Source organism: Arachis hypogaea, chromosome 18, assembly GCF_003086295.3.
Source record: "Arachis hypogaea cultivar Tifrunner chromosome 18, arahy.Tifrunner.gnm2.J5K5, whole genome shotgun sequence".
In the NCBI taxonomy this organism is placed as follows: Eukaryota; Viridiplantae; Streptophyta; class Magnoliopsida; order Fabales; family Fabaceae; genus Arachis; species Arachis hypogaea.
In genome coordinates, this window is record NC_092053.1 from 2612104 (window position 1) to 2684192 (window position 72089).

A 72089-nucleotide genomic window follows, 5' to 3' on the forward strand; every position below is an offset into this window, starting at 1 on the left:
AAGCCATGCAATTCCAACCCTACTTCCTCTCTTCCAGTGATTAACGATGATAGTGTCTTTATCAGGGTGTCTTTTCCTCAATTGAAATCCTGCACATAATTTTATCTTTAAAAAAAGGACAAATAGGTTATTGATCTTTTGGTCTGCGGACATTTATATCTTTGAGGACTTGAAACTACATTTAAGTCCCTGATTTTCTCAAAATCTGGTCATATATTGGCCAGCTCGGTACAACGGAAGCCATGTTTGATTTTTTCGTTGGGTCTGCCAGACCCAAATGAACAGAAGGATTGATGTGTCCAGGTTTTAAGAAGGTCAGAGACTTAAATGTATTTTCAAATCATTGAGAATTTAAAATGTCCGCAGACAAAAAAGTCAATAACCTATTTGAGCCCGTTTGGGAAACAGCAGAAGCTACTTTTTTTTTTACTTTTGAATTATGAAAAGTCACAATACGAGTGTTTGGCACCATTTAAAAAAAAGCTTTTAACTTCCCGAGAAATTAATTCACAACTTTTTGAAGAAGCAGAAACATATGACTTCCCATTCTCGATAAGTCATTCTACCATTTCTCTAGAAAAATTGACTTTAAAACAAAAAAAAATTACTTTTATTTTTTGCTCTGTGAAAATGTTTCCTGTTTCTGCTGAAAATACTGGCCATCCACTACCATTTTTACGCAAGGTTCCATCTCTTAGAAGCATTCCATCATTTTCACTCAATGTTCCATCTGCTAGAAGTATTAGCCCGCCACCACCATTTTCACATAACGATTCATCTGCGGAAAGTATTAACCTTCCAATACCATTTTAAAACAATGTTCAATTTGAATCACCTACTTCATATATTTCTTTCAGGTACTTTTTTTTATTATTTTATCACTCTATTTTTATTATTAAATTTGTATTTAAGATTGTGTGTGATATGAAATTTCACACAATAACAAGTTTTATATGAGATTAAATGTGTATTTAAGATAAAGTATTTGAGATTTCATATGAAATCTCAGTTTTAATTTTATTTTTTTCATATGTGATATTATTTTTATATAGCTTACTATTATTTTTATAATTAGTTATAACAAATTTTTGAGTTATTTATTCAAAACGCTACAACTTTAAAATAAGTACTTTTATAATTAAAAATCTAAACACAAAATAATTTATTTATAAGCTGCTATTAATAAAAGTCTATAAGTTCTTTTAAAAAAAAAACTTATTTAAGTTGTTTACTCAAACGAAATCTTTATCCTTTTCTCTTTATCTTTTGTTAATTCATTATTTATTTATAAGGTTTCTTTTAATTATTTGATCACTACTAATAATAAATATAAAAATATTTTTGTCAATAAAAAATTAAAAAGATAATTTAATATTAAATAAAATGTTAAAAACAATTTTTAATAAAAAATAAGATTAAAAATAAATTTGATTTTGATCCTAATAATATTTAGGGATTAGAATAGTATCCATCCCCAAATTTTATACAGTATCCTCCGAATGAGAGGAAATAATATAGTAACACAAAACAACCTTTATATATATAAACATAAAAACATGGGAATTATATCAGAGTTTAGTGGATAGCTTGCTGGTGGCACGAACCTCAACGCCATATGTGGATGCAAATGGCTTAACCTTGATCTCAAAACAGAGTACAGGAATCATTACGCTAGCTACTTTCTTTTTGAAAATATATATATATATATATATATATATATATATATATATATATATATATATATATATATAATAGAGTGTTATCCGGTTAAATAAACTTCGAATTTCATTAAAATAAAAAAGAGAATCCTCCTCATTCCTTATATATTTTAATATGTTATCCATAAAAATTGTGTGTATGACAAGACATGCAGCCACATGCACATGCAACACATGGTGTGTTGTATGTTGCTTGGTGCTTGCATTTCATTGCAATTTGCATGCATGAACATACATATGTAATTGGAAAATGTTTCGGGATCAAAGTTTAGAAGCTCCTTTTTTTTTGTATTTATTAGGTATTGTTTGAATAAATATATAATATTAGATGTAATAAATGTATCATTATAAGTGTTACATACAAAATTATAAATATTAAATTAAATAAAAAACTTTGACTTACTATATTTTAGCATTACTTTATCAATTAATTACTGTATAAAGGAAAAATAATATTCATTTAGATACTAATTAGATAGTGTAAACTATTAAAAATACACTCGAATAATTTATTTGTTGATAAAAATACTACTGAATTTTGTTATCGACAAAAATATCTTCAAATAATTTTAAAATATAACAAAAATATTTTAAAAAAATATTTTTTTTCATAAATGACAAACATTTTTTATATTTGACAAACTACTTGTGTATTTGGTCCAAAATTTTATAGAAATATTTAGATAATTATTTAAAAAATATACACAGATAAAAATTTGTTCTCTATTTTTTTTAAAATATTATTAGTTGTTGACAAAAAATGACAAAAAAATTATATAATTAGCGAAAAATTATCAAATTTTAACCATAAAAATATCTTATTTTTCTAATTATGTTTGCAAAAAATTGAATCAAAAGTCAAATTTTAAAGTATTTTTTGAAAATACATATTTAATATTAGATATTTTTGTCGCGTTTTTAAATTATTTGAAAATATTTTTGTCAATAATAAAATTTGAATATATTTTTATGAATAACAAAATTATTCAAATATATTTTTTATAATTTACCCAGTTAAATATATAACAAAAACTCAAATACAATTATTTTTATATAAAATAATAAATAACTACAAATTATTAAATAATTTAACATATTAAACTAAATTATAATATAATAATTCTCAACCATTAACTTCTCATAAAATTACAAGTGAATTGTAACCTAAATATTATAGATATTAATAATATTATTCGTTTAATCGCAATATTAAAACAAAGAATCATCATCATTAGAAAATGGAGATTGTCATACTTATTTTGATAATATTACTCATCTTTTCTATAAATTTATATAAATATACAATACAAAAAAAAATCATATATAAAATGCTAAGAGACCAATATTTTTTTAAATATTATTAATTAATATTTTATTTTTATACTATTAGAATTTAAAATTTTAAAAATTTAAAATTTATTCATTTTTAATATTTAATATTAACTAAATATTGACTAAAAATAATAAATTTTATTAATTATATAATATTATTAATTAAAATAAAGTGATATTATTATTTTTCTAATAAAAATATAGTATATCATTTACTTGATTAGTGTATTAAATTTTTAAATAAATTTAATACATATAATAATATTGAGTGGAGATATTCAATGATTTAGAGCATAGATGTTGGCATGTTGCAGTAGCAAGTGGACAAGTTGGATGTGCAAGTTGGCGCACGTGACAAAAAGTGTCAGAGAGAGAGAGTTCAGTGGATTTGGCGCATTCTTCCTTCTTTCTCCTCAAAACAGTCTCTAACCGCCTCACTTCATCATCATCACTGTCTCACATTTATAAATCCATTGAATTCAGCACCTTCTCTCTCACATCATTACTATATATATCTTCTTACAAATCTATGCTTGTGTTCATTCCCCTTCGTACAATAATAGTAACATAGTGATGGTGATGATGATGAGTAGTACGGCGAGTTTCACGGAACAGATGTATCTGTGTGTGGCGATCTCAGTAGTGGCGATTTTGTATGTATCTCTCATAGCACTTGAATCTCAATGGACAAACCATGGTGGCGCTTGGTTGCACCAAGATAACTACAACTTCCGGCTTCAAACAACTGTCTTAACAACATTTGAGACTTGAGACTTGAGACCCTTCCATTCACATCATAAATCTTTATTTTTTTTCTTTTTATTTATTTTCTTTTCTTTTTTTGTGTACGTTGGTTGTCTATACTCTATGTATCCAATTTTAAATTGTACTTGTTGTCGATTTTTTTTATTATTTTGAGTTGATGCACTCATCTCCTACTTCGGTTGCTTTTTTTTTTTTGTTAATTTTGATGTTTGTTGTTTTATGTATTCTGATTTTCAAATTAATTGTATGAATTCTGAGCTAATTATATGAATGTTGGATTCTAAGTTTATTTTATGGACATTAAACTCAAATTGGATTCTTTTTTATTTTTTAAGTTTTTGTTGTCTCAAGTTCGTTAATTGAATTTTTTTAGTCCTTTTTAAGTAATTTTTTTAAATATTGTAAGATTAATATTTATTTTTGAGTTTTTGAATCTGTTGTTGATTTTTCTAAATTTGAGTTGATGATGCTATAGTGTAGAATTTCATTTTTTATGCTGTTGTTATTTTCTTTTTTTTTGTTTTAATAACTTTTATGGAGTTAGAATCATCATGGTAGAACATTACTTTTTAGGCATTTTAATTTTTGTTGGTTATAAATGTTGATATTTGAAACTATTTGTAAATTTTTAATGACACTTTATTACGTGAACTTGTTATTTTTTGAATTTAATTTTATATTTAATTAAACTATTGGTTGAATTTTGATTAAATTTTTGAATCATTAAATTAATTGTTTTATTGATCGATTAAAAACTAAAACAACCATTCCTGTGATTCTAACAAATTATTATCATACATAAGAGTATACGAGAGTACATGAGAGTACTTAGAAATAAACTATATTTAATAATGGTATTTTGAAATTTAAAGTCTAAATTATGTGTTTGAGAAAATGATTTTTTTATTAAAAAAAAAAATCCTGTGTATATGTTGGAGAGGTACCATCATACACACATTTAAAATTTTTATTATATTATACATGTTAATTATGAATTAAGAATTATTTTTTTTTTAAATTTTAGTGCAAGATGTGACGGTATGGAAAGTAATCAATCGCTCTATCTGTATAATCTCAGCATCTGATCATATATCAAAAGCTGAATTTGGCAGCCCAAACTTAGATAGATCTCATATATATGATGTACAAACAAATAATAATTTCCGTGCTTTTCTATGATCTGCATACAGGGATACTTTGAAATTCTATCCATGACTGAAAATTTGTGTGGCTCAAGAGAATGGTTCTGCAGCTTAATGCTAAACATCACACTAGTTGATTTTGATAGAGTGGCTTTTGGTGGCACCTTCATCGATAGAACTCTATAAATACAGCTTATTTTTTTATATTCTTATGTACTCCGATGTACTCTTATTTCTGGTTATATATCAAAAGCCGAATTTGACAGCCCAAACTCAGATAGATTTCATATATATGATGTACAAATAAATAATAATTTATGTGCACTTGTTCATGTGTGTCATTCTTTCATGTTCTTCTCATATTTCATTTATTTACATGCTTTCTTACAACTTACATGCAGAGAGATACTTTGAGATTCTGTCTACGACCGGAAATTGTGTGGCTCAAGAGATGATTCTGCAACTTGGTGGCTGAACATCACACTGGTTGGTTCTGATAGAGTGGCTTTTGGTGACACCTTCATCGATCCTTAATTTACTTTTGTCGTGTTGTATAGAACCATGTCACTAACTTTATAACCTTTTTTGTAACTTCTCTTTTAGCTTCTTATGATGAATTTTGTGAAAGAAAAAGAAAAGAACACCGAGAAAAACGATGAAGATGCATCGTGAAGATTATTAATAGTTGCCATTATTAATTTTTCAACTATTCTTCTCACCCAATCCAATATTTATGAAGATGTGTGGCGAAGTTGGACATCAAGTCTAAAAATGTTGGACACCAAACTTTAGTAACTTTATATATTGTTTGATTAAGAGTATTCTCTGAATAATTTCGTCATGATTGCATAAATGATTATATCATTTAAAAAATATATAAATTATACCTATTAAATATTTATTAAATTATTATATCTTATATATTATGTACTTTTTATATATTTCTACTAAAAAAATTATCTTAAATTATGTACACTTTGTGTTATGTACTTTTTATGTACTCTCACTATTAAAAAAATAATTTATATAACAATTATATTCAAAAAACTCGAGTAAATAACCTAGCTAATTGGAAAGAAATAATTGGAAAGGGGACTGCTATAAAAATAACAATTGAGTATAAAAATAATTTAGATAAAATGTTAAATTGTTAACAATAGACATGGTGCAAAGGGGACTGTTGTGGCATGTTGTTCACATTTTTCTTTCCTTAATTTAAAACTTCTAACGTTAATAATGCAGTAAAAATGCTTAGATTAGGACACATTTAAAGAAATTACAATGCAGGAAAAATGCAAGTAAGATCACAGTGTAATAAATAATACAACATCAACAACCACAAGGCCTTCTTTTAGATAATGTTGGTTATAGGATAAAACTACGCGCTTAATTCCCTATCGTAGATCTTAACGGTGTTTAGGCCCAAATAGTTATACGTGAAAATGTTTGGGACAAATTAAAAAGGTAAAAGAATAATGAGAGTATTAATTGGATAAGTAAATTAAAGAGAAAAAAAAATATAAGTAAAAACTATACGTGAACGTAGTAACTACAGTATAACTAAATGAAATTTGTAATGATAGATGTAATGAAATTCATGGTGTTAAAGGTAAAAAAATAATAACAGTCAGTGAAATATAACAAAGTGTATTGAAAGGTAAAAAAAAAAAAAAACATTCTAACAGAATAATTAGAATGAGGCTAAATTGATAGGTTGACCATCAGAGTATAGTATTCACAGACATACTCAAAACATTATACAAATAAAGACTAACATAAAATTAAACAAAATATAATTTAAATGAATACTTTAGAATATAAAAAGATCTATAAAAAAATTATTTATCACTACTGGTTAAATACTTAAAAATTATAAGGTTTGTCAGAGATGGGACGAACTCAGTTGAAATTTAAAAAAAAGAAACGTATTTCGGAATTTAAAGTCCGGATAATTTATTTGGAATTTTTTTATTTTATTATAGAAAAAAATCCTTAATAATTAAGTTTTTCTTTTTTTAATATCAATTTAAGTTTTATATTATGTATTTTTATAAATCTCTTATATTTAAAACTTGATATACTAAAGATGGCATCAAAGTACAAGAATTGTGGAAGCTTATCCCTTATGAGTTGACTGAGAGTCTTAGACAGGTACCATAATGTCACACTTTTAAAGTTTCATTATCAGTTAGGATTTAACCGAGGCTATATGTTAAAGGTCGTTAAAAGTTATCAATCTGTTAGAATCCAAGAGAAAAGCCTGCAAAAAAAAGGTTTAACTATTCTGCAGATTCTTATAGTTTTATCGAATTTTTAATTAAGTTTCTATATTTTTTTTTTAATTGGCCTCTATATATTATTTTTTTTTTCAATTTAGTCCCTACCGTGACAAAATTGTGTTGGATGGCCAAAACGTCGAGTTGAAGAAGACCGGCGGTAGAATGAAATCAAGTGGCATAAGACCAAAAGCTCCAATACGAGAGTTTATGTCACCAAAGAAGGGAAGCATTTGCTGCTACAGCAGTTCCAATAGCTGTACTTAGTGGCCTCAAAATTAATCTGGGTACTACCATAGTTATGTTAGTTCTCTTATTTGTATCTTAATTAATCACAAAAAGTAGCAAACTAAATAGAATATTGCTGCAGTGTAGCTACTTAGTACTTACCACTCCAACAGCTGCTAAATGTGTTATTGTAAAAATGTTGGTCATGTAAATAAACCACTTTGGCACTAATGGCTTCCCATAATTGGTTAAAATTTATATAAATATAGATTGCAAAAATATTATATATAAAATATTAAGGACTAATACTTTTTAATAAATTAAATACATATATTATACAAATCGGTATATTCAATAATTTATTTGGCATTTGCAGTAGCCAGTGGCCAAGTTGGATGTGCAAGTTGGCGCACGTGACAAAAAGGGGGTCAGAGAGAATTCAGTGGATTTGGCGCATTGTTGCTTCTCCCCAAAACAGTCTCTAACCGCCTCACTTCATCATCATCACTGTCTCACATTTATAAATCCATTGAATTGAGCACCTTCTCTCTCACATCACTACTATATATATGTTCTTATAATTCTATCCTTAACATAGTGAAGGTGATGATGATGAGTAGTAGTACGGCGAGTTTCACAGAACAGATGTATCTGTGTGTGGCGATCTCAGTAGTGGCGATTTTGTATGTGGCTCTCATAGCACTTGAATCTCAATGGACAAACCATGGTGGCGCTTGGTTGTACCAAGATAACTACAACTTCCCGCTTCAAACAACCGTCTTAACAACATTTGAGACTTGAGACTCTTAGCTTCCATTCACATCATAAATCTTTTTTTATCTTTTTCCTTTTTATTTGTTTTCTTTTCTTTTTTTGTGTATGTTGATTGTTTATACTCTATGTATCCAATTTTGAATTGTGCTTTGGAACAGAACATTGATCATTGTATGTAAAGATTTTGAGGTTTGACCTCCATCGCTATCACTATTGATTCTGAAAACTTACTCTAGAGGTTATTTGATTGCATACATAAACTCTTTTTTTGTTGCCCATGGTATCCTCCAAGTCTAAGGACTAATCTATCTTGATTTAAGGGTTTATCTCTGGCCAACTGATCAATGGATTGATGGATGCACAAGACGAATTGCATACATAATCTTTACCTTTGTATTATATTATATTGCTTTATGTATTTGATTTTGTGGAGTTAGCTAAGAATGGGAGTGGACATAGAGACTTGGTCCACTTTAAGAATTTTCGGAATCCAGACATGCTGTTAACATAACGTATAATCATGAATGTTAATTAAATAAGGTTGAGCCCAACTGGGAGCTTTTTTTTTTTTTTTGTCGGTGAATTGGACAATTCCCAATTCTAGGTACACAATACATACCCACATATTTCTCACATATTTACCAATTTTTTTTCTTCTCGGTTGCAGCTTGTAAGACTCAAACCCGAGACCTTTGAGATGGGAAGGGAGCGGAATGCCGTGTGAGCTATGGAGTTATAGGTGTCAATTGAACCCAAACTTTTAGGACTGGCCCTAACCCTCCAAAATTACAAAATCATATTTTATAAGCCCTAACTCTTATTAAGCCCTCCCAACAAAAATTAAAATAGGTTAGCCCTACAAGCCCTAAAAACTCCAAAACTAAAGCTTGGAGATGAATCCAAAGAGGCTGTTTTGGTCAAAAACCTTTTCTTGACTGCTGATTCTCACCTTAGACCCTTGATGCAAAAATGATAAATTGAGTGTTTGGCAGTCCTTCACCCCTGGCTCAGTAAGTTTATGCTCATTTATTTATTTATTTTATAAGTTGTTCAGTTTCTGAGGAAATGAAAAGATATAATAAATGGTGCTAAAGAAAATTTTGCTGGTTCCATAATTTCAGTTTTGTCATTAATTGAATGCAACAAAATTGTTTTAATAAATGAAAAATATTAGATGATTAATATTTTTATTTTTATTTTTATTTTATATTTAAACTAATATTAGTTAATTATCTTTTTTTTAGACTAAAAGTGTTAATCCGTTTGTATTCTCCTTACTGTTAAATATGACTGACACAAAAAGAAAATAAAAAAAAACATACTATATGATTAGTAAATAATTTACATTCTTATTTACAAGGATTTTACATACAAATTACTCATTCAACAATATTTTTTTAGGCTATATTTAAAAAGAGGATTAGGTGGGATTGATAACATGTTTAAAAGTCCCAAATCATATTTTTCTCTTATTAATTTTTTTTTATATTTAAAAGCCCCAACAATATTTTTTTGATTGATTAATAACATGAAAGAATACAAGCAGCATACACCCCAAAGGTGCAAGAATCCACATGTTTAGAAGAAATAAGATGGCCATGAATGATACATATTAAATTATTAATAAACGTGGTCCAAAAGATATAAACATTATTGGAGTATTGCTATCGATGACTATGTACACCTTAAGTATAATAAGATGAACATTGTCCACATTATATATATACCATATAATTTATATATATCGGACCAGATATTTCTTTCGATATTTAATTGGTCGTGTGTATTTTGTGGTTATTTTTCATTGTGTTTTCTTAAATATACCCTACTCATCATAGATAGACATTTTTCCAGACAAACCCCAGGTGTATGTATATAACTCCATATGTAATTTTGATTTATTGTTGCAAATAAACAAAAATCAATCCCTACTATTATTGTTACTTTTTTTTAGATCCGTTTTGTAATAAAATTGAAACAATAAGAGAAAATAATGGCCATGAAAAAAAAAGAAAAAAAAAGAGGATTAGGTGACCCTAAAGCTTTTGGTCCATGAGGGCTTTTGGACCTAAAAACCTTTTAAAAATTTGACCCTATTAGTTATAGGACTTTTTATTCTTCTGGCCCTATAAAAATAGGGCCAAAGTCCTATAGAGCCAAACATATTGACACTATTAACTGGAGCAACAATCTTGTTTGTTTGCAGTGAATATTAGTGCCTTGAAACTTTTAGTATCATAGAAATAGAATTTAACGCGCACAGCACAAAATGCAACAGAACTGTGCCAAATTCTCAATGTAAACTATAAAAGTTCACAGGTGATATAAATGTAAGGCTATGTTGGTATGATGTTCCTTTCAAAATGGTCCTTTATTCGTCATGATTTCTTAAAAAAACAACCAGCCCTGAATTTTTACATACCTGAATGTATCTTATAGAAGCAATATCAGATGATTTGCTTTAAAAAAAAAAAAAAAAGGAAATCGAGACACAAACAAGCACATTTGTGTTTATCATGTGTTGTATATATTCAGTTACATAAGCCTGTAGCATAAACGCCATAAGGCCATACGTGAATTTTAGGATAAAGACACTATATACATCAAATTGGTAGGTATTCAAATTAGGAGTGAATGGAGGAATCTTTTTTTGAGTGACACCCCCCAGCATCCTGTTCACATTAAATAGACTTGCAAAATGCATCCACCATATGATAACTAGGAGAAGTAAATTGGTGCCTTGGCCTTGTCTACAAGATGTACAGGGGTTTCTAAAGGCGGGCCGGAATTTTCATCGGCGCTGTTGGTTGCAGATCTGGCACGTGGTGGCAGATTTCGCATTTGCATAGGTACATTGCTCACAGGACCAATGATTATCGTCGGTCATTCTACTACTAGCCATGCTCGCCCGAAGAGTTCCCTTTCCTCTTCCACCTCTCCCCTTGCTGCTCCCTGCGGCATTTTTAGAGCTTGTCGCTTTGCTTGAAGCAGCTCCATTACTATCCACATCAGATAAACCATTCTCTAAAGCCCTAACCAAATTCTCAAAGTAGTTTCTAGTTACACTGCCAAAACAAAATAGGTTAGATGATCATAACCTGAAAAACTCGTTAATAAAAACAGGCAACAAAGCAAATGATCAACAAAAACACAAGCAATATCTACCTGGTTAATCCAGCTAGTTTTGTGCGGAAGTCATTGAATTCTTTAGATGGGCCATCAGTATTAAGGAACAACTGTAGTTCCTTTTCAGCACATTGATGAAGTCGCTCCAAACCAGATTCTGCCTCACCTGGTGAAAAAATGGACTGGAAAATCAAACTTGCAGGAACCACTTCAAATGCAAGATGCTCCTAATAAATTCAGGTTGAGAATAAAACCTTGCAAGTACTCAAAAAACTGTTTTTTAGCATGTTCATGCTCAGGCAAGTAATATCCATATGCATATGTCCACTTCAGCACCCGTCGGCATTCAACTATCTGTAAACATGAAATAGGGATTAGGAAACTGCCTTTTCACAACAGTAAAAAATGGCAAGCAAACTATAACACTTACTTACCTGTAGCCAGGCCTCAGTTATGAACTTAAGCTGTGACTCGGGCTGGCATTGTGTGTCACTAAGCTTTTCAATCTGCCAAAAAACACAAGGATTACATGGTGATTTTACGATCCTGGCAACCCCATATTAAGCTCTACTTAGAAGAATGAAGATTCTAGAGCAGCAGTTTAAGAGCTTCTAAGGTAAACAGACTCTTGACACTGAAATAATCAATGGACTACAAAAGCAGCAACATGTACTACTAAAAAGAAAAATGTGCAATCTTATATAACATTCTTTCTGAAAGAGTTGCAAAAGACAGATACAAGCTAATGCAAAATAGAGCAAATGTTATGTAACATACATGAACAGTTTGCATCTGGTGTAGATCTGCAAGAGCTTTTTGCCTCGACTGCCATAGAAAGAAAATTAATCATAAAGCATATATCATAATAAGAATACTAGCCAAATATAAAACTGATCAATGAATTTAGATATGTGAAGAAAACATTTTCCTAGAATACTGATAAGTATAAAGTAGTGCGTACGGATTGATTGCTGGCCCATCGCTCATAATAATGCGTGTACCTCTCCAATGAATTCTTTGCCATTTCTCTTCTTCTTTCAGTTTCATCATACTACATGGAACAAAATTTAGATCATCAGCAGATATTATTTGAAATATAATTGAGGCGAAGAATGTGCAACAATAGTCTTTCTGTGCCCCTTACCACTCCCTCTTGTTTTGCTGCCTCATATCGATTGCAAGCATAAAAACCCCCAGTCCTTTCACCATGATCTGACCATGCACCGAGGCATAGCCTAAGATAATATATCATAAGACTCAGTGAGCACCCACATAAGCTTGAAGCATTTGAAAATAAAGACACATAAAAGATGAAAATAAATATAATTCATTATTAATCCCCAGAGAATATATTTAAAAAAAAAAAACACACACACACACGCACACCCCCCCCCCCCCAAAAAAACAACAACAACAATGACAATTGACAATTGATAATGGAATATACTAAAAACAGAACATACCAGCAAAATTCAAATTTACAAGGTGGAGTACACGTCATGTGCATGCACCCTTGATTTTTTTCAATTGGTCGCTTGCACTTCGGACATGGCTTTGAGTTAGCAAGTATCCTGAATGTCATTAAGTGAATAGCTAGCTCAAGATCTCAAATGGTAAACTGGTAACTTATCCCAAAGCAATCTAGGCAGGAAAACTATATCTAGAGATATCAAAATATAATGTTTCCATACCAGTTCATGTTTTCAGATTCTGCACTATTTTTCAGAATCCACTTTGACACAGTGCCACAATCAACTGGACGATGAGCCTCCTCTGTGCACTGCATATCCAAAAACACATCTTATCGATCAGCAGAAACGAGTGTTCTCAAATGCAAAGCCAAAAAAACCTGAAGAAATCCATAGACTACTTACATTCCAGCAAAAGCTATATGAACAGAGGCAAGATACATCATAATTTCCACTGCCAGCGTCAAAATTGACAGCATATTCACAGCCTGGAGCAGGACACCACTTGGTCTAGACAAAGCAAAGACAAGTAATGGGATTATTTTGGCAGTAAGACAAATGAGACAGAAACAACAACTAAGTCTATTACTACCAACAATAATGTTTATACGAAGAGCATGATATCATCATATGTGATATGCTGATAACTAATGAAGATTCATTCATATCCATATCTAGTCGGGTAAAAATACTTTGGGTAACACAATGCCATTTGTTTACTATCAGTCAACATCAAAATACAATAACTACAGCATACCTTCTTATTGTCTTCAATATATGACCTAAGAAGGTAACGGGCATACTTTTCTTTATCTTCATCAGGTGCTAAGAGATTAATCATGCCTTGATCAACAGCAGCGCCACAAGTGGGATCGGGACATCTCAGCATCAAACATCCAGGACCATCATTAATAGATGTGCTAATATATCCTAGAACATCAGAAAGACAGAAGAATGTGGTTTTAAAAAAAAGAAAAGAAGGAAAGAGGAGGATACATCTGGAAGGAAAAAAAGGACCGCGGGGCGGGGGGGGGGGGGGGTTTGGCATTTGCATATGTCCAATAATAACATCCCAAATGTATAATTTCATTATCTTATATAGACTGTATCTGTAATCACAATAACAGAAGGACAGCAATCATAGCACATAAGCAATACCTGCCCAGCAAGAAAAACAATAAGGATGGCCACAAGTAGCAGTTTGAATCTTAGTACGAGGATACGTTTCAAAACAGATGCCACAAGTTATCTGAGCAGAGGAGAAACAACAATAAGTAACGAAAGTAAAATATAAATCAAGATCAAGCAGCAGAAAAAAATGAAAAATAAACGAAAAAAAAAACCAGCTACATTAATGACATACTTTGGAATCATACACTATCTCACCTCTCTAGGATTAGGATGCTGGACAACTGGCTTCTCCAACAAACCAACTGTTTTACGGACTCGATCTTCGTCAGCAAACCAGGCATCGTGCACTTTACTAACACTCCTGCAACACCAGCACATCTCTCGTTTAGTACATGATAGAGTCATCAAACTAGATTGCACATGACCAATAGGAAAAGATATTTACCAATTGTAATGACGAAGCAGGATACTCGCAGCAACTCGTGATATTGAAAGAACGGTTGCCACTCTAGTGATGTCATCTTCCTGCCTTTGCTGAATATCCGATTCCTTCAATATGGTAAAATTTTGCTGGAATCCAGACGGGGAACCGTAAATTAGAGAAGGGAACAAAGAAACCATCTTCACCATTTACACCAACTTCCTTTCAACATATCAACTTGTTTCACTTTCAGTAAACGATTACTTACTACTCTGTACTATCAAGATCAAGTGAGAACAAAAACTTCTGACCAACCAACACTTCCACTGATATAATTCCAAAATTTTTCCAACTAAAGTAAACCAAATTAGTACCAATAATAATAATAATTGTTTAAAGCTTCAAAATCAGTCCTTTATCTCTTTCTTCTACATCCACACTTGAGTGCAGTCAAATCATCCAACTCACAAGTCCAATTAACTCAATCGAGCTCATAGTGAAAACAAAAGAGCAACATTCCCAGCTCAACAACACAATGAGGAGTACAAAAAATCACGAAATTGAGAAGTAAAGAGTAGAGTTATACCTCAGGGCGGCGAGACTCAATCCTATCAGAATCATCAGCATCGTCGAAGTAGTCATCGGCATCGTCATCGTAGTCATTGTAATCCATGGGAGCTTCTTCGGTCTCGCCACTGTAGAAATCTTCGTCGAGTGACTCCACATCGTTGGCGTCGTGCATATCGTCCTCGGAATCCATGGAAACCCTAGATACGTGCAAAGGAATTCGAAGGCAATCGATGAAGGATTACGATGGCGGAGAAAATCTAGGGCAAAGCCGAGGGGGTTAGGAATGTAGAGGAAGAAGGAAGAAGGAAGAGAAGAACGAACAAAAAAATAAAGTGTTGCTTTTTTTTTTTTTCCCTTCGATCCTTCTTTCAGAGGTTTAGAAATTGGAAGATTATATATGGGATTAAATAGAGAGTTTAATTTGGATGAGATCGTGTGGAAATTGCAATGAATAAAGAAACCTACTATAAATAATAGAATTTTTTAATAATAGATTTGAAAATATTTACTTTTGTTGATGTCATAATATATAATTAGTTAAGACAAGTTTTTTTTTGTAAATCATTATTTTTATCCATAAGAATATGAGTTAGTAGTCAAAATCGTCCCTAAAAAATACCCTGATTTTCATTTTAGTCTCCGAAAGATAAAATTAATCGAAATCGTCCCCGAAAGTTACTCACACTGATCGAGTTTGTCTTTCAATCATCTCAGTTGCTGATGTGTCTAACATTTGCTGAGCTGGAACATTAAGTGCCAGCGTGGCACACTCCAGCATGGCTACCGTTAATGCTGATAAGATATGTTTGCTTATTTAGCTCAAATTAGTCCTAATGTTACAACTCTAATTTAACCTCCAATTTGAAGCATAAATGTGTGTGATTCTCGTAGTAGATGACGATGTATGTTTGATGAGTCGCTGCTATGATGAGTGGAAGCCGCAGTAGTGACTTGCCGTCTCAGTCTATCAGTAGCCATGAGTCGAACTCTTCCATGCAACAGAGGAGGAAGATGAAGGACCAGACTTACTTTTGTGGGTTGAAGACGACAATTAAGAAATCCGGCACAAAAGAGAATTCAGATAGGTTGTTCCACACTTGTGCAAGATACCCGGTGAGTTAGGTTAGGATAAATTAAGTTTGTTTTCCATATTCCTATGTCTATTTTGCTGAGTAGTTGAAATTAATTTTCTTTTTTTTTTTTTAATATTCAAAAGGGAAGTCACTGCAACTTCTTTAGGTGGGTTGAGGAAGATGGGTATATAGCACGGGCGGAAACTGATGCAGAGGTTGGTGGTGACTATGATGAATAGAGACTGAATGTGTCATGGAGATTGGGTAGCTTGGAGGGTGAGGTTAGAGTAATGAAAATGTTAATAATGTTCCTGTCAGTTGCAGTGGTCGTGACTACTGTCTTATGTGCATCACTGTTGTTCACATTAATCTCCAAGTAAAGTCACAGATGGAGTATTATGTTGTTGTGTTTTGAGGTGTTGTTAGAGTTTTGATATTGAATTAGTTTATATGTAATGATGATGTTACTTATGAATGAAAGTAGGTACCGGATTCGATGGTCGCAGAACGTTTGGACCATTAAATGGTCCCATAACAAAACATGTTTTTTAAGTTTTTTTAATAACTGTTAAATAGTCTTTATTTAATTTTAATTATAAATTAGTCTTTTATATATTATTTAATTATAAAATCTATTTTTTATTTTATAAATTATTATTTTATCATTCATCTATCATGTTTATTGAGAATAAAAACTAAAACAATAACAAATTAGATATTCCATTAATTGTAATAAATATTTTGCAATCTTAATCGATCATAATCTTATCATTAATCTAGTTACATACGTATTGGGTTGAAAAAATATAGTGTTTTTTAGAAATTCAATCGATTGAAATTCAGGCTTCTCAAACTTCAATCGATTGAATTTTGCAAGGCATGTGGGGTTTTTCTTATTCAATCGATTGAAATCATCAAAGCAATTTAGGTTTAGTTAATTCAATCAATTGGTTCTGTTATTCTCTCAGTGAATTCATCTCCAAAATCTTGTTCATATTCATATTGTTTATCCATCATATCTTGGTCACATACCAGCTCTTTTTGTTGGTTAATGTCATCGTCCTCATAGTATTACTCATCCATCTCAATGTTCGTAAATATACCTGACATCTTCAAAATTTACCAACGAAAAAAATTCCAGTACACTTCCTATAACACTAATTTTTACTTATCATTTAAAAAAAATATCATTTTCCAAAATTCTATTTTTCAATTTTAATTTTTCAAATACGATTTTTTTTTTATTTAGGGCGAATTAGCTGCACTCTATATTTTTTATAGAGTTCGCCTGACTTGCCGAACTCTATAATTTTTATAGAGTTTGCCTAACTCCAGCGAATTTCACTCGAATTTTTTTCAAAACCAACGAAACTCAAATTTTTAAGCCATTATCATCGTCTACAAGAGTATATAGGAGTACACAAAAATACATCGATAACAAGCATGGTTTTTTCAACATTAATGGTAATCATTATCATCGTCTCCATAAATACACATATACACGGGAATAAGACATATTTAACTAGGATTTTTTCTAATTATAAATTTAAAAAAAAACTATTATTTCCCCAATATTATTGTTTACTCCTATGTACTCTAGAGACGATGATAATGGTTGTCATTGTCTATTGTGAAGTTTAAGAACTTGAGTTAGCCATTTTTTTTAGAATTTGAAGTGAAATTCGTCGGGTTAGGCAAATTCTATATAAAAATTATAGTGCGGCGAACTTGCTTTGCATAAAAAAACTAGTATTTGGGGAATTAAAGTTGAAAAATAGGGTTTTTGAAAATAATAATTTACTGAGGGGGTAACAGAACCAATCGATTGAATTAACTAAACCCAGATTGCTTTGATAATTTCAATCGATTGGGTAATATGACCAATCGATTGAATAAGAAAAACCTCACATGCATTGCAAAATTCCAATCGATTGAAGTTTGGGAAGCCTGAATTTCAATCGATTGGTTTGTACATCCAATCGATTGAATTTTTAACAAACACGATTTTTTCCAACCCAATACGTATGTAATTGGATCAATGATAAAATTACGATCGATTAAGATTGTAAAATATTTATTACGATTAATGAAAAATTTAATTTATTATTGTTTTAGTTTTGGATTCTCAATAAACATGATAGATGAATGATAAAAAAATAATTTATAAAATAAAAAATAGATTTTATAATTAAATAATATATAAAGAACTAATTTATAATTAAAATTAAATAAGGACTATTTAGCAGTTATTAAAAAACTTAAAAAATATGTTTTGTTATGGGACCATTTAATAGTCCAAACATTCTAGGACCATCGAATTCTTTGCCATGAAAGTATGGTTTAATTGTGTTTAATTTAACATAAACTTGTTGTTTGAGCATGATGGGTTTCACTGAAAATACATGATGGTGATGTTTGAACCCTAAGTATTTATTCACCAAAAAGTTGTATACATCAGGATAGTCAAGATCATTGTAATCCATAACAAACATCATAATGATATCATATTGTCTTAGTAGACACACCACATAGGTGATCAAGGATCCAGAAGTTAACAGAGCAATCCAAAGCATAAGTTCAAACAATATTGTTCACTTAAACCAAAAAAACATAATAGGTCTAACTAAAATGATCCTGAACACACAACTAGTTTATAGAGCCATGTTCCCAAAAAGCAAAGTTGTAACTACATACAAAATATATTTCCTAGTTAAACATGTTAAACTTTCTTTCTTGGACGCTTGAAGCTTGGAGTAGGCACGAATGTCATGAAGGTTTGCATCTTCTTTGCAGTTGCAGAAGTTGTTCCTTTCAATGTCTCAATAGATATGGCCACATGTGATTTGGTGGAGGCATTCGATCTTGCCTTGCTTTTGATGACATGCAATTTGGTAGCCTGCCTCTCTTTGCACCCTGCATAGGCCAGTTGCAGAACCATCAGTGGCGGAACTTGAAATAAAATTTTGGGGGGGGCCAGATAGAAGATAATTGTTAAGATGTTTTTGATATGGACCCCATTTAAGATAAGCTCGCCTAACCTCATCTCTCTAATTTGGGTGATATTGCCAAATTTAAAGTCGTTTTTCAGTGTCTCATTCTAAAGAATTAAGGTCAAACTTATCAGATCTTTAAACTTTTGAAGGTTGTATCTCACTTTCTTCGTGATTCATTAAAGTAGAAAAACTATCCATAGGTGTTGATATTGTAAAGGGTAATGCTAGGTAACCAATAATTTTTTTAAACAATATGAACAACCACCAATCAAATTAAAACACACTACACCTCTAAATTAACCACCTAAATCTTAATATTAGAATAATCATCCGCACACCTAGTGAAATGAACATCCGATCTATCCATTGTTCACATTGTTTAGTATTTTCATTGTCTACCTATACTTTTCCTATTGTAAAAATTATATGTTCTCCTTCATGAATATTAGCCTTCCTCTTAAAAATGCATCAATTCTTTAATTTTTCATGATTATTTTATATAAAAAATTGAATATATATCCTGTAAAATATGTAAAAAAGAAATTAAAAAGATAATACTAAAATTTATAATATTTATTAAATTTTTTTTATCAATTCATACAAATACAATAATATCAATACTTATTGAATATTTTAATATTTTTTATCATATAAAAATTAAATTAAATAAACAATAAAATATAAAATAATATTAAATTACATAAATAAAAAATGCCTAATTTTTTATCTTTGAATTCAAAGATAGAGGGAGTGTTGCTTATTGAATAGAGAGCTGTGAAATGCAAATACACTCAGTTCAGTCCAAATTCAACAAGGTTTGAATGTTTAAAACTAAAAAACTATTGTGCAATAAAAGTAAGAGATGAAGATTGAACTTTAATATTTTATGTCATAGTAAATTAAAGTATTTGAGCCAACTGAACTATTTTTTATTTTCTAAAAGAATACTACTAATTTTTTTAACAAAAGTTTGGGAGGGCCATGGCCCCCCTTATCTTAACTAAGCTCCACCCCCTGATTTCAAGTAAATAAATGCAATAGGTCCAGAACATAAAGCAACAAGTAACCTGAAGGTCTTGAACAGGCAATTAGGTATCTTGCATTGGTGGGGTTCCTCCTGGTTGGTTGACTTCCACAGCAGGTTGTGGCTGGACTGGTGGAGGATGGGAGAATGTGATTGAACTTCATTGTTGGTGTTTGTCTCATTTGTAAGGGGAGCAGGCTCTTTAACAAGGGCAAGGTGAAGTTGCATTTGTCTAGCTTGTTCCTCAACATCCTCTTTTTTCTTCTTTGCACAACTTCTCTTGTTGTGTCCAACTTCACCACAATACATGCACTTGATTGGGTTATACTTCCTCTTTATCTTGGTGCTTGACCCAACTGTCTGCTCTCTCTTGTCCTTTCTCCTCTTTTTGGTAGGCCTGCCAGGTTTTGGCTCAATTGGGGGTGGGATAGGGGGCATGTGAGGATGTTTTCTCCCACAGATCTTGTCCTTTCACCGGGTTAACATTGAAACAGTATGTCCTTTTATCGGAAATGTTTGGTAACCAAAGAAAATCAGCCAAAAACAGCCATAACTTGCCTTATTTAGCATTCATTAATTGTTGCGACAATTAATTAATGCTAAATAAGGCAAGTTCTGGCTGTTTTTTTTGTCTACCTAGCATTACCCTTGAACTGTAGACCCGAGATTACTTGTCAGCAATTCATTAGCATAGTTTCAGACTAACTCATACTGGGCAACTTCATCTTCCTCTACCACTTTTCTAGCAGCTTTCAATGCTTTAGTGATGCAAGTGCTATTGAGGTTTACATTACACTTTCTCACAAACCACTCATACACTTTACGATGTCTCATGGTAGGGTGCTTCCTAAAATTTGGAACAAATTTGCTTCGTGTCCACTGTTGGATCACTGCCCTCTCTTATATATATATATATATATTATTTTTTAATATAAATATAAATTTAATTGAGTTGATTTGATTTTCCGTAATCATTAATCCAAATATCCGAACTAATTAAGAATTTGTTTAATTGAGTCGTACATGAATTAATTAAATCAGTATCGATTTTAATAAAATAATTAGGTATCTATACTTGGAATAAATAATTATATATAGTCACTAGACCTCTAGCTACAAACCCTTTGAACCTTTTTTTTTTCAAACTTTTTCCTTTTATATCAATTGTAAAGATTAAAAATGACTTTTTACAATTTTAACATATCAAATATTTTAAATTTCAACTAAATTCTATAAAAAAAAATGTAGGTTTAGTTATAATGTAAATTTTTGCGAATCAATTTAATTTATATTTTTTGTGATTTCAAACAAAGAATTTGATTTAAGTCCAAAGCAATTTCAATTTTATTTTGTACAATTACTAAATTAAATATCAAAATTATTTATATTGTATCTATTATATTAAAAATTTAGAAGCAAATTTATCAAATATTGTAGTTATTGTTAACAGAACATGATTATTTGAAGTCATGCTTGCTTATGTTACCAATGATAACTTAACACACACACACACACAAAAAAAAAAATCAAATCCACAGAATTCTATACCTTTTGAATAGTTACAACAGTATGATCTAATTTTTTTATGGTGACATATATACAATAGGATATGCAGTATGCTGATTTAGACTATATTTGAAATGTGACTAAATTCAAGTGAATATCAGAATTACTTTTTTTTTATTTTACAATTAATGTAATTTAGTTAGTATTTACATCATCTAAAAAAAGTGAAATTATTTACTTCCTTGTTGTATACAGGCAAGTCTATCAATATTATTTATTTATTTCCCATCTAATATCAATATATTTGACTTGTCCAGCGAAGAAACTTAGCTATCAAGTACTACAATTAGTAAACTCCAGATAATAATAATAATAATAAATTAATAATATACCAAAAATGTTTATATTTGTAAAGAATATAGCTGCTATTAGTTAATTAATTATTTAAAATATTTTTAATTAATAAAACAAGAAAATACCTAATAGTTTTTAATAAGATATTAATATTTATTTACTATAAAAGATATAAATAATGTAATAGAATTGTAAAAGGTCAAGTATATATATTGACTCCAATAATTAAACAATTACCATAGTAGCACATAATGTGCAAGTTATATATATATATATTATATATCATGGTGAATTACTAGCACATTCTACGGCAGAAACATGGGATCGTGTATGAAAAGGTTGAAAAATTCGAATTTTATTTTATTTTAGTAATGAAATAATTTGACTTAATTTCGATTTACCTTAAATCTTGAAGTAGAAGATGCAACAGGGATAAATTCGTTCCATGCAAGAATCTGAACAAAGGCTTGGTGTAATTAAGTTGTTGTAAGTTGACGTTTAATTTTTCCAATATTTTTAAAGCATGTATATATGTCCACTTCAAATAACCATGGTGCAAGTTTGGTTACTTTGTATAATGGAAGGTGTTCAAATGTCTCTTTCGTACTTAGGTATATATATTTATAAATTATAATAGAAGAATATATTTCATGACTGTACCCCTTTTTTTTTTTTTGTGGGTATCTGATTTGAGAATATGAAATTTAAATGATTGGGATTTGGAACAAAATCGTATGATGTCTAGGTATGTTATCTAATAGTGAAGAGTTGCTAACACCTTTAACATATTATTCGTGACCAATGCTATTTAGTTAAATTTATTTTATAAATAATATAGATATAGATAATCAAGTTACATATGGTTATTCATAGAGAAAGTCTCCCCCACAAAGAAAATAAACAAAATAATAATGAAATTTATTTGATTACACCTAGCCACTCACCTATACAACCTCATTCTACCAAAAGCCTTTTCCGGTTTGATTTCACTTTATTTTTATTCTTGTCAACAATAAAATATTATTTATTGTTGGTTAATGAGTTGTTACATATAGAAAATAAAATTTAATTTTTAATACTTATTTAAATAGATTAATAAACTAACTATTACATCAATCAAACTTAATTTCAATAATGAAATTATATATATATATATCAAAAGCTTGAAAAAATATAATATTAAAAAGATTTTATAACAAAAATGAGTAAAAAACATCTAAACTTGATCTTATGGTTGTTTTAGCATTCAAACAGACGTGTGTTATGTTAAACTAGAGAGTGTTTTTTTTTTTCTTTAGAAACGTATAATGAGTGTACTTTATGCATGCCAATACTAATATCTTTTTGAGTCTGAGAATTATGCGAACGTTTTATGTGTTTTTTTTTAGTATATTTTTTACTTTTAGCATTTTTTATATTATAGAATAAAGATGTATAAAAAATAATATAAATATTATTTCTCAAATTATTATATGATTGCGGTAGGAAAGATGTTGATGGGTCAGCTTTACCATACGCTGATTTTTGTTTCTGACTCACTAATGCTATTTACTATTTTGTGCTATGATCTTGGCTAATAGAGTCTATAATTAAGGAAACAATATTTAGTTAATGCAACCATAAAAATTGACACCTTATTTTTATTAATAAAAAAATTTAATTTTAATATATTAAGTAAATAGATTGTATAAATTCTGATTAATTATTAATTAATTAATTAACTAGTAAAAAGGAATTCGTATCCCCTAATCCCAAGTATTCAGTCGGCACTCAGCACTACTCCCCTGTATATACTTCAACAAAACAAAAAAAGACTAGGAAGAATAGAGGGGTTTACGATGAAATTTGGATCTGATTAATTTTTTTTTTTAAATTCAATCCTATCCAATCCAATTTTAAGGTTCGAATTGGATTGGATTTATAATTTTATAAATTTTAAAAAATTAAATATATATATAATAAATTTTAATATTAAATTTTAAATAACTAATAATAATATAATAAATTTTAATAATATTTTAAAAAATTAACAATAATATAATAATAAAAATAAAATTATAAATTAATTAAAATAAATAAATAAATTATATTTTAAACATAAAACAGTAATAATTATTATTAAAAAATATAAAAATTATAACAAATTAAATATATTATAAATATAATTATAAATATAATAATAAAATAATATAATTTAGATTGGATAGAATTAATCGTAAAAAATAGATTCAAAATTTAATTAAATTTAAACTAATATAATTTTAATCGATTTTTAATTAAATAAATAATTTAATTTAAATCGATTTGAATTTTAACATCCTAAAAATCAGTTACTAGTAAGTTTGTTTCTCCGCCAAATCTTAATTGACTTTGATTTCTTGTCTCCACACTCAGTTATCTATTCTCTCCAGCTCATCACACTCACTCAATTGAGGAAGATGGATTGCAACCAATCCAAGATCGAGAACGAGGAGGCGGTGGCACGCTGCAAAGACCGCAAGCACTTCATGAAGGATGCCGTTTCCACCCGCAACGCCTTCGCCGCCGCACACTCCTCCTACGCCACCTCCCTCAAGAACGCCGGCGCCGCCCTCAGCGACTTTGCCCACGGCGAGGTCCAGAATCCCCACCTCAACGACCTCCCCCACGCCGGCGGTGTCGCCCCCTGAACCTCCTCCCTCCGCAGCCCTTAGAGAACCTCCCACCGCCGCCCCATCCCAGCTTCTCCGACGCCCCTCCCCTGCAGCTCGCTGTCAGCATGCCGGAGATGAAGATCCCCAAGCCCGAGGCCAAGCCCAAGCCCACCATGGAGGAGGACGAGGAAGACAAGGTATTATCACACAACAAATACATTATTTATCAGTTAGCTAGTTACAATTGTTAGTTACCAGTTAGTTTTCTGTTATGTTGATCATTGCATTGTACTTTGTACCAATCTTATATATAAAACTGTTGTGTTCATAGAATATATCATCATTGTTCTTGATTATCTTCATATTCAATGTAAGGATTTGGAGAATGAAGGGTCTTTGAGGAGAAGAAGAAGCAAAAGGGGTGGAAGTAGTGGTGGTGCAGCGAATACTACCTTTAAGCTCAATTGATTCCAATAGGATACGTTATTATGAAGCCCAATATTTGATTATTGCTTATTTAGCAGTGAAACTGCATCCTAGATTCTTTTTGGGTTATTGAATTTATTGAATCATATTTTCGTTTTTCTTGTGCAGGGCACATTAATCACTCTGAAAAGGTCATGCGAGTTATTACACGGAATAGATCCTTTAAAGGAATGCCTAGTGTGGATGATGGGAAGGATGATTCTGACTCAGATGAGCAAGATACCCATGCTGCTGTATTGATGTCGCTTGAAATCCTTGGACATTTCCCAGTCTCCTAAGGACACAAGTGAACACCATCATGACCGAACAGGCCAATTGTTGGTTGTCGCGCATCAGTGGCATTCACATTTTGAGATGCTAGTTGACAATCAAAAGAAATACATAAAGGCCTTAAACAATTGGTTAAAATTAAATCTTATCCCTATCGAAAGCAGTTTCAAGGAAAAGGTTTCTTCTCCCCCAAGAGTTAGGAGTCCACCCATTCAAGGGCTTCTCCATGCATGGCAGGAGCGACTAGAGAGGCTTCCCGATGAGCTTGCCAAGACAGCTATAGGCAACTTTGCTGCTGTGATGGATACTATTTATAACATGCAACAAGACGAGATGGGTTTGAAGAGAAAATGTGAGGATACAAGAAAGGAGCTTGCCCGGAAAACGCAGCAATTCGAAGATTGGCATAACAAGTATATGCAAAAGAAAATACCAGATGAATTTGATCCTGAAAATGCAGAAGGTAGTCATGGCCCAGACCGGACGAACCTGTTGCAGAGAAGCAGTTATTGGTTGAACAAATTAAGAAGAGGCTGGAAGAAGAGGAAGAAGCCTATGCAACTCAATGCCACAAGTGAGGCAAAAGACCTTGGCAAGTCTCAAGAATCGTATGCCAGAGCTCGTTAGGGCTATGAAAGATTTTTCCCTAGAGTGTTCCAAAATGTACTGTGAAATTAAGGTCAATATCGCTCAGCTTAGGCCAGAGCTCATCATGAGGGTAGGTTTGTGCTTTGTGGGTTTTTTCCTTTTTTCTTTTTTAATTTATTCGGGTAAAGTATATGTTTATTGGTTGTTATATAATGTTCTCTTGATTCGGGATGAATGTTGAATATTTAAAGTAAGCTGTAATTGAATGTTCATACAACTGAGAAATAGGGAGGTTGAAATGTAGTAGTAAATATAAGAACAGGCCATAAGCTTACGGATGATTAATCTGAGTTTATCATTACATATGAAATTGTTTACATAGAGAGGAAACTTCATACACCTTGAAACCATTCGTTATTCTGTTTCTTGAAGGCACACTATGTTACATAAATCAAGATAAAAGTTTTTGCAAGCAGCATTTAAAAGAACAAATAAAACAACTTACATTGGATCTCTATTGATTGAGCAATAGATCCGGTTAAAGATTTAACTGTTGCGGCATAACCAAAGTAGTGTGCTGCATTGGTTTCGTACTGATCCAACTTCTTGAACCAAATCCTTGCAAGAACTCCAATTCTTCTTCCACCAAATTGCAAGTTCAATAACTTATTATTTATTTGGGCCCCCTAAACTAGGCTCATTTTTTACTATATGGAAACATTTTTGGTGTTTTTACTGGAAATGGGTGTATTTGGTGTCTTTACAAATTAGTGAACGTGTCAATAGAACAATTTCAAATAGAACAATTTCAACACGTGGACGTGCTAATATGTTTTTCTGTTGCCATATAATTATGAACCATTTTTAATAAATACAAAGTTATAACTTTTTTTATGTAACTCCCTTCTTCTTTGGAAATGCCTCTCTTCCTCCCTCCCCAAACCGTTATGTGTTTCTAAATGAACGATTTGGAGGAAAGGTTGAACTCAAATCAAAGAGCTTCAACCCTGCGTTGTCTGGTTCCGGAGTTCAGCATGCCAGCAGCTGCCAATACATCCACCCCGTGTTGAAACAGGGGTTTGCAGTTCCTTAGAAACGTGCGGAAATTTCTGTGAAAACTGCATGGAATCTCTGCCCCCTGCATGCCCCCTTGTTGGTATGGAGCCGCTACGTGTGTGTCGCAGTCTGGAAACACTGGTGGCCATCTCTGTGCATCACGCCCTCCCTGTGTTGCCTGGGAACTTCCATGTCGACGGCGAACCTTCTGGCTTACTCTGACGGCTCGCTACTAACACACCCCGGCGTGTTGATCTGACCCACAATTTAACAAAACTCCCCAATTGCCAATATCATACCAAAATACCATTAGTCTTTCCACAACAAATAATTTCTGCCCTAAGCTACCTATATGTAATAAATAAATGACACAAATTATATGTGTATATTAACATTTGACGGGATTCTAATGTTATGGTTGATTGATTAGAATAACTTTTTTGATTGGTAATGCTATTTACTAAGAAAATAAGAATGCAAACTCAATTGGGAAAATAAATTTAATATTCAGTAACGAGCAAACTTATTGAAACTTTCTTTTCCTTTATTTTTTCTTTCTTAGTATATATACACTATCCTGACGGGATGACACTCCTCAGCATCACTTCACCGTTCTTATTGAAATTTACACAAATTTATACAAACAATCTTTCCAATGTTTTTGTTGCCACCGTATCTTTGGTTCTCGGATATGTATCCGATTATTATGCTTTTGCCTTTTGTTGCTGCTATATTTTTATTCTCGGATATCTTATCTATCCGATCATTAGGGCGATTTCCGCCACCTGTTTTGCTGAACTAACAGCAACTCCAACCTCTCGTTGGAATTCACTGTCAGCTAGATGTTGGAATTTTTTAAGAAATTTTTAATAAGTACAAGCACCATAATTGTGTTTAGTAAAATAATTTTAAAACTTAAAAAAATTATAATAAATGTATTTATAACGAAGAATAATTTTTTTTTTAATTTTTAAAATTTTATATAATATTTTAAAATAAAATAATTTTAAAATAAAAAATTATTTTATATATTGGCTCACCTTTATAAATCACAAAAAATGGGACACATATCTCAAATAAACTACTTTTATGATTATATATCTATATTTACATATGTATATATATATATATTGTTATTATAATTTTGACTAATGTTCATGTAAGGAAAATTTTATGATTGGTTTTCATAAACCAAGTCAACCTCTTCACATTTCAAAGAACATATAAAAAACAAACAAATATCATAGATCTACTGAAAAAATACAAAAACAACACACACAAAAATAATATAAATAGATAGAAGTTCATATCTAATATGTGATAGAGATGTATTTGTTTTAAAATTTGTGAAGATTAGGTTGAAAAATAAAAAATAGATGAAGATTATGCTAGAATTTGTGAAGGTTAGGATGAAAAGTTAGAAATATATGAGTATTTCAATGACAACATAATAGTGAAAAATATGTGTAAAAAATAAATAAAATTTGATTAGCACAAGCCAACTTTAAAAAGTTCCCGCTTTAACAAGCCAGTTTATACATACCAATACCAATATCTTTTTTACTTTGAGAATTATGTGAACGTTATATGTGCTTTTTTTAATATCTTTTTTATTTTTTGTATTTTTTATATTATAGAATAAAGATGTATAAAAAATAAAACAAAAAATGATATAAATATTTGTTACATAGGTAACCCGAGATAAATAGATTGGGTTTGAATGATAGGTCCAAACATTGGAAGATTGTGGCCTCCGACTTACTTCACGTTTAAGAGCTGCCATTCGAATTGTGTGAGTGGGAGAAGGTGGGATGGTACCTGCAAAGACATTCTAATGCCTAAGTTAGTAAAGGGGTAAGCAGACTTAGAGTCTTTTGAAACTTAGCTTTACCTGAATGTGTCAGTGAGTAGTTCCATCGTCCCTTTATCTTAAGGTTGTTGAGGTATCTTTTTTAGAAGTGGGTGAGAGATTTTAGGGGGCAGCAAATAAACGTTATTTGCCAGTTTAATTCGAGTCCGATCTCTTTAGGGAGGAGCTTATGTGGAATCCGACCTCTCTAAAGAGGTCGGGTAGGTGGTAAAGACCAACCTTTGAATTGAGTCTTTTTGGCTTACTTGGGTCTGGACCATATATTGGACCAGGACATGAACAATATTATTTCTCAAATAAGGTATTCTTTAAATTCGTCTCTGAAATATTTTTTTCAATCAAATTAGTCCTTCAAAGATTAAGAATTAATCATATTTATCCTTCAATTACTTCACTCATAATTTTTGTCAACGATTGATAATATAAAATGTTAACTGATAGCATACATGACACATATTTGGTAACTAAATTGATAGATTTTTCTAAACATATTTGGTCAACATCCAATTAATTGAATGAATGAAGGACAAATATGATTATTTCTTAATCTTTAAAGGACCAATTTAATTGAAAAAAATTTTTAGGAAGAATTTTAAAAAATACTTTATCTTTTAGAGACTAATTTGACTATTAATCTTATATTTAAGATTTAGATGTATGTGATTTTTTTTTTTTTTTTGATGGGTTAGGTTAAATGGATGGTGGCTTGAGATTTGAGAATATGCGAAAGAGTGGATGTAACCCTACTCTTATTTATTCGGCCAATGAACTAAACTTGGTATTTCCTACTTCCCAGCATGTGATGTGATCTTGCCAAGTCAAACAGAACCAAGTGTGATTGGCACTTTTAGTCTTCGCATTAAGCCACATATTTTTCATGGTTGTTTATTTAATGATTTATAATGTCTAATTTGACCAAATGATGTTAAATTACTTAGGAGTTAGGACTTGTTAGTTATGAAACACTACAAAACACAAATAGTTAAATACAAAGCATTTTTTTTTTAAAGAAGAACAACTTTCATTTATAAAACGAAGAGACTATCTTAGATCTAAAAGCCAAAGACAGAAAAAAAAAATTCAAGAAAACAAGATATAAGAAAATTGAGGAGACAAAAACAAGGTAGGTAGGTGTGAGAAAGAAAAGAAAGAGGAGAAGGAAAGAAAATTTGGTGGAGAAGAAGAGAGGAGATGGAGTGTTGCCGTTGTCAAAATTGAGGTGGTGGCGACAACTCTCAAAATGGTGTCTGAATGTATTTTGCTATCCAAAAAAGAAAGAGTGACTTCGAGTAAGTTTTTGTGGAACAAAAATGTTTAGGAGATAATAAAAATCAATCTAAATTAGTTTAAAATTGTCTTATTTTATATTTATTAATTATTTTTAAAATAAATATATAATATTAAATATAATAAATATATAATCTTAGACGTCATATACATAAAATTATAGATATTAAATTAAATAAGATAATTTTAAATTATTTTCTCTTTAGCATTAATATTTTGTGAAACATATACCCTACCCATTTGTCACCAAAAAAAATATACCCTACCCATTTGCTATTTCTATTTCTCATGGATTGGAAAATTGTTCTTATTTTTTTTTTGTTGAAGTTAGTTGTATGTGGACCGAACCAGGCCCATGAGAAGCCCAGAAAATTTAAACGTAGGACCCATCCCTTTAACACCAACAGGTGGAAGATTCTTATTAGTTACTACACAACATGTCATGTGGTAAATGGTAATGGAAGCGAGGCCATAACGGGAAACAAAGAACTGGTCGCAATGGTAAAGGGGGACAACTATGCTTCATTTTAGGTTTGTGGACTATAAAAGTCAAATGCTACATTTCTTTTATTTATTATCTTATAATAATATAAATAAAGGTTTAATGTTAAAATTATTAATTGAAAATTTTTTTATACAAAATTTATGAAAATCATATTATGAAGTACATAATAAGAGTAGTTGATCCAAACTTTGAACAAAAACAGTACTTTCATATCATTTGATCGTCCCTTTCTTAATAAAAATAATGTTGTAGCCGTCTCCTTTATTTGAATTTAGTCGCAAAAAATAAAAAATAGAAAATCCTCTGATCACAAAAAGGAGCTAGTACATACAATACATGTAATCACAATTTATCATGTGGTGCATACTGCATACACGTCTTACATTAACCGGTGGAAAGCGCACGTGTTTTTTTAACCCAATATTGAGGAATCTGTTTGAAAATTGAGATTGAAATGTGTATAAAAGTGGTCATTAACGACATTGTTTATTTAAAAGTTAATAGTTGAGAATAGTTAAATAATAATTTAATCAATCTGATCAAATTATTTAATAAATTTTTAAATATGATTTTCACGTTAAGACAACTTATAATTGCATGTTCTACTTTAAAACACATAGATGTATCTATTTATATAGCTGTAACCCATAACACATGCAATTTAGCTTAGCGTGTATTGCTTTCTAGCTTCTATCCATATTTGGAATGAGACCACCGTCATTTTCACTTTTTTTTTTTTATTTATTATAATTATAATAATATATAATATGAGGCCTCACTGTCATATCGAGTGAGTGAATATATGAAAGAAAGAAACGTTATTGTTATTGTTATACTTTTCTGCCCTTATAATGCGAACACATTACATTATACTCAAAATAAATTTTTTAGAGCGGCGTGACATAGCGGCAGTACTAGTAGTATGATAGAATGTCTCAAATTTGAATGACGTTAGATTTAGGGCACAGGGTACCGTTGTTAGGGGACAGTTGGGGACATCTTAGTTAAAGAGACGAGAGATCTATCTATTTGCTATATTTTTTTTATCTCCAAACTCAACAAATAAAAAATTAATTTGTTACGAATTTAAATTTTAAAAAAATACTTTAAATAGATTCCTAAAGAATTTACAGTTGAATAGATTTGTCCTAATAAAATTTAACCAAAATTTTGACTTTGATATTTTTAGTTATACACTAGATACATTTCCATGATAATTTGATCCGGTCAAGACATCTAGAGGTTAATGGACTGACGTGTCAGGTTAACTGCCACGTATCACATCCAAAATAATTTGGTTCCCATCTAAGTTGGACAAAACGACGTCGTATTGGATCATGAGGCGAACGATATTGTTTTGCAGACGACAAATTCATCCCCACCATGGAAGGTAGAGTTGAGAAACGGCAACGTTTTAAATGGGGAACCTATCTGCCTGTTCAAGGGGACCTATCTGTCCGATGATTATGCTTTTATAAGGACCTATTTATTTGATAACCTAATGTTTGGGGACCTATCTGACGTATAATTGGTGGCATTATCCTCGAATATATTCATTGCTCTTTTTTTGTTTCATTGAAAACACAGACTGATGTATCTGGACCTAGTAGCTTGCAAAATTTTAATCCTCCCTCTCATGACAATCAAATTGAAGATTTTCCTTCACATGCCACAAAAAAATGTCTCAAGCAATCCTAAAGTATGCTAATTTTGAATAACTTAATGCGTATGTTGAACGATGGCTTGGAGGAGAGAGTGAAGCAATTGGAGAATCTGTTATTGAAGAAGAATGAGAATAGCTAAGTTGTGAAGAAGCATACTATTTTTACTTTGTTTAGGGGTATAATAATTGGGGACATTGATAGTTATAGTTGTGTTTTGTATGTATGTGGTGGCTATTTAGGCAAGTTTTAATTCGTGTTGATTATCAAATTGTTAGATTTGAATGTCTCATTATATTTAAATGGATATGCATAAAATTAATTGTGGTGAAAATAGTATAAAAAAAAAAACCACATTACTTTTGGTTTGTTTCGTCCATTTATCAAAATGGTTACATAACTAATAATCAAAATATTGCAACCACACAAGTAGTTAAGTTCAGTAACAACATAAACCAAATCTCACAAAAGAAGATTTATTTCCTTCAATATAGACTAAACCAAATCAAGCCAAATAACAAAAAGTCTATTTCTTCCAACGTAACAAAATATGGTGTTGGAATCTTTAAAAGCATAATTTCTTTGTAGACTACTTCAATCCCCATGTTGGAATAAATTTAAACAATTTAGATGTTGTGTCACTGGTTGCAGCTGCCATGGTCTCAACACTAACACTCTTCTGAGCCTTGAACCTGATTACTGTTTGCTTTGGACGTCTAAAAGGATGTTGAGTCTGGAATTAACAAAATTATTATGAGGATGTTTCATACAGATTTCAACATACACTTTAAGTCATTCAAAATTAGCATATTTTGGGATTGTCTTAGACATTTTTTATGACATTTAAAAGAGAATCTTCAATTTGAGTGTCATGAGAGGGAGGATTAGAATTTTGCAAGTACATCAGCTTATGTTTTCAATGAAACAAAAAAAAAGAATATATTTTAAGGTAATATCACCAATTATAGGTCAGATAGGTCCCCAAACATTAGGTTATCAAACAAATAGGTCCCTATAGAAGCATAATCATCGGGCAGATAGGTCCCCCGTTTAAAACGCTGCCGTTTCGCAACTCTGCTTTCCATGGTGGGGACGAATTTATCCTCCACGAAACGACGTCGTTCGCCTCATGATCCAATACGACGTCGTTTTGTCCAGTTTGGATGGAAACCAAATTGTCCTGGAGGTGACACGTGGCAGTTAACCTGACACGTCACACGTCAGCTCGTTAACCTCCACATAGGACGTTCTGACTGGGTCAAACTGCCATGAGAACGTATATGATGTATAACTAAAAACATCAGGGTCAAAATTTTAATTAAATTTTATTGGGGACAAATCTATTCAACCGTAAATTCTTTGAGAACCTATTTAGGGTATTACTCTAAATTTTATTTAAAAATGATAATTTTGTTAGTATAATTAATTTAAAGAGTTAATACTTAATTTATCCTATAAATTTATACGTGAGTCTAAATTTAGTTTTCAAAATTTTAATTGTATTTATTTAGTTTTTAAATTTATAAACGTAATTACATTAGTTTTTAAGACAATTTTCAATATACAAAAGATATAAATGATGTAGTTTTAGATGTGAATTTTTTTTTTAATAAATACCACTTTTGATATCGTTTTTTGGTTATTTAAATACTAAAATTAAAATAATACCATTTTATAAAATCAAGTGTGACATCCAATTATCTACATCAGCTTAAAAACTAATTAGAGATAATTACAATTTTAAAAATTAAATTAAAAATTATCTGCAAATTTATAAAATTAAATATTATATCTAATTTAAATTAGTCAAATAATTAACCCACTTATTTTTTTTGAAAAAATATCATAATTTTAAATTCTAACGATTCATTTGGATAAATTCATAAATTATTCTTTTTTTTTAACTTATAAAAAAATATAATATTAATGTCTGGTATAATATTTAAAATTAAATTATAATTTTTTAAAAATTATTTTAATATTTATAAAAAAATAATTTATTTTATAATATTTTTTATTATTTTTTTTAAAATAAATATTTTTAAAATTGAAAAAATAAAATATAAAATAATTTATTTATAAATATTTATTATTTAAATTATTTTTTTAAAAATAATTTAATTAAATTATTTATCCAAATTAAGGCACAGGAATATGTGTACACAAAAGACAAGATGAGATTCAAACCTAACAGCAAATGAATGAATCCAAATTGGTTTATCTAGGCTGTTTTCAGTTTTCACCACTTCCTAGTTAATTACCATATTGACCCCATGATATAAAATAAATAAAATATTTTTACAAATTACATACAGGTCTGTGTAGAGAGTGAAGAGGCAATCGACAAATATCTCTCTTTCTCTTTCTCTCTCATTCACGCCTTCTTCTTCTTCTTCTTCAGTTTTGTTCTCTCTTGTATTCTATCCCTACTTTCTTTGCCTCTGTTTCATTTCACGATTTCTTCATTCTTATTCTCATCATCAACACTCTTCCAACTCCTTTCAATCCTTTCCTATCTCACTCTTTCACCATATAGCTCGGTATTCTTTTTGCTGCTTCATTCATTATTCAGATCATTTCTTTTCCTTATTTAACTCTCTTTATTCAGCTTTTCGTTTTTCGCTGTTTGAATCTACTTGCTTTATGGATTGAGATAGATAAATTAACTATTTTTTTTTATGTTGCTTGTTGTAGAGTTTTCTTCTGCTGCAGCAGATTCCATTCATTCAGTCTTATGCTGGAGATGTCAACCGAGTTATCCACATTTTTGGTCAGTGTTTTCGTTGGTTTATGCATCTTATTTGTCTCGTTTTGTTGTTATTGGATTTAATACTTTGTATGCTTTATTGTGGATCTTCCAAATGATACTTTGTTTAGATTAGAAGCTTAGTTGTGCATTATTTCTCACTTGATTTGCTCTTTTTTCGTTGAATCGCCAAATCCCCTTACTGTGTTCTTATGTGCCCTAATCTGACTGTTATTTACTAAAAGAGTACCAGATTCAATTTTTGGGAATATACCTTTCTGTTACCTAGCTATCAGCTGCTGCATGTGAAACCAATCTGTGGTTGCAATATCTTTTGGGTTTTACTATTCTGTCACTGAAAAATCAGGGTTTCAAAGAACTTGTTTATTGTGAATGAATGGAATAATAAAATGGTGCAAGAACAATGAGAAGTCCTTTGTTCATCTATAGAAATGGTTGGGACTTGGGAGGGAGTGATATTTCTTATGGCTTCTTTTGCCTATGCACAAATTCAGTCATAGCTTTAATATGATTAACCTTTTAGATTTTCATTTCACTATGCTGCTGTGGCTTATAGGATTGTTTTTTGTGTGTTTGTTTTTGTGAGTACATACATATTACATATGCTTGATTATAAACAGGTGTTGGTGGGAAGAATATGCTAGTGCACCCTGTTTAATTTGAAGTTAGAGTTTATAATCCTTTGATATCTCTAGTTCTCTACTAAAAGTCTTGTAACTTGGCTTGATTTGTTTGCAGAGATCCATGTTTGTATGATCATATCTTTGCTGAGAATTTTAAGATTATGGGTAGAGGTAGAGGAAAGGGTAAAAAGCTAAATGTTACTAATCATGAAGATGCTGGAAGTGGTGAGGATGAAAAGCTTCCCACACAAAAGAGAAGAGGAAGGCCACAAAAACCTCTTAAAGATGAGTTTGATGATGAAGAAGTTGAAAAAGTAGAGGATGACAATGTCAATGTCAACAATATAGTTAGTGGCAAAGAGATGAAAAGTTCCATTGTAGTGGAGAATGGAAGGAAAAGGAAACGAAACACACAAGTGAAAGAGAAGTTAGACTCGATTGAGGAAGAAAATGGTGTTGGAAATCAATTGAACACGGATGGATTGGAAAAGTCCAATGGATTTCGGCACAATGGAAGCCGGCGTAAGAGCACTCCTCGTCGGGCTGCTGAAGCAGGTGTGCAGTGCAAGTAAGAACATGGTGCAATAGGTTTCCTACTCATGTGACCCGTCGAAATTGCGAAACAGGGAATGAGGCCCATTAATCTTTGAGCTCTTTACTTTTATTATCTTGTTTTATTTCTTTGACCTTAATTTTACTTCGTATTTGTTCTTTGGGGATGGTTGAAAGGGGTTCCATTGATTGATTCCCTGTGATTAATTCCTTTTTCGAGCATTGATATGAGAGTTTGTTATGCTGGTTGTAGTTCTATATCATGATATCAATTTTTGTCCCTTACTCTATTTTCAGTTTGAGATAGAAAAAGAATTTATGATCTTCCATTGAAGTTATGACCATGCCTCTGATGTTCCCCCAAGGAAATTTTGTCTTTGCTTCTCATGAGAAATTTCTTGACACTGAGTTAATAGAGAATTAATTAGATTATGTGTCAACAATATCAGCTTTCTTATTATTGAGTTGTTATCTTTTGAGTTTGTACCTTTTAATCTTTGTGTATGAATTTCTTCAAATTAAAAAATAGCCTTCTATAACCTATCTCTGGAGGTTTATATAGTCTCTTGGTCTATAAAAGAGTAAATTCAGATGAATTCATGAATCAGATTATAAGAATATAAAGTGACTCTACAAGAGAATAAGAATGGTGCTTTGCTGAAATGTTTGGCAAACTACTATGCCTAACAGATATTATGTTGTTTTCATGTGTTGGAATTTGGAAATCCAAATCAATAAGTAATAATGAAATGCATGCATAAGAATTCTAAATTGTTGGGTCAACCCCCTTTATTTTGTTTGTCCACTACATAATGGAATATGCGATCCCAAGTGAGATCGGTTTAGGATCCTGGGATCCTTTTCTATCAGATAGGAAGGGCTATTTAAAAAAATGTACAGAAGACTTCTAACTTTTAAGTAATTATTCTATAGATGCCGGTTCATTTTCTCCGAAGAAAGCAAACTGGGCATAGAATTTGGCATATGAAATTAATTATTTTTTTGGACAATGGACAGAGTATGAAATGAATAATCATAAATATGGTGTTATTTTTTTTTAATTAGAGTGCAGGGTTGTCCTTTTTTTTTTAGTCAAACGGATTGGACAACCCAATCCTAGATATTACACCCATGTTTTACACACCCACACAACACACTCACACACACTATCATGGGTACTATGGGTTCTTAAACAACAACCAGCCGCAACTGGAATTTAAATCCGGTGCACCTCCTAGCAAGGCAAACATAACAGAGCTAATACACTATTTTATGGCTAATTGGGCTAGAGAGATTTGGGCTTAGTCGTTTGCCTAGAATAATGATCCAGCCTACTTTTATTGGTGTGCATGGGTAGTTTGATGTGACACAGACCCGATCCGAAATATATACCGGGCCTATTTATTAGACCCGAACTTGGCCCTAGACCCGATGAAACCTATACACTTTCGGGCCACGATTATATCGGATAAAAATCGGGTAAAAATCGGGCCGTTAACATTACATTACCTTGATACCTTCTTATAAGCTAGCATGTGAAAATATCCAAAACTCCAACCATTATTTGACATAGTAAAATTCACTTAGAAAAATATAACAAGAACCAACTCTTCTCTAAAATTAAAGCATAACCATAATCAATACTAATATTGTCTAATAACACCAAATATTTAAATCAATACAAATAACACACTATTATGCATTAGTCTGAAATCGTATACATTTTAAACATAAAACATTAACTTATAGTCTTATAATAACTAATAACACAAAATATTAAGGTTTACAATACTTAAATTCCACATAAGAATAGCCATCATCCATCACTAATAACACAAAATATTAATTGTGTATGATGACCGGGCCACTGGGCCGAGTTCGGGGGACCCGAGTCATGGCTCGGACCCGACCCGAAATAATGACTGGGTCTATTTTTGAGACTCTTACTCGATCCTAGACCTGGTAAAATCACACCAAAATAAAGTATTCAGGACCGGGCCGGGCCGGACCATGCACATCCCTACTGATCATCACTTGCTCTAGTCATCCATCTTTAAGACAAAAAAAAAACGAGTAACTGATATTGAAAGACCAAAAAAAAGTATATATATTGTATAGAAGTTTGAATCTCGTCTTACGCATACAGTTAAATTAAAATTTAAAATTTAGAATAAAAAAAATTAACTAATTGTAGTATTACGAGAAGCAAACCAAACTAGCTAATTCAATCACAAAACTAATAAATTGGTGGTTTGGCTGATTCAAATGGAAGCGCAAACCAAATCTGCAATTGAACCATCCAGAACTAAACGGTTTGGATCAAATTTACCCAAAATTGGCTAGTTCGATTCAAACTCGTGAACCAACAGGTTCTTCAGTGCTCCATCATTCTGTGCGTATTCCGTGCTCCAGTGTGTCTGTGTTCCATGTTCTCCTAAGTTGCGTTTGTTTTTGAGAACATAATAAGAGAAGACATTGAGAACAAGACACCAATAGAATAAAAAGTTCGTATATACTAATTGTTATATCAATTTAATTTAATTTTATCGCTTATTTTTATATTAATTATAATTTTAATTGTGCATAAATACTAATCTAAATATAAAATTTTATTAAATATTTACAAATTAATAAAACAAAAAGTTCTTAACTCATCACAATATTTTTTTAATAAATATTTATAATATATAATAATATAATAAATATAAATTAATTAATAAATTATTAAAATATAAAAATAATATTTATTATAGTATACAAATAAAATTAAAAAAATTTATCATGCAGATAATAATAAATTTTATATAATTATTTAATTATGACCGAATCAATCCACTCAATATATGTAACTTATTAATTGAATCAATAATCTAATAACCTAATAATTTAATCAATTTGATTATCGATTTAGTTTGGATAATAACCACGACGGATTGGCTTGGCAAAATAAATAATGCAGAACAAGAGTATTAATTTGCTCTAGAACATAAAAGAAATTCTCATGATTACATATTTACATGCTTAACTACGATTAATTGGTCATTGCTACCAGCAAAAAGTAGAAGAAAAAAAGTTGCTAGTAAAAAATAGTTGTGTTATATATATATAGGAAAAAAGGCAAATCCTGAATTGAGATCAATTGAGATGAGAGTGAAAGGGTTTATTAGCGTTGTTGTTATCGGCGTGGTCTTTGCAACTGTTTTCACTTCTTCTTCTTCTTCTTTCAATCGGAGCAGTTTTCCAGAAGGTTTCATATTTGCCACATCCGCATCTGCATATCAGGTATGTATGTATGTATGTATGTATGTATGTATGTATGTATGTATGTATGTATGTCAATTTAAATTCAACTTCATTCAATTAATTAATTAATTAATTATTACATACGATGCGCAGTACGAAGGTGCAGCAAATGAAGGTGGAAGAGGTCCAAGTATATGGGATACCTTCACTCACAAATATCCAGGTTTTATTTACTTTCTTCCAATAATTATTTTATTTTCTTCATCAAAATATATATAGATATTAATTAGACATTGTTTTATTCAATGGTGATTAGAGAAAATAATGGACAGAAGCAATGGGGATGTTCCCATTGACCAATATCACCGCTACAAGGTATGTATATATGTATAACAATTCAATGGTTAATATACTTTTAAATGGAATTCAGATTGAGATGAATTATTAGTTATCATTAATCGAAAATGGATCTTCTTCAGTTTGTTCAACACTTGAGGAAATATAGTGTGATCTCTTACCATTAATTTTATAAGTGGAGACAAAATTAAATATGAGAGAGAGTGCAATGAAGGGTGAAAAATTACAATTGACACCATCCAATTTTTTTTTCAATGGAGAGGATCCACTCTCTCATTAATATGTTAAATTGAGAAATACTATGGAAATTTTTTTGTTATTTCAATGCAATTATTAACTATAAGTATCATGTATGCGCACTTAAATGTAAAATTAGTTGATTTGATTATATTGTAGGAGGATGTTGGGATCATGAAATATATTAATTTGGATGCATACAGATTCTCTATCTCTTGGTCTAGAATACTCCCAAGTAAGTTGAATAATAATGTTAATGAGTTCTCATCCAAACTTAAAGTTACATGTATATCCGTATTAACTCACCTTAATCAAATTCTTATCCACAGAAGGAACGCTTAGTGGAGGTATAAACCAAGAAGGAATCAAATATTACAACAACCTCATCAATGAGCTACTGGCTAATGGTTAGAGTTTGCATCTTAATTTCTCATGCTGTTGATGGTGGTAACGATATATAGTTGATAATTGTTTCGGGTTAACTAATTTTACAGGTATACAACCGTTTGTTACCCTCTTTCATTGGGACCTTCCTCAAGCCTTACAAGATGATTATGGAGGTTTTTTAAGCCCTCGCATAGTGTAAGCTGGTTACCATATGTTAAAATATCTAATAATTATTCGTATATTTTTTTATCGACTTAAATTTTTAAAAGAAATAATTTCATAATATCATACTTTTTATAAATTAAAGATTTAAAATTGATCTTTGTTATCATTCATAAGCTGTCCACTTATATTAATTTATTTAATTATGTTACGTGTATATTAAAATTAATCACTAAAATTAGTCATCAGTCTAAAATATATATTGAAAGAAAAAGTATAGGTAGACAATAAAAATATTAAACAATATGAACAATTATCGGATGTTCATTTTACTAGGTGTACAGATGGTTATTTTAATATTAAGATTTAGGTGGGTATTTTGGAGGTGTAGTGTATTTTTATTTGATTGGTAGTTGTTCATGTTGTTCAAGATAGCCATTGTTTACCTAACACTTCCCATATTAAAATATATAAATACGCATTGAAAATAAATTAAACGATACATGTATTTATATACAAATACATTGATGACTGATTTTGATGCATAATTGCACAAATTACATTTTGTAATTCATTAAACTTTTAAAAGGAATGATTTTATGACCTATTAAATTAAAAAATATATAGAAAAGATTGTTGTTTCAATTTTCCTAAGAATTAATAATTATTTTATTATGATGAATTGCTAGGGATGATTTCCAAGATTATGCGGATCTTTGTTTTAAGGAGTTTGGAGATAGAGTAAAACATTGGATTACTCTGAACGAACCATCGACTTTCAGCACCGCTGGCTATGTAATAGGGATGTTTCCGCCGGGCCGTTGCTCCGATTGGCAAAAGCTAAACTGCACCGGTGGTGATTCTGGAATTGAACCCTATTTAGTGGCACACCACCTTCTCCTTGCTCATGCAGCTGTTGTTCAATTGTACAAGGCAAAATATCAGGTATTGTAACAGAGTTTATATAATAATGCTATTGAAAGTTAACTAAAAGAAAATAATTTTAATAAAAATAGTATTTGTAGTTTTTCACGTACTAAAACCAGTCACTATATATTCGTATAAATATATGTATTATTTAATTTTTATTTTATACTAATGGTTAATTTTGATATACATCTAACACGGTTATAAAAATATTTAAAAAAAAATATTAGGTGTTATATTATTTCTAATTATGTTTTTGTATGTATATATGTATACTATACAAGTATATAATAATTAATTTGGTAGTTGTTTTTCGGTGTGTCCATAACATTTTTTTATTATTTTAGATTGAAAGAGTAGTGTAATTAAAATGTAAGTTTAATTATTCTGTTGGTCCTTATAGTTTCGTGAAATTTTCAATTAGGTCTCTATACTTTTTTTCTTTTTAATTGGGTTTTTGTACCAAATTTTTTTTTCAATTAGGTCCCTTTTAACCGTAATCGGCTTAATTTTATAGGGACTCAACTAAAAGAAAAAAAATTGGTGTAGGGACCTAAATAAAAGGAAAAAAAAAAGTGTTTGGTGCAAGGACTCAATTAAAAAAAAAGTATAGGGACCTAATTAAAAATTTCGCGAAACTACAGAGACAACAAAGTAATTAAACCTAAAATGTATTGCAGGTACCATTGTTACTTGAAAGGCAAAATAAAACAAGTACTCCAAAGGGTTTGATAGGTATAATATTGATATCTCACTGGTTCGTGCCACTTTCGGATACCAAATTGGATCAAGAAGCTGCTCAACGAGCAATTGATTTCATGTTTGGATGGTCAGTGCTAATTCCATTATTTTAATAATAAGCTTATATATACAATAATATAGAACTTTTTTTCTTTAAAAATAATAAACTATCAGTATATATATAAGATTGGTTATTACTTAACAGGTTTATGGAACCGTTGACCAGAGGAGACTATCCACTAAGCATGAGATCCTTGGTTGGAAAAAGATTGCCAAAGTTTTCAAAAGAGGAAGCCATGAAAATCAATGGTTCATTTGATTTTCTTGGATTAAACTTCTACACTGCTAATTATGCTGCCCATGCACCTCATCTTCAGCATGCCACACCCTCTTACCTCACAGATTCTCTCACCATTCTTACAAGTAATTATTAAGGAAGAATAAGGACACACTTCTATTAATATTTTGAATAAAGCATTTTTTTTTAATTTTAAAAATACTTTTAAGTTTTATTTTGTTTTAATTTTATCTAAAAGTTTTTTATTTGTATCAAATATACCGCTGACAATTAAATTTTAAAAAATTTAGGACTAATTCAGTAATAATATATGATAACTATCTCTAATTTGTTTGTGTTAATGATTATTCTTGTAAAATTATTCGTTACTGATGAATTAGTCTTAAGTTTTTTAAAAAATTAACCATCAGAAATATATATTTGATGTAAATAAAAAAATTTTGGATAAAATTAAAAACAAAAAAATTTTAAAATATTATAAAAATTTTTAATAAATTTTAAAGACAAAAAATATGTTTGACTCTAATAATTTTTTCCCTTAAATTGTATATATATAAAACTTGAATTATTTAACATTAGCATATTTTATTATTTTTTGTGTTGCAATATAGCTGAGCGAGATGGGATACCCATAGGTCCAAAGGTACATAGTACATATATATTATATGTTTATTTAATATACAAATTTAATTTTGATATACTAATTAATTTACAGTACAAATTGACTGTATAAAAAATTTTACATTTTTATTATTCACGCGTTAAAAAACTTGATTATATTTTCAGGCCGCTTCATTTTGGTTCTATATTTACCCAAAAGGGCTTTATTACCTGCTACTCTACATCAAGGAAAAGCACAACAATCCTTTGATTTACATTACAGAGAATGGTAATAAATACATACTAACAATCCTTGTACGTATTTTCTTTAATTTTGGTATGTATGAGAGTATGTATTTGACATCATTTATAGGTGTGGACGAATATAATGATCCAATGTTATCATTGGAGGAAGCTCTTGCTGATCCTTACAGAATTAAATTTCACACTGATTATCTTTTTTATCTTCGATCAGCAATTTGGTAAGTTTTTTTTCTTTCAATTCTCTGTATACAAAGACCACTTAATTTCTTGATATTTATATTAATTTATACATATAGTTTAATTCATTCATTTTTCTTTTGAATAAAGTGACAAATAAATTTTTAAAATTTTACGTTTCGAATAAATTGATTATTGAAAAAAAAAATATACCAATAAAATCTTTCACAATAACAGATGTGGATAAATTAGTTTAAATTAAGACTTTTTATTTTAATCATCTAAACTAATTTAAAAATAATATGTTTATATTTATTATTATAAAAGACTTTATTAGTATTTTTTTTTCAATGACTAATATATTTAAAATATAATTTTTTAAGAGTTTATTTATCATTTTTTTTTGGCTGCATAAGGAACGGTGTAAATGTCAAAGGATATTTTATATGGTCATTATTCGATAATTTTGAATGGGCTGAAGGTTACACAGTGCGATTTGGAATTTACTTTGTGGACTACAACAATGATATGAAAAGATGTGAAAAGCTTTCTGCAAAATGGCTTAAGAATTTTTTAAAGTAATAGTAATTAAGCATTATTTATTATAGAGAAATGTATGGAGTTCAATATTTTTATTATGAATATTGAAAAATTAGTTCATATTACTTTAAATATAAAGGAAAAATATTAGTCACCTAATAGTTCTTTAATTTTTATGATATATGTGTCTTGCATTGCCTCGGATAAATATGGATGAAAGTATACAATCATAGTTAATTAAGTGATTATGATACGGGAGCTATTCAGATAAAGACGCCTAAAACGTCTTTTTTAAATATATTTTTCAGTAATTAAAATTTAATATATATAATCGATAATTAAATCATGTTATTTTTGTCAAAATTAGGTTAGACAAATTGATTTAACCGAAAAATGGTGAATCAAATTTGAACTGGTCTAAATTAATTTTTATGATATATGTGTCTTGCATTGCCTCGGATAAATATGGATGAAAGTATACAATCATAGTTAATTAAGTGATTATGATACGGGAGCTACTCAGATAAAGACGCCTAAAACGTCTTTTTTAAATATATTTTTCAGTAATTAAAATTTAATATATATAATCGATAATTAAATCATGTTATTTTTGTCAAAATTAGGTTAGACAAATTGATTTAACCGAAAAATAGTGAATCAAATTTGAACTGGTCTAAATTAATATTATTTTTTTTATAAAAAATAACTACAATACCCTTATTATAGAGAATGATTAAAATACTCTTATTTTATATATATTAATTTTAAAAATTCTAAATCCTAATTCTACGATAGAAAAATAAAGGACTAAAATTTATGATTTTTAAAATTAATATATATAATAAAAATATTTTAGTAATTTTCTATAATAGGGTATTGTAGTCATTTTCTATAAAAAATAATATTACTTTAAACCAGTTCAAGATTTAATTCACCATTTTTTGGTCAAATCAATTTGACTAACCTAATTTTGACAAAAATAACACGATTTAATCGATTATATGTGTTAAATTTTAATTATTAAAAAACATCTTTATAAAAAGGCGTTTTTAGCATCTTTATCTAAGTGGCTCCCGAATGGATATATCTGTCTTTTTAAGAGTATGTATTTATACTATTAGTTTAACTTATTCAAGAGATATATATCAATTTATTATTTATTAAATATACACAAATTAAAATATTAACCACCTCACGTGAAACGAATGATCTTTAATTAAATTTTGTTAATTTTTTTATAATACTGAATGATCTTTAATGAACATTTAAAACATGGCTAATGCCAAATTCATCAGAAAATCAAATACGATCCAATTAAAAAAAAAAAAAAACTGCAAACCTAGTCTTTTTCTTGCTTAATTTTGACTCTGATCTCAAATGGAATATAATCTTATGCATGACAAATTGACAATATTCAAATTTCAAAAGATCTTACGTGTAATGTATAGTGTGTGTAGTTGAAAAAAGTAACTTGGAAAATTACTCCCCAGCTACTGCACTAATTTATTTAATTTGTTTTTCCCTTTTCCTTTGAGTATTAATGCTTCAATTGACTAGCACGATAGACAATTAGTCTTGACATAATTAGAGGTAAAGTACTATTTGATTATACAATTAGTTGTTTGATAATTATACAACATTATATTTAAGGAAATATCATTTTAATCATCATTGCTTTATAAGTTATATATATAATCAACCCTATGTAACTAAATATTAATAATAAATTCCTTACAAATTAATAATCTATCAAAATTATTCTATCTAGTAAGTAGTAAAATCTATTTATGAGTGTTTTTTTTGGGGTCAAAAAGGACAACCCAACTTACCCCAATATAAAACAGCGCGGCGTTTACCTTTTCTTATAAGTGTAATCATATTAAATTTATTACTGTAATATATATGATAATGTTTATCTACTGTAATATGAATTTAATTTTAATATTTATAAGTTTACAAGTTTCGTATAACTATCCAATACTGTATTATTATATCATTTTTTAATTTTCTAAAATCTAACTAAAATGATACAAATATCATAGGATAAATTACTAAAAATGTACTCGAATAATTTTGTTGTTCATAAAAATATACTTAAAATTTTACATCAATAAAAATACTCTCAAATAATTTTAAAACGCGATAAAAATATTCAACATTAAATATGTATTTCTCAAAAAATACTTTAGAGATTGAATTTTGATACAATTTTTACAAGTAAGATTACAAAAATAAGATATTTTTATTCTTAAAATTTTTGTAATTTTTCACTAATTATATATTTTTTGTGATTTTTTAAAAGTATTATTGGTTATTGACAAAAAAATCATAAAAAATATATCCCTAACGAAAAATTACCAAATTTTAACAATAAAAATATCTCATTTTTTTAATCATGTTTACAAAAAATCGTATCTCTAAAGCATTTTTAAAAAATACATGTTGGACATTTTTTGTGTAATAATTGAACATTAAAAATCATTAGTGAATAAATACATACATATGTACGAAATGAGGAGTTAAACCCCAAAATGGTCCATGAGATTGGCGTTATGCACTAAAATCGTCTATGAGATTCCAATTGCACCAATTACGTTCCTGAGATTGAAAAAAATACACCATATTAGTCATTGACTCATTTTTCATTAGCGACGTGATGACATGACATGATGACGTGGATTGTAAGTGACACGTGTCACTTCATGATTTAGCCACGTGTAATGGTATGATGATATGGTGACCAATGACACGTGGCATGCTGACGTGGATGTTGTGTCACGTGTCACACTGTTATTTGGCCACGTGTTCGTTTGTGCTACGTGTCGCAACAGTATTCGTCCACGTGTTATCCATTATGTTATCGTTCTATATGCACCAAATTAGTCCCTGACTTTGCATTAAGTGACTCATTTTAGCCCCTGAAATTAAATGTCGAGCACCAAACTAGTCCCTTCACCAGTTTTTTCTCATTTTTTTCTATAAATTCAAAACTCTCAATATTTTTTAATGCATTAATTTCAATTCTATTTTTTCACATGTTCTTCAAATAAAAGTGTTTTTATAAAATATTTTTTCTCTTGCAAATACCCTAACCGCCGACTTGGAGTTGACGTGAAGGCTTTTCAAGCACCTTCACTACCATCTCCGACCTCTTTCAGTACTTTTATAAAATATTTTTTTTCTTGTGGATACCCCTAATAACCGCCGTCTTAGAGTTGACGTGAAGGCATTTCAAGCTTCCCTCATTACCATCTCCGGCCTCTTTCGTCTAGACTGCAGAAGTCAAAGATGGTAGTGAGGGTGCTTAAAGTGCCTTCAATCTAGCTTATTTATGTTAGGATTTGGTTGAATTAGTCCCACATTGCTTAGGATAGCAAATGGAGTGGGTGGCCTAGGCTATAAATATGAGGCTAAGTTCTCCATTTGTTTTTGCACCAGTCAGAAACACTTTAAGCTTGTATCTGATTTTTCTTTTCCTCTGTACTCTTTGATTAGAGAGTGTTGTGAGGTGTAGTTAGATATTTGCTTTGAAAGAGTGTGGGTGTACTGGGGTGCCGGTGAGAGAAAGAAGTCTATGTGTTGTAACAATTTTCACATAGTGATATTCTCTGGTTGTCATTTGACAACGGCCGTGGTTTTTTCTCCGGTAATTGGAGTTTCCACGTTAAATTCTTGTGTTGTGATTGTGTCTATTTTATTTCTCTGTCAAAGGTGTTTTCTCAAGGGGGAATTGTGTCTTATTCCCAACAAGTGGTATCAGAGCTTCGGTTCGGTGGGATTTATTCTTAGTATGCTCTGTGGTTGCAGCCTAGTCTAATCTCTTTGGTTGCTGTTGTTGTTGCTGGAAGGCAGTGTGACTCTGTGAGAGTGCAGTTTGGAAAAGGTTCTGGCTAAGGAAAGACTTGGTATTTAAGTGTGTCCATTGTGACCCACCTCTCTTTCCTGGGGACCCTTCCTAGTGCACGGTCTACAGTTGAGTTATAATATTCCAGTATACGGTTGCAACAATGTCAGGATATTCAAGTGCTGTGAAGCTTGAAATAGAGAAATTTGATGGAAGAATCAATTTTGGCTTGTGGCAAGTACAAGTCAAGGATGTGTTGATACAATCAGGTTTGCACAAGGCGTTGAAGGAGAAGATCTCTGGTTGCTCTCTCTATGAGAGAAGATGATGTTCTCTAGAAGACAAGAAGTATCCTCATGGTATTACCGCACTGCCATGGATAAGGATAAGTTGTGGCAATCGGGTCCACAATTGCACACGGGCATTGGTTGGCGTTGAGATGCAAGGTGTGTGGCGGAGTTAGGTCGATGGCTGAAGAACTTCCAGGAAAAGCCAATTTGGAAGTTGCACCATGAATTTTCAGCAAGGTTTCGATCTGTACCAAGGCGAAATGCTTGGAGTGGTCTAATTCCAAGTGAGTATACTTTCATGGTAGAGTATGATAGTTCTCTGAACTATGATTGTCGGTATAGACAATGGCAGCAAAGAATTGTCGGTGTTGACAATGGAAGCTGAAGATGTGTGACTATTTCAATCAAGGTGGAGATTGTTAGGATTTGGTTGAATTAGTCCCACATTGCTTAGGATAGCAAATGGAGTGGGTGGCCTAGGCTATAAATATGAGGCTAAGTTCTCCATTTGTTTTTGCACCAGTCAGAAACACTTTAAGCTTGTATCTGATTTTTCTTTTCCTCTGTACTCTTTGATTAGAGAGTGTTGTGAGGTGTAGTTAGATATTTGCTTTGAAAGAGTGTGGGTGTACTGGGGTGCCGGTGAGAGAAAGAAGTCTATGTGTTGTAACAATTTTCACATAGTGATATTCTCTGGTTGTCATTTGACAACGGCCGTGGTTTTTTCTCCGGTAATTGGAGTTTCCACGTTAAATTCTTGTGTTGTGATTGTGTCTATTTTATTTCTCTGTCAAAGGTGTTTTCTCAAGGGGGAATTGTGTCTTATTCCCAACAATTTATACATAACGAAAACGTGTATTCCATAAGAAAAAAAATGTTTATTTTAATTATTAATTTCTTGTTAAAAACACATGTTTTTTTATGAAAAAAATGTGTCTAATCAATCATATAATTATTTTTTTATAATAACATACTTATATATTACAAAATTTACCAATGTTAAATTATTAAAAAAAATTATATAATTAAAACTAAAATCTTAAAAATTTTTATGAAAGCACTTGTATTTAAACGATATATGAAAAATTAGAATTGAAATTAGTGTATCCAAGATATTAAAATTTTAAATTTAAAGAAAATGAGAAAAAATTGGTGAAGGGATTAGTTTGGTGCACGACATTCAATTTCAGGGACTAAAATGAGTCACTTAATGCAAAGTGAGGGACTAATTTGGTGCATATAGAGTGATGATATAATGGATGACATGTGGACGAATACTGTTGCGACACGTGGCACAAACAGACATGCGGCCAAATAAAATTGTGACACGTGGCACAACCATCCACGTCAGCATGCCACGTGTCACTGGTCACCACATCATCATGCCATGTCATCACGTCGCTAATGAAAAATGAGTCAGGGACTAATGCGGTGCATTTTTTTCAATCTCAGGGACGTAATTAGTGCAATTGGAATCTCAGGGACGATTTTAGTGCATAATGCCAATCCCAGGGACCATTTTGGGGTTTAACTCACGAAATGAGCATGTGTCTTTATAATCACGTTTGTTTTTGAGAATAGGATAAGGCAAGATATTGAGAATAAGATATAAAGGATAGAGACACAGACTTCAGTATTTTTGTATTCTGTTTAGTAATAAAGTAGAACAAATTATAAAAATTTAATTTATTCTCATTTTTTCATTCAAAATTTTGAGAAGAAAAATATAATAATAAAAAATATAATTATAAAAAATTAACAAGAATAATAAAAAATATATAAAATAAGTTGTGTCTCTTGTTAGTATTTTTGTATTTTTTTTTGTCAGAATAAATATAAAATATACTAATTCAATATCTCTAGATATAATATCTATCTATGTCTTATCTATCTATCAAATATGATTTTATGTCTTTATATTCTTATCTTAGTATCCTATTTTTATAAACAAACGCAGTCTATTAGAATATATATATATATATATATATATATATATATATATATATATATATGTGAATTTACTAATTTACTTTTTTGTATTGAATTCGGGTACGGTGCTTCTAAAATCACATTGATAAATAAATAAATAAATATTTGTTAATATAAAGCCCGATAGCAGTAGCACACAAATGAATAGGAGTCTTTAAATTTAAAGCGATCCAAATTAAATCATTTATCCAATCTAATTTAAACTGAAAATCAATTAAAACTGTACTAATTCAGATTTGATTGGATTCTATTTTTTGCAAATCACATGATTGGATCGAATTTCGAATCAACTTTTCATAACCGATCCAATAATCCAATCTAAATCGTACAATGTGTTATAATATTATTATTTTTATTATAATAACAATTATACTTATAGCATGTTCAATTTATTTATATTTTTATATTATTCATATATTATTATTATTATTATTTAATAAATATTTTATGTTTAAAGTGTGATTTATTTATTTATATTAACTAACCTATAATTTTATTTCTATTGTTATATTATCGTTGGCTTTTAAGATATTGTTAAAACTTGTTATGTCATTGTTGATTATTTAAAATATAATGTTGAGACTTGTTATATGTATTTAATTTTTTTAATTTAAAAAATCACAAATCTAATCCAATTTCAAATAAAAAAACATACAATCTAAATCGTACTGCAAATAAAATTAATATTCAAATCGGATGAATTTTTGACTCAAAATCGACTGCACCGCTACAAATGAAGAGAAGTAAAAGAGATTTAAAACAATTAAAGTTTCAGCACTAGATGCGTGGTTAATTGATGCACCACCAAATAAATATTATTTATTCTTAATTATCATGTCTTAACTTTGAATATCAAGTATGAACTACTGGCAGTTAGAAAAATTACATCCTCAATAAATTTCAAATGCTTCCAAAAAACCAATAAAAAAAGAGTTGGTTTTACTACCAAGTATTTATGAATTTGAGAAAAACAAAAAATATACAATGAAAATATGTTGAAAGATTTTGTTATCTTGTGCCGGTATATGTTAAAATTATAAATTAATTTTTTTATTTTTAATATATTTATTTTGTATTTATTAAAAAAATTTAAAACCTTCTATTATTAATAATTTTATCATATTAGTTTAAACACATATTAACTAAATTTTATATATATTAAAATATATGTAGTAATTTTGCACTGGATGGAATTTCGTACGTAGATGGAGAAGCAATATAAGTCAAAAACTTAATTGGGGTGTTTTAGTTTCATATAAATAATAAAATAAATAACAGATCAGAGGATATAAGATTTATTATGGGGTATCCTAAAGTCATTCCCTTTTATATTTTATTTATGCATGACTCATGAGACAAATATTTGATTAGCTTATGTGAGAAAAATAGTCGCGAAACTTGACTAATTAAATTCCAAATCTTATCATGATCATGATTCATGCCGAGTTAGAATAGATAAAGAGGAAAGAAAAGGGGGGCAAAGTGCAAATTTCCATTTGATGAGTCATTTGCTCATTGTGAGGGGTTGGGATTTTTTTTATTTTTTTTTTGTTATTTGAGAGAATAAATCGTAATTTTTTATTATTAATTTTATAAATAAAACAAAAAAAATATAAAAGAAATTAGCAAATTAGAGATTACATATTATTTCATTAATTAAAAATTGAGAAAATTTATTTCTGTCCATATGATAATCTCATACTATTATTTTAGGGATAAGTATTGTTTTAGTCAAGGTTCTGAAAACCGAACCGGTCATCGAACCGCTCTAGATACTGGTTTATTGGTTTATAAGTTCAACCGATTTGACCGTGATTGAACCGTAAAAACCGTTTTATAATAAAATAATAATTAAAATATAAATAAGCACATGAAAATATAATTATAGTCTAATCTAAACTTTAAAATATCATTCAAATTAAAATTCCTACATAAACCAAATGTTATAATCTCATTCAAATACAAATTCAAAGTTCAAAAGTCAACAAACAACCAATCAAACATAACATAGCAGCATCAAAATGATCCAAGTTTGTCATCAATCATCAAAATCCTCCATAATTTGCTGCAGATTTGCCTCATTGATTTCATCACCTTCATTTCCACTAATCTCAACTCAATATTACCAGCAATCCAACCCAATAATCTCAACTCTCAAGTTCACAATAAATGAACAAACAACATCCAAATTTCAAAATCAGAGTATACAAACAACTGAACAAGTACAACATCTGAGGTTCAAAAAATTCTTATAAAAGAAATGTCACAAGTGCACATTAATTATTCTTACAAAATTCAAAACTAGTGGTACAATTTCTTATAAAAGAAATGTCACAAGTGCAAATAAATAAATGGAGATGCTCAACAACAACTGGCACACAATTAAAAAAGAAGACTCAATGAATTGAAGAACTGAACATAATATAATGTAGCCATTCTTATCTTTAATTTGTCGATCCAACCACAATTTTAATTTTCTCTTAGTCCTCACTCTGTTGTACACTGAGAAAATGAGAAGCATTATTTCAAAACTTGTTCTTATTATTTTTGTAACTGTAACACTTGATCATCATGTTGTGGAATGCCGCACTCTCAAATCTTAACACTCTGAACAAGTACAACATCTCAGGTTCAAAAAATTCTTTGTTCACAAAAGCATCACAAAATCAGTTCATATTTCATCATAGTTTCATGACTTTCATCACAGTTCACAGAGTTCACAGTTTCATGACTTTCATCACAGTTCACAGTTCACAGTTCATCAGAATCAATGAAATCACAAAATCAGTTCATAACACCTTCAGAGAGTAGAGACTCAGAGTTCAGTTCATCGGAATCAATGAAATCACAAAATCAGTTCATAACAGTTTCAGTTTTCAGAGAGTAGAGACTCAGAGTTCAGTTCATCAGAGCACAGTTTCATCAGAATCGGATTGCATCACAAAATCATGTTCATAACTAAATTAAAAATTACCTGGAAATGAGGAAATATGTTGCTTTCTCTCAGAGCTCGAAGGACAACGCTTCAACGCTTCAACGCTTCTCTACTGCTTTCTCAGAGGCAGAGCTCGACGGAGGTGACATGCGAAGTGGCTGAGGGCGCGACGGAGTTGAGCGCGCGGCGGAGCTGACGGCGGGAAGGTGCTGACTGCGCGAGGTATCGGAAGGCGCGACGGACCCAACGGCGCCAGGGAGCTGACGGCGCGACGCTGGTGACGGCGTCACCGTGCTGAAGGCGTGACGGAGGTGAGTGTGTTGAGGTGAGTGCGACGGCGGTGACTGCGTTGAGGGCCTCCTGGAGTCGTGGGTAACTGGGTGGTGTTCTGTTCTGTGGGAGGCTGGAGTTGAGAACTGAGAAGATGGAGGAACGAGGAAGTGGAGGCTGCGAAGGAGAAAACTCAGAAAAGGGAATTAGGGTTCCCTCAGCACAAAACGGCAGCGTATTGAGGCAATGTTAAAAAACCGGCCGGGTCCCGGTTCGGTTCGACCGACCGGTAACCGTCCGGTTCGTCGGTTCAAGTCCGATTTTCAAATCCTGCGATTTTTCTTATTATCCGAACCGCTACAGCTACCGGTTTACGGTTCGACCGGTTCGATCGGCCGATTCGAACCGATTTTCAGAACATTGGTTTTAGTTCCTAACGTTGAGGGTTAGAATCGAAATTGTCTTTGATGTAATTTTTAATTTAGAATCGTCCTTAATGTTATATTTGATTTTAAAATCGTCATTTATAATTTTTTCGGACATAAATGCCCTTTCGTTCATTATCGGTAGTTATGACAACAGAAAAACATTATAAATATATATATAATAAAAAAAGGGAAAAGCATTATAAATATATATCTAATGGAAAAAAAAGGGTAAAGTAATGTGAAAGCCACTGTTGCAGATTCCACAATCGTCGACCTCTTGGTGGGAGAACGCCATGGCTGTCCAAAGCTCAACCTCGTCTCGAAGCAAATCTTGCTTGCATGGTGGGTTGCTACTTTGTTCCCATGGTAAGAGGCCGGTGTTGCAAACTTCGGGGATCTAGGAGAACCCAGGTCGCAGATTTTGGGGCTGTGTCTACTTTGAGGTTTGTTTTTTTCTTTTCTTCTGAATTGAGTTGTTTGGGTGATGGAATGGAGAGTAAACACGGTGGATATGTGTAGGTGCAACAAGGCTGCAACTTCTTTCATTGGATAGATCCAGAGACAGAGGTGGAACACTCAAAAATTGCAAGAATAAGAAGGAAGGTTTCCTTGCTGAAATGAAGAATGAGAACGGCAGAGTGGAAGCTGAAGGTCGTTGATGTGTTAGGATTTTTTGGGTGGGTTGGGTTTGTGTATTTGCTGCTGTAGAATTTTTCTAAAGCAAGGCAACAGTGTGTAATTTCATTGAACCTGGTATGAAAAGTGTGTATGAGTATGCTGCTGTTGTTGTTGTAGGTAAATTGGGTTAGGGTTTATTTATTAGGTGTGTTTCCTGAATCTGTTTCAACATGTATGAATGACAATTATGTAAGTATGATTGGTTTCTAAAATGATAATAGAATTTTTTCTTGGCAAATACATGGGTTCTATTACTGAACAATTCCATAACAATGTCATAAACATGAAACAAAGTCAAACTTAACTCAACATGGTAAATGTCATAATAACATACATAATAAACATAGTGTTTTACACCAAGAATTAATCCCAAAAGTGTTGGTTGGTCCAAGCCAATAATTCAATACAACATTTAGTAGCTCATAGAAAAAATATCACCAACAAAAAGTAACTAACAAGTCCACACTGATATTACCAGAATCTAAACACAAACATAACTCAAAATAAACCAACATGCATTGTATACAAATATGACAATATGATGCTAAGTTTTCCATTTTCTTAAAGTAATCCCCATTTTCTTGGAGGCAACTTTGCCATTAACTTCAATTTCTTTGGAGAAACATGAAGTGCTCCAGAAAGTCTGACAAAAAAGTGTCTAACAGGTTGGCTTGAAGATGTGGTAAGGGTTGGCTGAGATGCGAGAAGAGTTCTGGTGGTTAGCTGTGCTGAGGATGAAGGAGCTGCTGAACTTATTGGGATGGCAAGCTTCTTGGGTTATGGATCATGTTGGGCTGAACAGTTGGGCTTAGTGGTTCCCTTAGGCCTGCCTCTAGGCCTTTTTGGCGTGTTGCAGAGTTGGACTGGGTTGAAGATGGTGGTTGTATTGCTGAAGCAGCTTTCTGCTTGACACTAGGGATGTCAATGGGGCGGGGCGGGGGCGGGGAATGCCTCCCTGCTCCCCGTCCCTGCCCCCAGAATTAATCCCCGTCCCCGCCCCGTTTCCCGTCGTAGGGGGATAATTGTCCCCATCCCCGTTTTCTGCGTTTCCCGTGGGGCCCCATTCTCCATATCCCTATGTTTAACATTCATATGGAAATTATAGTAAAAAAATATCAAAAAAACAAAAAACAAACTAAACAATATTATTACAAACACACAAATATATCTTATCTAAGATTATAAGTCCAGAAATACAACATAGCAAATCATAGTCCATAAAATAAAATCTTAAAATACAACTTCCATTATAAAGAAAGCAATAAAACAAAGTCTTTAATATCAAATATTCTTTCAATGTCAGCATAAAACTTCCAACAAGCATCTCTGTATTCTCTGTTAAAATAGCAGAGACATAAATATATTAACATACAGTGACGAGAATGGAAGCAAACACGCAGATGCAGAAGTGGAGAGGGGAAGGATGTCGTGCCTGAAGAGAGAGAACGACGCGGTGAAGCTGCCAGGGTGACGGCGCAAGAGTGGCCGGTGGCGAGCTATGAGGGTTTTGAAGTTTGAACAAAGTGGAGAGTGAGTGAGTGACTGGAGTCTGGAGAGTTGGGACTTGGGTGGGAATAGAGAGTTAGAGACGGCGCAGCAACAAAGGTGAGAAGGGAAGATAGGGTTAGGGTTTTTTAATGGGTAAAATTACTAAAATACCCCCTATGTTAGAAATAAAGTAAGGGTATTTAAGTAAGTTTAACAATTTGGGGAATTATCGGGGATGAGGAGGGGATCCCCGCTCGGGTCTCCGCACCTGTCTCGGGGGAATTTTGCTCCACGTTCCCATCCCACGGAAAAAATTTTCCACCATCAGGCCCCCATTAGGGGCGGTCCCCGTGGGATCCCCGCCTCCTGGGGATTTTTGACACCCCTACTTGACACCTAATTTAGGAGTGGGATATGAAGATGCAGTCTTCCTTCCTCCCTTGGCAGTTGGAGACTATGATTTAATGCTTCCCTTCTTTTGCTTGCCTTTGCTTAGCTTCTTTGAATGTTGGGCCTAAGAAACAATTTCAATTAACCAAAACAATATTAGGCTTATGACAAACCTCAGACAAGCAGCAAGAAAAATTAAAAAGCATACCTCATCCTCAATAGGTTTAGGGCATCTGCTTTTGTTGTGTCCAACTGAACTACATATAGAGCACCTTTGTTTCTCCTCCTTCCTTGACAAGTGAATGCGGCTGCTCTGTCTTTCATCTCCAGCAGTTGGTCTCTTCTTTTACACTGGCCTGTGACTAGGCCTTCTATATGGGGTGGCATAACATCAGGATGTGCTGTTCTCTCCCAGAGATCAGGTCTGTTCAATGGGTGAATGACTGACTCGTAGCACTTCAAGTACGCTTCTTTCTTATAACAGTCGGCCACAAAAGGTTCCAAGTCAAGCCCCTTGAATTTGATGCAACTAATAGCATGGACACAAGGTATGTCCCTCATCTACCACCTTCTACATGAACACTCATAAGTGCCTAAGTCAACAACAAACTTGTCTAATCCGTTAACAACATCATATTTCTGAGTTGCAGACCAATATGGCCGGCTAGCCGCCACTCCGCAGCTGATCTAGACCTCCTCTCCAACCTAATTCTAATCCTAGGTAAGATTGTCCCTAAATTGTTCTGAGCAAGTTCCCTATTTTCTACCCACTTAGTCATTAGTTTAACCCTGATCTCCTCTAACATTGTAACTATAGGCTTCTCTTTAGCATCAACTACGATAGAATTAAAGCTCTTAGACATGTTGTTAACCAGTGTATCTACTTTAGAATTAAAGGTGAACCTAGATCTAGACCAATACCTAGGAGGGATAGCAATTAGGTACCGAAAAGCTTCCTGATTCACAGCTTTCAATTTGGCCATGTACCTCTCCCAATCCTTCCAGTGAGTCACTTTAGCACACTTCCACAATAGTTGCTTCAGTTGTAACCCTGGAAGCCTTTTCCTGAAGTTGCTGTATAAGTGTCTCACACATAATCAATTGTCCACTCCTGATATAACATCCTCGTATGCTGGCAACAAACCCTACACTAATGAAATCAACGAGGATATAGTTAGGGATACTTGATATGCAGTAATTCACAATGTAAATGTGCATAAGTAAAATGTGGTGAAGTATGCTTACTTTCTGTTGATCAGACATGAATGTGGATCTTCCCATCTTCTCAACCCCAATGTCAGATGCAAGATGATTTAGGAACCAAATCCATGAGTCCTTGGTCTCCGCCTCTACAATCGCATATGCAATGGGCAGCATTTGGTCATTCGGATCCCAACGACCCAACCTATTGTAGTGAGAAATTGTCCTCCCTGGGGTGTCTTCAAAAAGCAACCATCTAGATTAATGAAAGACCTGCAATGCTGGAAGCTCTGCTTGCATGCTTCCAAGCACACGTAGATCCTCTGGAAGATGCAATAATTGGTCATGGATAAGGCTTGTGCTTCATTATCAAAGTCAGGGACCTTTGCACTTGTATGCGAACAGAGGAACCTGGATTCGCCCTCAAGAGCTCATGTCCATAGTCATATATCCCCTTATACTGCTCTCGGAAGGTTTCCTGAATTTCATCCAATGCAATCTGCTTGGTCCTCGTTGCCATTGACTTAGTGACAGTCAAGTTCCACTTTTTTTGAGCCTTTGAAACCAACTCCCTTATCTTTACCTTGGGATTTGATTCAACCTTCTTCTTAAATGCCTTGCCAAGCCATTTCGAGTGTTAAATGCCCACCTTGTGTGCTTGTGTACATGTATGAGTCAAATTCATGCTGCGAAGCTGCCAAGTATCCTCTTCTCCAATTTTTACAGCATACAACCAAAAAGGACACTCTATGGAATAAACAGCCTTAACCCTTTTCAGACCACACTTCCTAAATGTAATTACCCTTGCGATTTGCATAGCATATGCAGTCACAGTGTCCTTGAACTCCTCCCGAGATGCATACATTGTGCCAACTTTTCACTTGTATTGATTCATGTCTTTTTGTGCCTTGTGAACTGGATACCTCACTCCCTGATGGTCTGAATCTGACCCCTCAACTCCAACCTCGTGGTCCAAATCTAACTCGTCACTGTTTGCTCCCTCTTCATTATCAAGGTTCTCAGTTGTCACACCCTTCTTTTTCATAGCCCTGCATTTTTCAGTCATGACATTCACATCCTAAAACCCATTTCCATCAGGATCAAGCTCATATTCACATTCGGTAAAGTGCAAATCATCTTTATTGTCGTCCTCTTCTTCAGATGGTTTATACTCTGAATCGAGACTGTCACTATCACCAGAATGACCAAACTCAGCTTCCTGATTAACATCATCATCACTATCTCTAGTCTCTACCCCAGAATCATCAGCACCTGGTTTAGATTGGTTTCGCCCTGCTTGTTCTCCACCATACACAACTAGTTCTTGTCCCTCACTTTTATCAACCATCCCATGATCCTTCTCAACATCAATGTAGCCAGCAGCAGAAAACACGTCTTCCTCCTCAACCTTGTGCACAACATACAACTCTACATAATCTCTCAACTCTGCTATTTTACACATGGCAATCGAATCTGCATCACCTTTAAACAACTTCAAAATTTTCTCCATGTCTTCATGTGTAGGATCCTTGAACCACAACGCTGAGATATTCTCCTCCACGTAACCAAACTGCTTTAGCTCTGCATATGCTTCAAATACAGACCACCGATCACTATTAGTGTCTTTTATCACTGTTGTTTCTCCTCCCACATACTGTAATGGCCCGTTCTGATAAGTAAATCATCCTCCATGTTAGACTTTCAGTTTAAAATAACCAATTGTCTTCTTCAATACCCTATGAGTAAATTACTATCAGAATACATTACCATATTGCAACAATAGAAAAAAAAAAATAAAAACACGAACCACACAAACCTCCCTATTTCACAGTGATGTTAAACCCTAGTCTCAACACACATGGCCTCCATTCAACCATCAACAAACTACCAAAATCTAAACTTCTAATCCGAAACTAACTACTATGAGGAGAGCTACCATAGTCAATGGAAGGAGGGAATCATACCTACGCCAACCCTGTGAGTACTGCCTAACTGACTGTTCACATCCCTTCTTTTCAGTAACCCAAACTCGCATGCTCTCTTCACTCCAAGAACAACTCGTTTCTGATTCTGGATTAGGGCACGCTGCAATCACATTGGTTTATGAAACGTTGTGATTAATGTTGTGGTTAATGTTGATGGTTTACATGCAAATGAAGACAGGAAGTGTTTTGCGCAAAACATAAAAGTTGAAAAGGGTAGCTTCGTCGTTTATAAAAAAAATTTATTAGAAAGAACAATTTTAAAATCAAATATAATATTAAGGACGATTTAAAATAAAAAAATTATATCAGAGACGATTTCGTTTATGATCTTTAATATTAGGAACCAAAATAATATTTACCCCATTATTTTATTGGATTTTGCTAACAATAAAGGCTCACAAAAATTCGTGGGTTCAAATTCAAACTACTAGCTACTAGCTAAGTTAGTTCGCTAATCACTACAAACGAAAAAGAATATTAATCCTTTTCTTTTTTTCAAAAAAAAAAATAGTGTCACTTTTAACTTAAAAAATCATGAATTAAATTATTAATTAATGAATAATAAATCAAAGATTATTAGAGAGAGAAAAAATAATATTAGAAATTTTTATTATTTATCTTTTCAGTACTTCATTAGTTCATTGTTTTAAATATTATTGTACATAAAAAATAAAATAATATAAAAATGGATCGGATATAAGCTAGTAGAATATTATAGGCTTCAGCTAATAATGATTTAAGATATTTGTAAATCTAAGAAAGCATAATATATAATAGGGTTAAGTACAATTTTCGTCCCTAAAGTCTTCGTCTCTAAAATTTGGGGTGAAAATCAAATTCTTCCCCGACCTTTTTTTTGTTATTAAAATCATTCACAATGTTACAAAACGTTATAAAATTATCCTTTTGTCCATAAATAAAATTTTTGGGACAATTTTGCCCTTAAACAAAAATAAAAAATCCTCCCCATTATCACCACTATCCCCTGCATCCCTGCATCATCAGTTATCACTACACCAACAATAGCAACAGCAGCCCTCGGAACAACCCTTTTGTCCAAATCCAGTGAGAGAAGAACCGAATTATTGGTTACTTCAGCAGGCTCCCAACCGAGTTCTTTGACAAAGAATCCAATGCAGGCCTCAATTTTTTGCACAAATTTCAGCATACAGAAAGGGTGCTTCACAAATGCCTCACAAATGTTGTCATCAGTTAATCCAAAACTCTTGTACAACTCAACTTTCTTATTCCACATAGACTTTGGAAGAAATTTAGCATACAATGCAGCAACAAAATTAGACTTGTTGGGATCAACCCCCATTTTAATGACTTCATCTACAATACTCTTAAGGCGGACTTCAGAAGAGAATAGAACCAACCAAGGCCACTTGCGATCAGCAACTCTTCATCAATTTATTAACTCTAAACCCATCACAACACTAACAATAGCAACAATAACTCAATTTTAAAGTGAAAAAAGAGAAAAAAAAAAAAACTTGACAGCAATAACTCAATTAAACTAAAAATTAAGCTAAAAAAATTGATAAAACAATATCATATAATCATTAAGCTAAAACTTAGATCCAAGACAAGTAATTAGATCCAAGACAGTAATGGAGAATAATAATGTTGATGAACAAACAAACAATAATAATGTTGATGAACACAAAGGAGAAATCAAACAAAATTAACACAGAATCAAGCAGAAGCAGAAGCAGAAGAAGAAGAGGCAGAAGAAGAAGCAGAAGAAGAAGAGGAGGCAGAAGAAGAAGTAGAGGCAGTCACAGAAGAAGAAGCAGAAGAAGAAGCAGAGGCAGTCATAGAAGAAGAAGCAGCGCCGGCGAGGTCCCCCTCCCGATGACGACGCGACGGCGTGGTCTCCCGATGATTTCCAACTTCTTACCACACTCCTTCTAGAACCTTCCACAACAAATCCCACTACATCAAGCCACCGTTAACCTCCTCAAATCCCACTTCCTCTCCGATTCCGACATCCCCCGCATCGCCGCTGCTGCCCCCTCCCTCTTCTCCCCCTCCTCCGCCGCCTACTCCCCCGATAACATATCCGACCCGCCGTGTTTCACTTCCACAATCCTTTGTCTTTTGCTTTCTTTTTTTTTTTCTGTTTTAGGTAGTGATAAAAGGGTGGGGTGGGGTAATTTTAATATCTTTTATTTTTATTTAAAGAGTAAAATTGTCCAAAAAATTTTGTTTATGAACAAAAGGATGATTTTATAATGTTTTATAACGTTAAGGATGATTTTAATAACAAAAAAAGATCAGAGACGAATTTAATTTTCACCCCAGATCTTAGGGACGAAAACAGAACTTAACCCTATATAATATATACGTCACTAAATGAGAGGCAACTATTATTTGGGATTAATGTATCATAAAATGTTGACTCGCTCGCCTATATGACTTGGTATGGTCTTTTAATTTGCGTGTATTGAATAGTAATTTACCAGAAAAAAAATCTTACTAATATGTCTTAAAAATATTTTTGAATTTATACAAATAAAAATTTTGAATAAACATTTAATAAAATTTTTAACTTTTTATGCTTTGAATATATTAGAATTATCAAAATTTTTTATTTTTATTCCTTGATTAATATTTTTAGAAAACTACTCTTTATTAGTTAATAGTTATATTGAATTGTCAATTATTTTATCTTCTTTCGTTACGTTATTTAGACGTTGACGCATTATTTATATTAACATGGACCATTCAACGAAGCATATGTAATAAATTTATTTTTATATGTTCCTACTTATTTTTTAACGTGGTCCGCATGGAATCCTATTATTAGCCATAAATGAAGATTGAAAACGTCTTTAGATCTTACCTAGTTTCACAAGAATTCCTTAGTCTAACTAGTCTATCAAATCAAAAATTAATTCATCATATATCTAAATTTTATTAAAAATTTATTAGGTTAAATTATACAGTTAGTCCCTATATTTTCAGTAAAATTACAAATTAGTCCCTACACTTTAAAAATTTGTAATTGAGTCCCTAAAAAGAATTAAAATTTGTAATTTAGTCACCGCCAGTCAAAAAGTGTTGATTTAACCTCAGAATATACTGAGAATATTCTGTTAAAATAGAGAATATACTGAGAATATTCTGTTAAATCAAACATTTTTTGAACGACGGGGACTAAATTGTAAATTTTAATTCTCTTTAGGGATCCAATTACAAACTTTTAAAGTGTAGGGACCAATTTACAATTTCACTAAAAGTGTAAGGACCAACTGTGTAATTTAACCAATTTATTATTAGTCAATAAATTATTATAAATATAAAATAAGATTTAAATTTCCAATATATACTTATTAAACAAACTATGAGTATTATTAAAAATAAAAAAATGTTAAATCAAAAAACAATTAAAATAGTTATCGTGACATTATATATTTTCTATACGAGTTCAATTATAAAGTCAATTTTTTTCGGTCAATATCAATTAAATTTTTTAATTTTAAACCTAAATTTTAAATTTTATATCCTAAATCTTAAATTCTATACTCTAAATCTAAATTATCCAATAATAAAAATTAAAAAAAATAATTTTATAATAAAAAATTGACAAATACTATCTAACAATGTATAGACAGAATTAAACTTTGCACACAAGATTAAACTAAACATACACACTAAACAATTAGTTAGACATCCAAATGGATACAAATTTACAAATTAAACTAACCATACACATAGAGACTAGAGTTGTGTGAGGCCAATTCAATACAACCAAAGAAAAGAAAACAAGTTAAAACATCGCAAACACTTGTTATAAATGTATATATGTACATTTGTAGGTTTATGTTTGTCATTTTTTTAATTAAGTTTTGACTTTAATTTTAACTTCATACATATAGCAATGTATGTATTAAGTTTTTATTAAGGGGTTTCAGATGGCAATATATATCTAAAGATAACTTTGGATGAGGACATTTGTGTATAGGTTTAATTATTAATTTGTGTATTAAGAATACATCTAAAGTTAGTAAAAGAATTTAAACTTTTTTACTTTAATAAATGCATAAAAAATATATTAAAAACTTAAATTTTTTATGTATTATTTTTATAAAAAAATTTATTAATAATTGATAATTTTAATATGGTGTCTTAAAGATAAAGAGTAGCTAAACTTTTTTTTTAAGTATTGAAGAAAGATAAAACTATTTTACATATTAAATTTTATTTATATTATTTTCGGATAAATTGAAAGGGAAATATTTTATCGTGTGTTAAACTATTTTTCCAAAAATTTTAAAAAGTCAAAGATGATATTTTGAAATAACTATGTATTATTTATAATAAAATTTAATATAACATTATAAATGAATATAATAAACGCTAATTGTGTACACTCATTTATTTAAGAGTGATTCTTCTATGGATATAATTTTAGGTGGATCGGTGTCTACAAATTTTTTGTTTAATTTGTCTAAAAGTAAAAATAGAGTAAAAGGAGGCTTATCTTTTTAGGACTATGCTACGTGTTTATGTTTATGTGTACATCAAAATCAGCCATTAAAATCAGTCATCAATATAAAATACATGTTATAATATAAATATACATTAAAAATAAATTAAACCACACATATATTGATATATAAATATATTAATGGCTGATTTTAATGTATAAATAATATTTTTGATCTTTTTATTTTAAATTCTATGAATAAATATTAAACGCTATAGAAGATATCATCATTTTAAGCATTATAACAAATTATTATTATTATTTTTTGTTATGGTGGGTAACCGGAGATTAATGGGCCGGATGGCGTTGGTTGGCCCAAACGTGTGAAGGAGATGGCTGACGAGTGGACCTGGTACTCGGTGTTCCTCCGTCCGACTTGTACGTGAGAAAGAATGGGGGGTGGTACCTGCAAAGACACTCTAATGCCTAAGTTAGCAAGAGTGTGAGCAGGTTAGAGAGTGTATTGGAACTTGATGATACCTGAATGGTGTCAGTGTATTTATAGTGGTGAACCAATAACCACCGCTGAAGTAGTGCCACCTTTTTAGGTGGATAACCGTTCCCATATCTTAGGGAGGTTAAGATATGGCTCTATGAAGTGGTTAGAGAGTTTCTAGGGGCAGTTACTCACTCGAATGAGTGTTATCTGCCAGCTGGCCCTCGTACCCGACTTCTTCGTAGCAGGTCGTGTTCAGTACCGACTTCTGGGGATGAAGGCTGGTACTGGGTGAGGGCCAACCCTTTGGGTTGGGCCTTTTTGCTTGGATCCTGGACCTTAATTCTTGGGCCAGGGTATGAACAGTGCCCCTACTCGAGCCCAATTTTCTTTTAGGATTTGGGTTCGAGTATTCAATTCGGGGTCGTAGCCGATTTGCAAGAGGACCGACGTGATGGTTTAAGAACCGACGTGATTTTCCTTGACCTTTCGGTTCTGTCAGTTACGTCTAATCAAGCGTCGTGTCCGTTAGGGGTGTGCGTGGGGATTTTAATGGCCTTGATAACGGTGCATCTTCATTAATGATAGCGCCAGTTTTACCATTATGCCCCTAACGTCTTTATAAATACTTTTCCTCTCTTTCGTTGTTTCGTTTCTGCAATCTTTCAAATTTTCCTTGCATTTGTTCGTGCTGCATTCTTGCGTTTCGAAGGCTTTTACTTCTTCCAGTCTTGATTTCAGACTTAAAGGTTAGCTTTTTTCCTTTTCTGTAACATGCTTTCTATTTTCGTGCCTTTATTTTGTAGGTAGGCTGGTTTGTAGGCTTTAGTTCCGTACTCCCTCCCTTTAGAGACCGTGTGTTGATTTTTCTTTTCTTTTTGTAGGTTTCTTGTCACCCTTTTTAAGAAAAGAAAATGGCTTCCGTAGATGTTCTTTCTCAGTGGGTCGATGTCACGGTTCTAGGGGAGGAGCCTTCGGTCGATACCGAGTTTATCACCCACCTTCGTACTCATCATAGAATTTGTACTTCTGAAGAGGATGAGCCGAAGTACGAGTTGGTAGTCCCGGGTCCAGAAGACCGGGTTTGTTTCGGGAGGGCCGACGAGGCGGCCCCTCATTTCTTTTTTATGTATGAGAGTATGGTCACCCGTTTGGGCGTTTTTCTTCCATTTTCAGAGTTTGAAATGTCTGTGTTACGTCATTGCCGGGTTGCTCCCACCCAGCTTCACCCCAACTCTTGGGGTTTTTTGAAAATTTACCAATTTATCAGCCAGGCTTTAGAGTTTCCGACTTCTCTGAGGATTTTCTTCTATCTCTTCCACATGATCAAGCCCTTCAGTGGGTTAAATAATAAGCAACAGTGGGTGTCCTTCCGGGCCATACAAGGTCGGAGACTTTTTACCCTTTTTGACGAATCCTTTCACGATTTCAAAAACTATTTTTTCAAAGTTCAAGCAGTAGAGGGTCACCACCCCTTTTTCCTGGATGACAATTCTTCCCCCCGATTTCCTTTATACTGGGTGGAGGCCTCCCCTTGTGAAAAATATGGTCTTGACGACTTGGATGAGGTGGAGGCGGCCATTGTGGGGTTCCTCCGAGAAGTGTGGGGGAGGGCCCCATACTTGGATACTAAAAAATTTCTCCAGGGGTCGCCGGCCTTTGTCCAGTCACAACTAGGTAGCTTTTTTGCGTTTCTCACTTATTTCCGACTTGCAATTTCTTTTACCGATTTGTCTGACTTTTAGCGACCAATTTATTTTTGCAGAGATGGCCAAGAAAAATGCTCAAGAGTCTTTCCAGAGGGTTCAGGAAGCCAAGGCAAAGTCTCGTGCCAGATCTGGTGGTGCTAGGGCGATTGTCTCTCCTTCTCCTCCTCCTCGGAACGTTGGGACTCCTTCCCAACCTATTGTAATTTCTTCCTCTGCTTCCTCTCTGCCACCCCCTTCTGTCCGACCTACTCCTGAACCAGAGCCGAAGAAGCGCAAGACCATAGAGTCTGGCGCTTCTGGTGAGGCGGACGCTCTTGCGTTCGTCCGAAAGAACATCTATCCTCATGCTCGTATGAGTATGGATGATGTTTCTGTTCGGCACTACCTCACCACTGTGGTTGAGGAGAGTCTCAAGACAGCGGGGGTTTGTGGCAAACTCTTGGATATATTTGAGAAGACTCCTATCAGCTCTTTAGGGACGACCTCGAGGGTCGAGGAGCTGGAGGGCAGGCTTCGCATATATCAGGAGCATGAGAGGGAGTTGGAGGGGAAAGTCGCCAAGCTGAAGGAGGAGAGGGATAGCCTCCGGGAGAAGGAGCAGAAGTTGCAAGCCCAATGCAACATGGAGGTGGATTTGAGGAAAGCAGCGCAAGCCAGCTACAACAGTTTATTTGCTGATCTTGTGTCTGTAAAGAATGACTTGCTGAATGCTCGGAAGGCCTATACCGAGTTGGAGGACTCTATTGCGGATGGTGCTGATGAGGCTTGGAGGGTTTTCAAGGAGCAGGTCGGAGTCATTGCTCCTGACTTGGACCTTTCTCCTTTGGACCCTGATAAGGTTGTTATTGATGGTGCCATCGTGGATCCTCCTGTCCCCGTGGTGGAGTCCGAGTCTGATTTGAAGACTCGGGGGCAGAGGATCATAGAGTCCCCTCCTCGCTCTAAGGACGCTCCGAGTTCTTCTGCTGCTCCTCCGACTTTCTCTCCAACTCCTGGTCCTGGTGGTGGTGATCCTTCTACTCCTCTTGCAAAGAAGTGATTTTGTTGGCTATTGGGGGTCCGGCCTGTGGACCCCCCTTTTTTTAAACTCTTTATATTTATTTGTTGATGTTTGAACAATTTTTGGCCTTTTAAGGCCGTAAACAAAACAATTTAAGATGCCCCCTTTTTTTAATAAGGGTTTAATTTAGCGTTTTAAATAAATGCCCTTTTTGGATAAGGGTTTTGGGTTACCTTATGCGCGCTTGCTTTTCTGTTCGTGGCTCTTTTTGACTCTTTGATCTTTTCTGGAAAAAACCTTTTCTTTGGGGCTTGCCTGCTTTTCTGAATCTCTTTGATCCTTAAGGTAACCTTACAACTTTTTTCTTAGTTTGTTCCTATCTCTTTTTGTTATTCCTAGCACTCAATTTTGTTTTATTGAGTTTTTCGTGACTTAGGCTACTTTTGCGATTCATTTTAATTTTACTCGGTTTCGCATTCCGACTTATGAGTCGGACGGCTCCCGAGTTTACCATGATCGACTTCTATAGCCTCTTTACGCCGACTTGTACCTCGTCGTTTTATCCTGACGACCATCTAGGTCGGTTCATGGGATTTTTACGTTTTGTCGAGCTTAAATCGGCGCGTTTCGTAGAAAGGGAATAAAAAGGGAATTTAAAAGAGATATTTAAGATGAAAGAGATCTTTATTAATTGAGGAGGTACATTATTGCTACTAAGGGCTTTTATTTATTTATTTTCCCTTAGCCCCTACTATGATGCCTCGTTAAAAACCCTTTTCAGAAAAAACCCTTTGATTTTGGGAAAAAATCATGAAATTGGTCGCTTTTAGCTGTAGTACCTTTTCATATTACAAGCATGCCATGATCTTGGTAACTCGTTGCCGTCGAAGTCGGTTACCTTATAATAGCCCTTTCCTAAGACCTCGTTGATCTTGTATGGTCCTTTCCAATTAGCAGCGAGCTTTCCTTCCCCTGATTTGTTGACTCCAATATCGTTTCTGATTAGGACCAAGTCATCTGGGATGAAACTCCTTCGAATGACCTTTTTGTTGTATCTCGCGGTCATCCTTTGCTTCAACGCTGCTTCTCTTATCTGGGCTTCTTCTCGAATTTCGGGGAGTAAGTCGAGCTCCTCTTTGTGCCCCTGTATGTTCCTGATCTCGTCGTGAAAAATCACTCTTGGGCTTTGCTCATTGACCTCTATTGGGATCATGGCTTCTACACCGTAAACTAGTCGGAAGGGTGTTTCTCCAGTGGCGGATTGGGGGGTTGTTCTGTAAGCCCATAGTACTTGTTGGAGCTCTTCAGCCCAAGCTCCTTTCGCATCTTGTAATCTTTTTTTTCAGCCCTGCCAGTATGACTTTGTTGGCTGCTTCGGCTTGCCCATTGGCTTGTGGGTGTTCCACCGAGGTGAACTGGTGTTTGATGTTCATACTGGCTACTAGGCTTCTAAAGGTGGAGTCGGTGAACTGGGTTCCGTTATCTGTGGTAATGGAATAAGGTATCCCATACCTTGTGATTATATTTTTGTAGAGGAACCTCCGACTTCTTTATGCAGTGATGGTGGCCAGTGGTTCTGCTTCTATCCACTTTGTGAAATAATCTATTCCCACTATTAGGTATTTGACTTGTCCTGGCGCCTGGGGAAAAGGACCTAACAAATCCATTCCCCATTTTGCAAAGGGCCATGGGGAGGTGACACTGATGAGCTCCTCTGGGGGGGCCACGTGGAAATTTGCATGCATTTGACACGGTTGGCATTTTTTCACAAAGTCTGTGGCATCTTTCTACAAGGTTGGCCAGTAGAATCCAGCTCGGATCACCTTTCTGGCTAATGACCTCGCTCCAAGATGGTTCCCGCAGATTCCACTGTGTACCTCCTCTAATACCTCAGTGGCTCTTGAGGTCGGCACACACTTTAACAATGGTGTTGATATCCCCCTTCTATAGAGAATATTTTTCACCAAGGTATAGTGTTGCGCTTCCCTTCGGATTTTCTTGGCCTCCTTTTCCTCCTTGGGGAGGATGTCGAATTTCAAGTATTCGACCAAGGGGTTCATCCATCCGAGGTTTAATCCGACCACTTCAAAGACTTCTTGTTTGTCTTCCATTTTTACCACTGAAGGTTCCTGGAGAGTTTCTTGGATCAGGCTTCTGTTATTTCCCCCTGGCTTGGTACTTGCTAACTTGGATAGGGCGTCTGCTCTGCTATTTAGGTCCCGAGTTATGTGCGTGACCTCGGTTTCTGCAAAACGCCCAAGGTGCTCCAGAGTTTTTTCCAAGTATCTCTTCATATTTGGGTCTTTTGCCTGATATTCTCCACTTATTTGGGAGGTCACCACTTGAGAGTCACTGTATACCATTACCTTTGTAGCACCGACTTCTTCTGCCAGCTTCAATCTTGCAATCAAGGCTTCATATTCTGCCTAATTATTTGAAGCTGGGAACTCAAATTTGAGGGAGACCTCTATCTGGGTTCCCCTTTCATCTACCAATATTATGCCTGCGCCGCTTCCTGTTTTATTGGAGGATCCATCTACGTAGAGTTCCCATGTAGTTGGTTTATCCTCTTGATCCCCTGCATATTCTGCAATGAAGTCGGCGAGGCACTGGGCTTTGATCGCCGTCCGAGTTTCTTACTTCAAGTCGAACTCGGAGAGCTCTATTGCCCATTGAACCATTCTTCCTGCAACATCCGTCTTTTGGAGGATTTGCTTCATGGGTTGGTTCGTGCGGACTCTTATTGTGTGAGCTTGGAAGTAAGGCCGTAGCCTTCGAGAGGCTATTACTAAGGAGTAGGCAAACTTTTCTAATTTGTGATACCTTAGCTCAGGGCCCTGTAGAACTTTACTGATGAAGTAGATTGGGTGTTGACCGTCCTTGTCTTCTCTTATCAAGGCTGCTGAGACAGCCTTGTCTGCCACGGATAGGTATAGGACGAGGTCCTTTCCGGCTACAGGTCGGGTCAAAATAGGAGGTTGGCTCAAAAACCTTTTGAACTCCTGGAATGCCTCCTCGCATTCGGGAGTCCATTCAAACTGGTGTCCCTTTCTCAACAGGGAGAACAGTGGAAGGGATCTTAGTGCTGATCCTGCCAAAAATCTGGAGAGAGCTGCTAGTCGGCCATTCAACTGTTGGACCTCCCTCAAACAAGTCGGGCTTTTCATTTCTAAGATAGCTCTACACTTGTCGGGATTGGCTTCAATCCCTCTTTGTGTTAGCATGAATCCTAGAAATTTTCCTGCCTCCACCGCGAAGGTGCACTTTGCAGGATTTAGTCTCATCCCGTGCAACCTTATGGTGTCAAAGACTTGTGAAAGGTCGGATAAGAGGTCGACTTCTTTCTTGGTCTTTACCAGCATATCGTCGACGTACACTTCCATTAAGCTCCCTAAGTGAGGGGCAAACACCTTATTCATCAGCCTTTGATATGTGGCCCCTGCATTTTTCAATCCAAATGGCATGACCACGTAGCAAAAGTTAGCTTTGGGCGTGATGAATGATGTTTTTTCCTTGTCTGGTTCATACATAGGGATTTGGTTATACCCTGAGTAGGCGTCCATGAACGACAAGTATTGATACCCCGAGCTAGAATCTACTAGGGCATCAATGCTTGGTAGTGGATAAGGGTCCTTGGGACATGCCTTATTTAAGTCGGTATAGTCGACGCACATTCTCCATTTACCATTTTATTTTTTGACTAGCACTACATTGGCTAGCCATGTTGGATACTTGACTTCTCTGATGAAACCGGCTTCTAGGAGCGCTTGTACTTGCTCCTCTACTATTAGAGCTCGCTCTGGGCCGAGCTTGCGTCTTCGTTGTTGTACAGGTCGAGATCCCGAGTAGACCGAAAGCTTGTGGTACATGAGCTCGGGATCTATCCCAGGCATGTCGGAGGCCTTCCAGGCGAAGAGATCGGAGTTATCCCTTAGGAGCTTAGTCAACCCTTGTCTTAGGGTTTCCCCTAGGTTGGCTCCTATGTGAGTGTTTTTTCCTTCCTCTTCGCCGACCTGAATCTCCTCGGTTTTTCCCCCGGGCTGGGGTCGCAGCTCTTCTTTAATCCTTGCTCCACCGAGCTCTATTGTGTGAGCTTCTTTGCATTTTCCTCTCAGGTTTAGGCTTTCATTGTAGCATTTCCTTGCCAGCTTCTGGTCTCCCCTCACCGTTGCTATCCCCGCTGAGGTCGGGAATTTCATGCAGAGGTGGGGCGTCGATACCACCGCTCCGAGTCGATTAAGGGTAGCTCTGCCGATTAAAGCATTATAGGCCGACCCCACGTCGATGACTATGAAGTCTATACTCAGAGTCTTTGATTTCTCCCCCTTTCCAAAGGTGGTGTGGAGGGGCAAAAATCCTAGTGGCTTTATTGGCGTGTCGCCTAATCCGTACAAGGTGTCGGGGTAGGCTCTTAACTCTTTCTCCTCTAACCCTAGTTTGTCGAAAGCGGGCTTGAAGAGGATGTCCGCCGAGCTTCCTTGGTCTACTAGTGTTCTGTGTAGATGGGCGTTTGCCAGGATCATGGTGATTACCACTGGGTCGTCGTGCCCAGGGATTATTCCTCGCCCATCTTCCTTTGTGAATGAAATGGTTGGAAAGTCGGAGGACCCCTCTTCGATCTGGTAAACTCTTTTGAGATGTCTTTTACGAGAGGATTTTGTGAGTCCCCCTCCCGCAAATCCTCCTGAGATCATATGGATATGTCTCTCCGGAGTTTGTGGTGGTGGGTCTCTTCTATCCATATCATCTCGCTTTCTTTTTCCATGATTGTCCGACCTTTCTATGAGATATCTGTCAAGCCGACCTTCTCTGGCCAGTT

The 72089-nt window shown here is 32.8% G+C and overlaps 4 protein-coding genes and 1 long non-coding RNA gene across 5 annotated transcripts; 4 read left to right on the forward strand and 1 right to left on the reverse strand.

The window, feature by feature from the left end:
- Nucleotides 1-8052: 8052 nt before the first annotated feature.
- On the forward strand, nucleotides 8053-9345 carry LOC140181146 (uncharacterized). Its single transcript, XR_011875814.1, has 2 exons — nucleotides 8053-8775; nucleotides 8903-9345. It is a non-coding gene; the product is annotated as an uncharacterized lncRNA (long non-coding RNA).
- Nucleotides 9346-10587: 1242 nt separating this feature from the next.
- Nucleotides 10588-15391, reverse strand: LOC112770657 (probable E3 ubiquitin-protein ligase ARI7). Its single transcript, XM_025814985.3, has 15 exons — nucleotides 14969-15391; nucleotides 14407-14531; nucleotides 14217-14322; nucleotides 13989-14079; nucleotides 13588-13760; nucleotides 13236-13340; nucleotides 13053-13141; nucleotides 12825-12932; nucleotides 12506-12596; nucleotides 12323-12412; nucleotides 12139-12186; nucleotides 11796-11867; nucleotides 11616-11715; nucleotides 11401-11527; nucleotides 10588-11300 (listed from the first exon to the last, which is right to left on the reverse strand). The coding sequence occupies exons 1-15, from the start codon at nucleotides 15140-15142 to the stop codon at nucleotides 11027-11029; spliced, it is 1773 nt and encodes a 590-aa protein (XP_025670770.1). The 5' UTR covers nucleotides 15143-15391; the 3' UTR covers nucleotides 10588-11026.
- An 8880-nt stretch (nucleotides 15392-24271) lies between these two features.
- LOC112772638 (uncharacterized) lies at nucleotides 24272-26256 on the forward strand. Its single transcript, XM_072225731.1, is given in 4 exon segments — nucleotides 24272-24580; nucleotides 24583-24732; nucleotides 24911-24971; nucleotides 25130-26256. Coding segments are annotated over 4 exon segments (621 nt in total). The 5' UTR covers nucleotides 24272-24340; the 3' UTR covers nucleotides 25300-26256.
- An 8315-nt stretch (nucleotides 26257-34571) lies between these two features.
- On the forward strand, nucleotides 34572-36648 carry LOC112771190 (uncharacterized). Its single transcript, XM_025815840.3, has 3 exons — nucleotides 34572-34798; nucleotides 34953-35028; nucleotides 35764-36648. The coding sequence occupies exon 3, from the start codon at nucleotides 35810-35812 to the stop codon at nucleotides 36218-36220; it is 411 nt and encodes a 136-aa protein (XP_025671625.1). The 5' UTR covers nucleotides 34572-34798; nucleotides 34953-35028; nucleotides 35764-35809; the 3' UTR covers nucleotides 36221-36648.
- A 2668-nt stretch (nucleotides 36649-39316) lies between these two features.
- Nucleotides 39317-44175, forward strand: LOC112771191 (beta-glucosidase 12). Its single transcript, XM_072225732.1, has 13 exons — nucleotides 39317-39482; nucleotides 39597-39666; nucleotides 39760-39818; nucleotides 40197-40272; nucleotides 40367-40444; nucleotides 40532-40619; nucleotides 41276-41536; nucleotides 42214-42342; nucleotides 42460-42677; nucleotides 43164-43195; nucleotides 43339-43441; nucleotides 43526-43634; nucleotides 44010-44175. The coding sequence occupies exons 1-13, from the start codon at nucleotides 39345-39347 to the stop codon at nucleotides 44173-44175; spliced, it is 1527 nt and encodes a 508-aa protein (XP_072081833.1). The 5' UTR covers nucleotides 39317-39344.
- The last annotated feature ends 27914 nt before the right edge of the window (nucleotides 44176-72089 follow it).

Bases quoted from the DNA above. Each gene is read 5' to 3' on its own strand.
- LOC112771191 (XM_072225732.1), top strand. From the start codon at position 39,345: ATGAGAGTGAAAGGGTTTATTAGCGTTGTTGTTATCGGCGTGGTCTTT. The intron at 40,273-40,366 runs GTAAGTTGAATA...TCTTATCCACAG, and splicing joins TTGGTCTAGAATACTCCCAA to AAGGAACGCTTAGTGGAGGT. The intron at 42,343-42,459 runs GTCAGTGCTAAT...ATTACTTAACAG, and splicing joins ATTGATTTCATGTTTGGATG to GTTTATGGAACCGTTGACCA.
- LOC112770657 (XM_025814985.3), bottom strand. From the start codon at position 15,142: ATGGATTCCGAGGACGATATGCACGACGCCAACGATGTGGAGTCACTC. The intron at 13,341-13,587 runs GTATGCTGTAGT...TGCTTTGTCTAG, and splicing joins ATATTGAAGACAATAAGAAG to ACCAAGTGGTGTCCTGCTCC. The intron at 11,301-11,400 runs GTAGATATTGCT...TTGTTTTGGCAG, and splicing joins AAACTAGCTGGATTAACCAG to TGTAACTAGAAACTACTTTG.
- LOC112771190 (XM_025815840.3), top strand. From the start codon at position 35,810: ATGGGTAGAGGTAGAGGAAAGGGTAAAAAGCTAAATGTTACTAATCAT.